Source organism: Phascolarctos cinereus, unplaced genomic scaffold (genome assembly GCF_003287225.1).
Source record: "Phascolarctos cinereus isolate Bilbo 61053 unplaced genomic scaffold, phaCin_HiC Scaffold_5;HRSCAF=322, whole genome shotgun sequence".
Classification (NCBI taxonomy): domain Eukaryota; kingdom Metazoa; phylum Chordata; class Mammalia; order Diprotodontia; family Phascolarctidae; genus Phascolarctos; species Phascolarctos cinereus.
In genome coordinates this window covers 379,448,455-379,520,543 of record NW_027555958.1, presented here as the reverse complement: position 1 = coordinate 379,520,543, position 72,089 = coordinate 379,448,455, and the positions used below count along the sequence as shown (strand labels likewise).

Here is a 72,089-nt window from a genome sequence, read left to right as displayed (position 1 = left end):
TGCAAGATTATGAGGAGTATTATTTCATAAAACAGCAAAAAGAGGTTTTGCCAAGTACAAACCAGTTTACTCTCTTAATCCCATTGGATGATGGGCTACACTCTCTGTCCAACTGCTTTCTCCAGCTAAAGTATTTGTGCTGATGGACCCACATTGGACAAGACACTTCACGTCCCCAGGCCTCAGTTTCCTTATCTACAAAGTGAGGAAGTTGGACTACGGGGCCTCTGAGGTCCTCTCCAGGTGTAGGGATTTCACGATCCTGATGCCTCAGGCTCTATGGGTTAGCTATTCAGTTGAATATTATTGTGTGTATAACAGGCATTTTTCTTTCACTTGTTTTTTTAGAGAGCACAAGTTGCAAAGGGGTAACTCGTGGCTCCTGGTTGCTGGAAATCTTTTCTCCCCTTTTTGGGGTGTTGAGAAGTTCCTCTTAGTTAGGGTGCAGCCTCTTTGCCAGTTTCCTTGTGAAACCATAAATCTATGTCCAGTCTGTCCTTGGCTCCTAATGTAGACACTGACATCAGCTGATTCGGTGATGTTGCCAGGACGCCAGTAGGAATATGGGAAGATCAAAATCTTCCAGACCCTTCAAAGCTTGAAAGGCTGTCCTCTGGTCAAGAGTGGGAGAAAAGGAGACCTAGGTCATTGTCAAAGTTGAGGTCTTTCCTTCCCTGTTCTCCCTCCCCTCCCTGCCCCAACCAAGAATTCCTTCTCAGGCATTTTACTGAAATTCCACACTCGCTCCAATCTCTGGAATAAGTACAATTCTCAACAAGCTTGATGTTTTATAGACCACCTCTAGAGTGGACAAGTTTCCTCGGCTTATCCAAATACAATTCCTGTGCAACATCACTACAATTCATTGGAGGACCTTTTAGTTACTTTAAAGCCTATGATTGATTGACGTACTTGTTCTTACTTCCTTAACATATCCGCTTCACCTTATCACTTACTTTGAGTGAGGTGGGATGACTTGATCGTTTATTCAATCAATGCCCCACCCTTATTTGGGAAAGAACAAACACAGAGTCAAAGAGACTCCAAGTATTCACAGGTCACATGTGGCCCAAGTAAGAAGGGCTTATGGACTCTCTCCCCACCCAGAGGCTTAAATACTGCTTTCTGTCAGTTACAGCCAAGAAAAAAAAAAGATTCCAATTGCCTACTTGCTCTTTTATATTCATGCTCAGTCACCACATAGCAGCTATCAAAAAGGCCCTTTCATCCCCATACAGTTAGTAAAGGACACAATCATTGAATACTTGTGCGTGTTCCAAAGTCCAGTGGGGATTTAGCCAGGCTAAGCACACTGAGCATGCTCATCAGAGTTGGGCTTTCATTGGCCAGTCCTCTCATTTCTAGATTGTGGGGGTACAGGCTATGCTGTAGGAATGCAGCAAGAGGAGATCAGTGAGGGCTGTAGGTATGATAATGATAGATTGCAGGAAACTGAGGATTTGGGGGGGCTAACCTTTGGTTTGAAGTATCCTGGAATAAATACCCTATCATACACTCTACATTTCAGGCAACTGGGTAACGATGTATATACAGTGAACTCCATCTCCCATATCCAGACCTTCGTATATGGCTGGAATGTACATCCTCCTCCTTTCTGCCTTTTAGAAACCCCTAATGCCCAGGTCAAGCACCACTTTTTACATCAAGTCTTTCCTGATCCCTTAGTCATTAGTTGTTCCTCCTCAGTAAATAGTTTGTAAACATTTGTGTATATTTTGTATTTATTGAGTGCATGCTGTTTTCCCCTAGTGGAATATAAGCTCCTTGAGGGCAAGAATTATTTCACTTTTAATTTTTATATCCCCCAATAACTAGCACTGTGCCTGGTAGACAAATAAATGAATGAATGCCGGTGGAATAAGGGAATGAATTAATAGCTGACACAGGAAAGAATTTTCTGAGTATTTTTAAAGGATCATAGAATTTAGAGTGAGAAGGAGCCTGAGAGAAGACCTAGCAGGAACGCTTGTGTTGTATTATGTTTTGTCCTTCATTCTCGAAGATGATTATGACATCAGGAAGATGTTGCCAAGACTCGCAAGTGAATTGGATATTGTTTTTGTTTTTGTTCTTTGTTTTGCCAGGCAATGGGGTTAAGTGACTTGCCCTGGGTCACACAACCAGTAAGTGCCACCTAGCTGCTCCCTAGTGAATTGGATTTAAGTGAAGGAGGGCTGAGCAAGGTCACCAGCCTCACTTTCTCCTCCAGAGCCATCTGGGTCCAGTGGCTAGATATAGATCAGGACAATTAGAGAGAGCCCAGTGTGCAGGCTGTAATACTTAGCACAGTGTCAGAGGCATAGTAGATGCTTAGTAAATGTTTATCAATTGACTGATTGATTTGACAGGTGGAAAAAAATGAAGCCACTTCTTCAGTGGCTTCAGATAAGAAGTGACTGATCCAAGATCATATGAGCAATAAGTAGCAGAGCTGAGAGTTAAATCCAAGTCTTCTGACTTCAAATCAGTGTTCTTTGCTATATATCACACTTCTTGATTTTTAATGTCCCTGAAGAGTTGGTGTTTGTGAATGGAGAAAATGACGTGTCTAGAGTTCTGCCTAGGATTCTCACAGGATTTGAAGAGACCAGTAAAAGAGAAGGAAGGGGCTTAAAGCTAGGAATGGAAGGAAAGGAAAGAAAGAAACAGAATGGAAAGAGTTCAGGCCAACTGAGGACCAGAAGTACTGTCAGAGTACCAGTAAGGTGAAAGAAGGAACTTTCAGGGTGGGTTGGCCAAGGGAGATGGAGCCAGAGGAGAATGAAAAGTAGGAACTGACTTGTGAACACAGAATTCATTCTGTTGTGCAGGGGAGGGAAGAGATGGAGTTCTTCCTTTTCAGTCAGAGGAGCACAGGTCCTGGATTCATGACCCCCATGGCTCTTTTCAGCAAAGAAAAGGAGAAAGGGCAAAGGGACAGTGGAGAAAGGAAAAGAACTATGGGCACAGAAGGACCAGGGGAATCTAAGTTGCTGCTCCCTTGCTCCCAGCAAGGAAAAGGAGACAAGTAAGCTGAATTAGTGTCTCTCAGGGATGGCATCTCCTCATCCCTTCCAGCCTATGAAAAAGGAGAGATAATTAGATATTCTAAGATGATGAGAGGAGAGAAAGGGAGAGAAGAGGAGACCTAGAAAAGGGAAGGGACAACTATAGCTATAAGGCATCTGGGAGTAAGTGAGGGAAATAGGTGGGATGATATAATCCCACAGCAATGTGAATTTTAATGAATTTCATATCTCCTCCCTGTTCTCCAAAAAACATGTAAGAATAACTGGGGGGAGGTTGGGTGGGGTGCTGAATAGGAAGGAAGGGAGAAAAGGGAGGGAGTAAGGAAGAGGTAAAAAGGAGGAACAAGGGGGAGGAGGAGTGGGAGGAAAGTAATTGAGGAAGGGAAGAAAATTGAGTAGAGGAGGAGGAAGAGAAAACAAGAAGGGAGGAGGGAAGATGAGAGAGAGCTTAAGAAAGAAGAAAGTGGAGAGAGGGAGGACAGTAAAGGAGAAGAGAAAAAAAGATGGAGGAGGAGAAGAAATGAAGGAGAGAGGGAGAACAGAAAGTGAGGGGCAAAGAGAGGATAGTAAGGAGAAAGGGAGGAGGGAGAGAAAGGAAGGGGAAAGGAGAAGGAGAAGAAAATTAAAAGAGGGAGATGTGGTGAAAATAGCATGGAAGAGAAGAAGAGAGGGAAGAGGGGGGAGAAATTTTTAAAAATGAAAAGAGGAGGGAGGGAAATGGGTTTGTGTCAGAAAAGAATCAGAGGGTATCAGCCTCCAAGAACCAAATTATCCTTCCATCTATCGAAAAGCTCAGAAAGTGGGAGGGCCATTATATATCAGAGCTGCAAAATATATTTGGCTCTACCTCTCTCCTCTGTCCCTAGGGGTTTCTCTTTCCCACCCTCCTCCTTCCCATCTCCCCCCTCCCTCCCCACCCACCCATCCTTCTTTCCTCTCTTTCTAGAACAAACAGAAGGGAGGGTGGCTGCCTGCCCAGAGAGCTACTGCAATTCAGAAGGTGCCCTGGCAGGATGAATAATGCTAATAATATAATAGCACTAATAACAACGGGCTGTGTGTACATAGCACCTGTCTCTAAGGAGCTCAAAGCACTCTGTCGAGATGACTTCCGGCAGCCAGAGGTTTCTGCATCTCCACTGAAGACGGCAGCAGAGAAAAAAAAGGGATTGAACTGGAGCATAAGAGACAGTAGTTAGATAGAAGAAAGAACTATCTAATAGTCATTCCAGGTTGGAACGGATTAGGTATAAGAGTTGTGTCTGGGATTTTTAAAGGAGATAAATCATCTGGATTGGCTAAGACGTCAGCCCCGTTTCCCTTACTCTTCTTCTGGTGCCTGGGCAGGTTGCTGTGTGCTGGCTTGCTCGACATTCTGATGGCCAGGAAGCCAATAGCCAAAGCTGTCTCATGACCTACCCCCAAAACATGTTTTGCTTTTTGTCTTTATTCCGCGGCTTGGCTCAGATAGGGACCCCAAATTTCCTACACCTGAATGCTTCGGCTCTAGCATCACACTTTCCACACTGTTGCTTCTCTGTCCTTGGAGTGAATGGGGCACCCTGATTTGGGGCCCTGAGATCAACATAAAACAATTTTCTGGACTCTGGAACTGGGCAGAATGGTCACTCTCAGGTCACCCCAATTCCAAGATCAGGCATACATTGAGTCCAAGATGATGAGCTGAGTGGGAGAAGGTGGGGTTCAGGTCACTATTGTTTCTTCCATCCCCACCCTTCTCCAGGAGAGTATATATCCTGTAGATTCAATACATTTCAACCTGAGATGTTGAACTTACATATCCTGTAGGTCCAATGTAATTCAACTTGAGATTTCTTAAAGATAACATTCAGGAGCTGTCTAGTATGTGCAAAGCACAGTGTTAGGCACAAATGTAATGGGGGAGACTGACTCTTGAGAGGGGCCATCCAGTCTTGGCTGTGGGCCAAGCTGGTGGGAAGGAGGCATTGGCTCAGCCAGGGAAGGGGGAAATGATGGCAGCATCGACCTTCTTCTCCAGTCCTCATAGTCTCTGTTATTCCCTCTCTTGTCTTGGGTTTCCAGCTGACAGTTTCATAGCCAGTATAAACACAAAGGAAACACACTGTCTCTTGGCAAAACAGATTCAAAACAATACCTCTCCATCTTTCCAGTGCCTCTTTTGCTCCAAGTTCCAGTGAAAAATGTGTTTATCCCATTTTTATGTGGGCTTGAGGTCAGGCTGTGTGCGCAGATCCCCTGCGTGCATGTCCCTTAACCGATCTGTTGGCGTCGGTGTTATCTGTGTTTGACTATCGGCTAATGGGGTTTGGGGCTGCCAGGTAGGGGTGGGGAAGGAGGGAGAGAGGGTGGTGATCAAGTCTTTTAGGTTGTTTGGTACAGAACCACTCAGGCATTCATCACCACCTACATATATACACAAAAGTCCTCCTGCATCAAACCCTCTCCCTATTGTGAAGATCCTTCCAGAAACTGGAAGTGAAATGGAAAGAGGAGATACAGGTTTTACCCTTGGGAAGTTCCCAGTCTAATGGGAAGCTGAAATCTCTTCTTGGAACCATAACTAAAGTAGGACAAAAAGGGGTCTTTCCCAACGGGGTTGACAGGAGATGAAGAGAAAGGGACTTTTCCTCCATCTTGACATGGGGGAAGGAGAGCAATTTCTCCCCACTGGGACACAATTCATCTCCCAATCCTCTGGGGATTTGCACTATAAATGGCCCGTGCCATCCCACCTCTTCAGGAATGAAGGATGAACAATTGGTGATGCAAAGGCAAGGTGTGGCGCCCCCCTTCTGTGATAACAACAGCATCTTCGTTCAGTGGGATGGTCCTCCAGGCTTCCCCTTCCCCTAAACTCTGAGTTCTGTCTCAGGCTCAAATATTCCTGGTTACAGCTCTGCCCCTGCCCTCAGAGAGCTCCCAGTACAATGTGAGAAGACACAGTCGCTGATCTCAGGGAGCTCACGATCTGATGGGGCAGATGGTCCCATGGGGGGTGATGCAGCGTCTTCCCTCAAAATACTCCCAACTGAATATGAAATATAGGTCACAGGCACAGAAAACCCATTTTAAAGCTTAGAAATACATAGCTGTGAATGAATTGTTTACAAACTCTGAACACAAGTGTTGAGGTTACCCCAGAATGACAGGGATGTCAAAGCTAGATGAATTGTTCCCTAGAAGAGAGACCTGGAAATTATTTTTGTTTTGAGAATGCTCGCGGTTGCAGTTCTTTTATTGGAGATAGAGGTCTGACAGCACAGGGTTGGGATGGAGGAGGGATACTTATTGATGGGCAGGTCCAAAGTGACCCCAGCTACAGATGGCTGCCACATGTAACCAGCAAAGGGGGAGGGGAAGGTTGTTATGCTGGAGAAAGCAGGGGGCCCAGGAAGGGGGAAGAGGTTAATTCCTCCCACTTTGAGGGGGATTGGCTGGTGCCAGAGCCCAACAGCTCTGAGTCTGGAGAGAGGAGGGGGGACCCGAAGAGGAGCTAGCAGGTTTGTGGTTTTGGTCTCTGGCTACTTCCTTTCCCTCAGCTAAGGAGGGAGCCAGGGTGCATACCGACCCAGTAGGCTGTCCAGGCTTGAGCGGTGTGTGTGTCGGGGGTGGGTAGAAGGGGAATATCTCTTAGCTGTGAGCCCTATGAATCTCACACCTCTGGACTGAAAGTTTGGGAGCTGGAACACTGCTCTTCACGTCGGGTAGAACCCAGCTGGCCTGTCTCCCCAAATAATAATGCTTCACATTTCTATACCACTTGGAGGTTACAAAGCACTTTCCTTTGGAAAACTCTACAAGTTAGGTAGTGTCAGCATTATTATTCCCATTTTACAGATGAAACTGATGAGGGGAATTTATATGACTTGCCCATGGTCACATAAATTGTGGATGGGCTGGGGTTTGAAGGCAAGTCTCTGGACTCCAAGGCCAGTTCTCTTTTTAGTACACCTCACTGTCCCTCATTAGACAAACCACAACCTGACAGAGATTATGGAGACTGGATTGTACAATAGGTAATGAGTGGGGTAGGGCAGCTAGGTGGCACAGTGGGTAGAGTGCTAACTCTGTATTCAGGAAGATCTGACATTTCCTAGCTGTGTGACCCTGGGCATGTCACTTAGCCCTGTTTGCCTTGGTTTCCTCATTTGTAAAATGAGTTGGAGAAGGAAATGGCAAACCACTCTAGTATCTTTACCAAGAAAACCCCAAATGGGGTCAGGAAGAGTCAGAAACAAGTGAACCACAATAAAATGGGTGGGGTGGGAATGTAGTTAGAGAAGCAGAAGAAAGTAGAAGTAGGTCAAAGGTCTTATTTCCTGATTGTCATCTCTGCTGCCTAGATAGTTATGAAGTCCCTTTTCTCTTTTCTTGCATATAGCTCTGTGCTCCTTTCCCACCAGGTTTATTTATTTAGCAACTACTAGGAGAGGACAACACCAGGAACATAAAGAAAAGGAAGCCATTGTGCCTGCCCTCAAGGAGCATCTATTCAGTCAGCAAGCATTTATAAATAATTATAAATGATAAGTGATTTTATAAATATTTATTATAAATTATAAACATTACATTTACATAAAATGTATTATTATGTTATATAATAAATATATACAACACATGTTAATACAGAAATATACATATAAATTATAAGTGACTATAATTACTTATAATTTATAAATGATTTGTTGTATTAATTATTCAATATTATAATAATAAATATTTAGCACTTTATTGCTTACAAAGCTATTTATTTTTATTATCTCATTTGACACAATTAAGTACCTCCTACAGGCCAGCTCCCGTGCCAGCCATTGAGGTTATGAAGACAACTATGAGATGGCTTTGGTCCTCGGGGACCTTACGTTCTAATGTGTACATATGTAAGAGCAGCAAGCCCTGATGACTGGGCTCTGGCAGGCTACAAGGGCTCTGAATGTTACAGCTCTTCCCAGGCCAGCCAGAGGTTGGAGCATAAGGTTATGCAGAATACATGCAAATTAAATACAAGCTAGTTTTCTAAGGGAGGGCACAAATTGGAAGGGATTAGAAAAGGCTTCTTGTAGAAGGAGACCCTTCCAATTTGGGAGACATACAACATATACATGAAAATATTGCTAACTACCTTAGACTCTGCAAGATGAATTGCAAAGTCAGTAAGCATTACAGTGTAGATAAGAGAAAGAGATCTCTGGGGATGGGGTGATTAGAAAAGAAGGCAATTTTTACACACCTTCCAGGCATGTCAGATGGAAGGATGAGAAGTAAGGGGAGTGGAGGAGGAGAGAGGGAAAAGGAGGAAAAGAGGGGACGGAGCCTCAGGTGGCACCTGATACCTCCCCATGTTAACTAGATGCTAAGCTCTGTTGTTTCGAAGCTGCTGAAGAACTATAAGTGTTATTAGCAGCCTAAATTTAGCAGCTTGCTGCTAGGACAAAACCCATGTTGTCCCCACCCTCACTACAGCTATGGACTTAGCTGGATTTTGAAGGTTGTTTCAACTGCCCAACCTGTGAGTCATTAGAACAGCCCAGAAAATTAGGCCCTGGGCCCAGATGGGCAGATTTTGTTTAACTCCTTCACCCTCAGGAATCCTATTCAGTTGCAAAAGGGGCACTGGCTTCTTGTACACTTCTTGCTCTCTGCCCTTTCTTCTGTTTCACCCCCACTTCATCCAGTTATTCCACCTGCTGTCCTACTCCTTCAGCTCCCTCTTAGAAAACACAGCTGCCAATCTGTCTGACTGCAGCAAATGCACTCAAAAAAGCACCCCAACACCTACTTCCAGACTCATGGAACCTGGAAAAGAGATTCTTATCTTCTCTGTTTCTATTCTGATCTTCACTGAGTTCTTCTTCTGAACTTCCTGGGGTTGTATCATGCAATCTGGCATTGGACGCTACATCACCCTGTAGCATTATTTCCTATTTCAGGGGTGGGTACAGCATGGTATAATGAATGGAATTTCTGATGGAGACAGCCCAGAAGCCTGAACCCAAGAGCCTTGGGAATAGTAACACTTCCAGCCCAGTGCTCAACCATTATCCTGGGAAGCAACACCAGTGGAGATGCTGCCTGGCACCTGCTCCTGCAGGTGCTACACAGTCACCGATACTAAAGATCCAGAAAAGAAGGTCCTTGGCACCATCAAATGGTTCATCAGAAACTGATATGATTTTATCCATGGAAATTACATTAAGAAGAGGTATTGCTATCTGTTTTGCTCCTGTACCCTAAGGACCATGGGACTCTTCTGTTGGAGAAACCTTCCTTATGTGTTGTCTTCTACTTTAAAATGTGAGCTCCTTGGGAGTAGGGACTATTTTACATTTCTACATATATCCCCAATGCTTAGAACAGTCCTTTGCACATGGCAAACACCTAACAAATGCTTTATTCAGAGAGACAGATGTAGATAATATATATAACTAATATAACATAATATGTTATATTATTATATTATAATGTAATAAATGTAAGGTAATGTAATTGAAAACTACCCATTTTGGTTATCCTGTGTTACTCACTCTTTCTCACCAAAAGATGAAGAGAGGGGGGGAAGTTACTCACCATCTATTGCTTTGGAATATATAGCTCATGAATGTCCTGATCAGGGAACAGGATGTGGGTAGAGTAGAGGTGGAACAGAATCAGCAATAGGAAGGAAGGTGAGCTACAACCCATTTTTCCACCCCCTATTGGTTGATCACACATCACTTGGGGTCAAACCATGGCCCTCCATTTTGAAGATCACCTCCCAAGCCAACTGTCTAAGAGGCTATAGGTTACAGAGAAGGTGCTGATCTACATTGGGAGAGAAAATTTCCTGTTCCAATGAAAGTGTAGGTCCAGTTCCTATCCCCATGTTATCAATGCTAGACTGCAAGCTTCTTGAAGGCAGAAACTTTATCATGTACTTCTTTGTATTACTCAGAGCACTTGCCTGAGCTAGGTGCATAGCAGGCAGCCAAAAAATACTTGGCAAATTACTAAGTGGAAGGGAGAAGTCATGAAAATGCGTATACTGCCCAATTAGAGCCCGGCTGCAATAGGCATTCATAATCATTGTCATCATCCCTATTAAATAATAGTAACAGCAATAATTTGTAATTACAATAATACATATGTTGAAAGAAACGTTTAGCACTTTATATAAAGCAGTTTGATATCTCGTTCTATTACCACTGCCCTCTTTGAAATCCTATGAAGTTGATACTGATGACAAGAATCAGATGTGCTAGCTTCTCGTCAAGACGTTAATAAAAAACTCTAAAGATCGACATTATAGATTTTAGAGCCTTCTAACTGCAAAGGACTGTAGAACTCATCTCCTGAAGCTTTTTCATTTTTGCAAATGTTGACATTGAGGCATAAAGAAGAGGAAATAACTAATAAAAAGGAATTAGTTGAAAAAGTGAAAATGATGGAAAATTGTGACCGTGGTATCTCAGAGTTCGTAACAAATAAGGAAGAAAATGCTAGGCATAGTTCAACACTTCCTTAAACTTTTGGTCTGAAGCCAGACCCTCCCGATTTCAGGGCTGGTGCTCTATCCACTGCACCACCTAGCTACCCCAGCCTTAGACTTTTCAACAAGGAATTTCATGTAATTCAGAGGGAAGACAGGTGGGATCCTGTGGCTTGAAAAGGACCTTACAGATTATAGTCCAACGTTCTTGTTTTACACATGAGGAAACTGAGGCCCAGAGAGGTAAAATGTCTTATTGAGGGTTGTATAGCTATCTAGAATTGTATATGCGTGTATGTCTATGTATATAGAATTATATAGAATTAGAGAATATTAAAGCAGGAAAGGGTATTAAATACTGTCTGGCCCAATCTACTTTTTAGTTGATGGAATTGAGAATCTGAGAAGTGAAATGAAGTTGGCAGACATACAGAAATCTACTTCTTTTTTTACCCAATGTCTTCCAAAATACTAATATTAAATACTGTTTTTCCTTCTCATCAATACTTAGATCTTCATTTTCTTTCACATCATTAGGCTCCTCGACTTTCCTTTCTCTCCCATATTCATTTTGTTGCTCAATTCCTTGTATTGCTTCATGGTATTCTCTTTCCCCACTGTATTTTATACTATTGTCATCATCTTGGTGAGGGTATTAATAGGAAACAGTTTTTTCAAGTGATATGTCATATCATTTTTTTTGCCACCCCAGAGCTGACTAAAATATGTAGACAATGCAAGATTCCACAGTGCTTATTGTCTGTTGACTATTAAATGACCAATTTGATTTTGTAGAGAAAAATATGATATTAAAAGTCATCTACCAACAAGGTGACTCCATCAAACTTATTCAAGATTCCTCAAAAGTTCAACCAATAAACAAATATTTATTTATTAAGTTCAATGACAAGGATAATCTTTTTTTTTTGACAACCTTGTGACCCTTAATGAGATGAGGCATGAAATAAAGATACATACGCTTACTAAAAATTTTCACTGTTGCCATGGAGGTGATTCAGTTCAGAGTCCAAGTTGAAGAAGGATTTCTTACAGATGGTAAGAATCTTCAGATACTTCTCTTTAGATGACATTGTGCTAGTTACATGAAGCCCTGGAATTATGTGGAGTCTCCTTGATAATATCAGTTACCACTAACAAAGAAAAAAAGTTTGGCCAAACCATCCACATAGGAAAAAATAAGTGGATGAAGATGCCTCCTGTTGTCAATATTATGACATGTAGTTAGATGAATACCCTATAGAGCTTATCTATCAGTATGTATGTATAAATATATATATATATATATATATGTATATGTACATATGTGTGTATATATACTTGTACATGTTTATAATGTGTGTTTCTAGGCATAATACATATATTTGTCAAACACTGGCAAGACAATGACAAGAATTAAAGACAAGGTAAGGGAGAAGAATTGAACAGGGATTGAAGAGCGGGATGGATTGCCTTTGGGAAATTACAAAGTTCCTTTATTGACCCCAAACTTCTACTAGAAACAAAGGCTCCTCTTTTTGCTACCAATATTTTGCTGTCATTATCAGAAGACTGCAAGTCAAAGAACATGATTTCTGAAAAATTAAAATCAAATATTACCAGAGGTCAGTTGACAGGTGTATGGTGGATGTAAGCAGTCTGCAACTCATAGCCAATAAGAAACTGCAGAGATCTGGAGTAAACAGATGACATCAAAGAAATAGATGATTAAAAAAATAAAGAATAGGGACTTGTCATAAGATAAGACTAAGATAATTAAGGAATGACGAATGCACTTTACTTATTTCCTCACAATGTAAAAAAGAACAAAGGAAGATCCCTAAAAGCTTTGCTGGAACCACTGTGGATATGACCATAGCCATGGACATGAGTGGCAAAGGATGGGCAGGTATGGAAAGGTTTCAATCTGCATCACTGGAAGAAAGAACCACATCAGCATATTAACAAATCTATGTGAGTATTGAGTGATCACCTAAACCCTTTAAGGTATTTCTCAAATCACATTTAGAATGGATTTTCCCTTTTATTTTTGGTTCTCATTTTTATCCCTCTGGACACTTTGTTTCCATAAGAATACATTCAATAAAGCTCTTCTCTACCTAAAGGAAAGCAAGAGGGAGATGCTATTAAGAAATCTTAGACCTGTACCATTTAACTCTTCTGTCTTATTTTATTGGTTTCTGTTAGCTGATGACCCCTCAGGGCAGGAACTTCGGCTTTTATGGCTGGCCCAACTTGCAAACACCTTCCCAATACTCAGAGGATTTGTGATGACCTGAAATTTGGAGACATCAGTCTAAAGCAGGTACTCTAAAGTCGTAAAATACAGGAAATGTCCCTTTGCTGTAGATGCTAAGCTCTTCCCTATTAAACTGCAAGCCTTTCCAACACAACGTATTCTAGTGATTTGTCTTGTTCTTGTTTGTATACTTCAGTGCCTGGTATAGTACCTTTAAAGAGAAGCAGTGATCACTATGAGCCAGTATGGGTTCATTAAGAACAAGCCAAATTATCCTAAACTTCCTTCCTTCCTTCCTTCCTTCCTTCCTTCCTTCCTTCCTTCCTTCCTTCCTTCCTTCCTTCCTCCTCCTCCCTCCTCCCTTCCTTCCTTCCTTCCTTCCTTCCCTCCTTCCCTCCTTCCTCTCTTCCTTCTTTCCCTTCCCTTTCCTTCCTTCCCTTCCTTCCTTCCTCCTTCCTTCCTTCCTTCCTTCCTTCCTTCCTCCTTCCTTCCTTCCTCCTTCCTCCTTCCTTCCTTCTGCCTTCCTCCTTCCTTCCTTCCTTCCTTCTTTCCTTCCTTCCTTCCTTCCTTCCTTCCTTTCTTCCTTCCTGCCTTCCTTCCTTCCTTCCTTCCTGCCTTCCTGCCTTCCTGCCTTCCTTCCTTCCTTCCTTCCTTCCTTCCTTCTTTCCTTCCTTCCTTCCTTCCTTCCTTCCTTCCTTTCTTCTTCCTTCCTTCCTTCCTTCCTTCCTTCCTTCCTTCCTTCCTTCCTTCCTTCCTTCCTTCCTTCCTCCCTTCCTTCTTTCCTTCCTCCTTAGCCCCCTCCCTCCCTTCCTTCTTTCCTTCCTTCCTTTCTTTGACAGGGTTATTAGTCTAGTTGATCAGGGATATGTTACAGATAGAGTATAACAAATCATGTGACAGTCTTTCACAGTATTCTTATAGAAAACCTAGAGAGATTTGAGTTGGGTTGCAGTGTAGATAGCTGGATTCATAATTGCTTGAAAGATTGGACCCAGAGAATGGTGACTAATGAACTCCCATCAGCTTAGAGAGAAGTTGCTAATGGGAATGAGTCATGACTCTGTATTGGGTCCTGTTCTGTTCAACATTTTTATGAATAACTTGGATTAAGACATTGATGGCAGGATTATCACATTTCTAGATGTCAAGAAACTGAGAGAGAAAGCTAACGTATTGGATGACAGAATCAGAATCCAAAAGAGTTCATGACTTGCTTATAAAGCTTGTAGCTTTGAGGCAAACAACAAAGCAAAGCCTACTATGCCAACTGCTTTCTTTGCTTCTCCAAGGAGTACCCGTGAGCCATCCTCCCAATATGTTCAATCATTCATCATTGACCAAGGATATAGCATTTAGAGTACTAATGGTCAAAACTTTTTTGGCCGTGACAACTCATGAAATAAATAAAAAATTAAGTAGCCTATAGTTCTGTACAATGCCCTTTCATTTCTACAATAATATTGACAAAGTGGATTGAAAGGGATGAGGCAGTGCTAATAAGTCACACGTATTTTAGACATATTTGACAATAATTTAAACAATAAACTTGATGTTGATGATTAGTACTCTAAACATAATATCCTTGGCCAACAACCAATGTGTGAATATATTTGAAGAATGGCTCGCAGGTGATTCTTGGAGAAGCAAAGAAAAGAGTTGGCAGAATGGGTTTCATTGTTTGCTCCAAAGCTACAAGAAATATTATTTCATGAGATATTTGGTCATCCCATTCTGCTGTACCAATGATAAATATTTGCAAAAAGACCATTATGGACATAATTGAAGCTTATAGGCCAACATCAGTTGCTAAAGATTAAGTTCCAGAGAAATCCTATGACAAACTTGATAAGACCCTCCAGATAAAATCAACACGAACTCTGTACTGGTGAATTCAGTACAAGAGTGGGGAAAAATAAGAATAGGGAAAAATGCACGGGAAAGTATGATTCAGGAGGAAGAAATGAGAAAGGCCAAAGCCTTGTAGACTATGAAGAACCCTCAAGTATCTATATTGTAAATATTATCTTCAGAAAAAAAAAAAGAATTTTAAGCATTGAACATGGCAAGCACCAACTAACATCTCAGGGAAAGACTTTTTGTGATTATGGGAGTCAGCTGAGTCAGTTGGCTGTGCACAGTTAGACTATTAACTTGTTGGAGCTAAGATGAGAATTCATAATAAATGAGGGGGAATAATACTAATGAGAAAAAATAGATGATAGGATAATTGAGGTTTAACCCTGAATAATTTAAGCAAGCTATTAGAAAAAAGAGGAAGATGGACAACAGAAATGACATCAACACTGACTATAGTAATTTTATTTGAAAGCTAAACCAATGTAAGTTAATTGCCACTAAGAGAAGGGCTCTGACCAAGGGCCCTTAGCCAGCAAACATTTTATTTACTTTTTAAGTAGAGAAAGATAGCTTCCAAAGATAATACTGGGCTGGAATATTAACTCATCTGTAATTCATATATAGAAAGAGAATTGATAATTATGAGTGTCATTGTCTTATAAAACAGAGAGAAACACTGTAGGATAGAAATAGTCTAAGGAAAGCTTGGCAAGATATTCAACTAAGCAATCATCCCAAGGACACTCAAGCATGAGAATAGAAAGAGGACTACAAACAGAAGAAAAATGGAAAAGATTTGCAAAAACAATGAACTGCTTTCTCCATCAAGTATAATGGAAGCACCTTACTCAGAGACTAAAATCACAATTACTGAAGAGCTTACAGAGGAAAAGAAATGGCCTTGAAAAGAACAAAATGAAAAAGATAGCCTAGTTGTATAGAAGAGATCCATGCTGGTAGTGACATGGTTTTGAAGGCACTGAGGGACCAAGTTGTAAGATATCCAATGAGGGGAAGATACTAAAAGTATGGGAAGGGAGGGAAATCTCAAATGTTATTGGTAACCAAAAAAATTGACCAAAAGAACACGAACAACTACCAACTACACCATTTATACAAAGTCTTTATAAGGGTTCATCTATACATGAATTAAGAGCATCTGCAATGAGAGTATTAGCAGGGAACACCCTCTCATAATTAATAGAAAGATGTAGAGAACATAAGATCTCATTGTGTAGACTGTTTTGATGACATAAAAAACATTCAAGGGGCAGTTAGGTGGCACAGTGGATAGAGCACTGGCCCTGAAGTCAAGGGGACCTGAGTTCAAATCCAGCCTCAGACCAAACATTTGACACTTACTAGCTGTGTGACCCTGGGCAAGTCACTTAACCCCAATAGCTTTAAAAAAAAAAGCGTTCGACTTGGTAGAATAAAATGTATTTTTACAGGCTCTCTTGCTGCAAGAGAGCTCTGATCCATATATCAAGATCACTCATGACTCTTTGGAAAATGTAACAACAGAAGTAAACCTCTTCAATGACCTTTCAATAATAAACGCCAGGGGAAGCACAAAACAGGGAGGTGTACGCTTGCCAAAAATCTTCATCTGTGATAGAAAGAATACAGTGCAGTGACTAGGTTGAGGAGGGTGAATGGTGAGTACTCCAGATATTCATGTTCATGGATAATACTGTGTTGATTGTATTGAGTCTCAAGACATTGCAGAGCTTCTGAAAAGAGATCTGTTACCACTCAAAGAGCTTGGCCGATATGTCCACATGGGAAACACCAAATGGATGAACAAGGTCTATTGTCTAGATTTCAACATGAATCTGAATGGACAACCTATAGCTCTTGTCCAATAATATGTATTTATGGGACACACAATATAGATGGACAATGAATTAGGTATAACTGAAAAGGAAGAAAGTGAGCTACATTTCTTTTGGAAAATTGCAAAGCACTTTTACTTCTTATAATATCCAAGCTTCCCATAATTCATCTTCTCGATATAAACATTTTACCAGTGTGAGACATGGAAAGCCACTGCCCCTGAAGAAATAAAGATGAGCATCCCACAGAGGGTAATGGAAAAGTACATAATAAATGCGACCAGGCAACAACCTATAGCATATAACATGAAGAATAGGATAAATTATGTAATCAGAGCATTGTATGACAAAAAGGGAAGATGATTTAGTCACATGGTAAGGGCAAGGGGGTGACAGTTGAACAACCCAAATGCTCCACTGGTATACTCATGGTTTGGGGAGAAATTGAGGAAGCCTTCCAACATGGTGAGTAAACCCCCAGTAGTGAATTTTGTAAGGGTATGTATGCAAATTGCACGGAATGGGCAGGCATGGATTGGTTGTGATCTGTTGATTTTAGAGAGAACTCCTGAATTTATGAGAACATAGGTCCATTTGAGAGTTGAGTATTTGAGTAGATTATATGAAGGGGAGTAATATGTTAAAAAATAAAAAGTACTTGTAAAGGCAGGCTGTGTCCAAATTGTGAAGGGTTTTAAATGCCAACAAGAAGAGTTTATTTATATTTTATCCTAGAGGCAACAGAGAGCCACTGCAACTTCAGGCAAAACTTCTACTCCCACCTGCTCCCTGGTGCTTGAGGGAAACCAGATGGGTCCCAATCTGCAATGTCTGTACAAAAAGCTCCTTTCTACTGACCCTCTTTCTTCTTGGCTGTACTTCAAGTAAGGCGATATCCTTGTGGGAATGTCTAAAATCATATTAGAAGAATACCCTGTTAGAGTCAGAGGTCACAAAAGTTTGCTAAGGGTAAGGACAAGGATCTGGCTGGGTTCAGAGAACCTATAGGAAGGGGCTGAACACTAGTAAGAGTGCGGGGCAGACTTCATCAGTTCCATCCAGACAATTTAGGTCTTGTTCCTGTCTTGTTTTGCAAGATAACCTAGGCCATTTTGTGTGTGTGTGTGTGTGTGTGTGTGTGTGTGTGTGTATGTGAAAAGAATTTTCTAGTTTCACTGTACTTTGCGATTTTGTTATGTATAGTTCTTGGAATGATTTGAAGGATACTTGGGCTATATAACCAGGTAAATGATGGGAGTTTAAAGGAATTTTGTACCATCATTCAAATAAGAGATTGGACTGAGTAAGTCGGAGCAACAGCAAGGGATAGGACAGTAAAAAGGCGTAACAGTTTCTCTACTTAGGCAGCTGGCTGGATATAGCTGTCTGGGGACTACATCACAAAAGAACTGAAGATAGCCCCTAGGATTATAAGCATAAGAATCTGTCAATATCCTTTCCTCTGCGCCTCCCTTCCCTTGCCCCCAGCCATGGTGAGGAAGAAACACCATGGCAGCTGAAGACTTGCAGATGGCAACATAGTAGCTGCTCAGTAAAGAAGCCACATAGCAGGTGGCCAGCAGGTGGAAGTAGAGAGCACCTTAGTAAAAACACTGCAGGTCAAGAGAACAGTTCAACAGAGACACCCAGTAAAGGTTAACAGAGTCAACCATGTAGCATCAGAGACTTTAGTTGCCTGGGCCACTAGTATTTGCTAACCATACGTGTTCTCCACATGTGTATACCCATCCTCGTGTGTTGTCCGGCCAATATTGTCTATGCATGTGCCCCAAATATTGTCTAACATGTACTCTTCCCTGGTAGTGTAGTAAACTGTGGGAAAGTATACTTCTGTTTGTATGTGGGGAAACACTCCACATTTATTTTGCTATGCTGTTTTATTAATGTTTTTTGTATTTGGACTGATGTGTCATCTCATTGGCCTATCAAAAGTAACCACATGGGGCTGGAGGGGGAGTGGAGTGTGGAGGGGCTGCACATGAGATGGCTTTGAGTGGATGCTGACCCACAAAGTGCCCCGGGGATAGCTTTATGGCGACCCATTGTGAGGAGGGCCCTCAGTACTTTATATAAAGAGGAATTGGCCTACATGATCTCTAAAGTACTTCTATCACTAAGATTCTATGTTTCTATGAATGGTTCTTTGGTGAAGATGACTTGGGTCCTGGAGTATTAACAAGGATCTGGCTGGGTCCAGAGAACCTATAGGAAGTGTGGTCAGGGTCTCATTTAGGGAATTTTTCTGTGGTGGTATTCATGCAACAATGAAATTTTGTGTGGGTTTGAAACGGGATGAGCTTGTGCAGAAATCTTGGTTGACAGAGAAAGCGTCCACTTGGACTTCAAGATGAGGAGTTAAGAACCCTGTTCTTGCTGTATGACCTCTCTCTGGGTCACAAAGTCTCCCCCTGTCAAATGGCGTGATGTCAGTACACTATTTCTTAACTGCTATTTATTTAGTCTATCCTGTCACCTCTTCAGGAACATGACAGCAACTGTGAGCCCTGTTCAGAGGACACTTGAAAAGCTCTGTTGCCTTGGGCTGACCAAAAAGAAAGCAATTCTTTGAATCAGAATGAGTCTGGCTGAGGACCCGGCTGTTCTGCTCATGTTCTTGCCCAGCCTATGGGTGAGGTTTCTTTGCATGCTTCTTTCTTTTTTGCAACTTAGTTTGTTTTCAAAACATGGACCATGTAGGGTTTCTCCAGAACCGGCTGCAGCAGAAGGAAATGTTATTAAATTTGAGTCCGTTAGAAGGCACGATGTGTGAGGATTAATTCTTTGGGAGTTTTGGCTGCCAAATAAAGACTTTATTGTTGTTATTCCCCCCATTTCCTAGATCCCTCCCTCCCTCCCTTCTTCCATCCTTCCCTCCCTCTCTCCTTTCCTCCCTCCCTTCTTCCCACCCCCTCCCCTCCCCAATAGGATCTAGAGGAATAGAAACAGGGCAAACACACGCAGAGACCAGAAGTTGGAGCAGTCAGGCTCACCGCTCCGAGCTCCGCTGAAGGGTGGGGGAGGAAGAGGAGGAGAGAGACACTTTCCTGGGATTTATACACAGAGCTAAAAGGAAGGGCGGGTGTGCACAGGTAAGGCCCAACAGGTGGGGAAAGAGGGAACAAGATATGCATCAATCTCCCCTCTAGCAAATTTCTTCTTGATCTTTCCAACTTGGTAACCTAAGCTGATACAGTCTCTATCTTCTTTTCTCTTCCCTGCTTCCTCCTTTCCATCCTGCCTTCATCCCTTCCCCTTCTCTCCTTTTCTCTTTCTTTCTCTATATTATCTCAAAGTTTAGTTTCCCTCATTACCCCCCTTCCCAATTCTCTTCCTCCTCCTCTTTTCTCCCTCCTCCCCCTACAATAAGCTATTTGTTTCAAAAGTAAAACTTTCTTGGCACAGATGTTTTCTGTGAAGCTCAGAGCTCCATGTAATATTTCTACAAATTAGGTGTTTCCATAGAAACATGGCTAGAGAACCTGCTTCCCCACACCTTTCGCACGTTGTCACACACACACACACACACACACACACAGAGGCTATACTGTCATCTGCACCCACACAAGTACACAAAAAGTCATATGTGTCCTGTATAACCACTTTGGCCCTTTGATTCCTCCTGATGCACCAAACTGGGCTCTATACCACACACACACACACACACACACACACACACACACACACACACAGAGGCTATACTTTCATCTGCACCCACACAAGTACACAAAAAGTCATATGTGTCCTGTATAAGCACTTTGGCCCTTTGATTCCTCCTGATGCACCGAACCGGGCTCTATACCACACACACACACACACACACACACACACACACACACACACACACACACACACACATACACACACAGAGTCTCTCTCACTCACGCACACACACACCCCCACATTCTCTGCGTTTGTCTCAGGCTCTCACAAACGCCTCCTAAGCTGTAAAAGCAAAAGAAAGAGAGGGAAGGGAACCTTTCCACTGAAACCTCAGGACAGAGAAGAAAGTTGGGGAGTCTTACAGGGTAGGCTGAGCTGGGAGGAGATGAGCAGGGTGTTTGACTAGAGAGGAGGAAGGAAAGAAAGCACTCTGAACCTTTACAGTTTCTTGCAATCAGCCTTGACTTTACCTGCCTCTCTTCTCCAAACCACTTTTATTCTGTGAGAAAAGAAAGTGGTATGAATTCCAAGGCATGGCTCACTCCTGAATTTCCTTATTTCCAGCTCAGAGGAGGGATTAACCTTTTCTTGCCTGGTAACCAGAAAAGGTAGTATTGGTTACTACCACCCACCCCCACCCCCACCCCCCGAACTCTTTTTTGACTTCTCTATTGGGCTAGGTTAGTGAGAAAATCTCAAGGTAGGAAAATAAGATACCAGGCAGAGAGGAGAGTAACTGATGAAGGTGCTTCCCCGAAAGAGTGGTTTCCCTCTCCCCTGGCCTTAATTAGTATCATGGTTTCATGGATTTAGAAGCTATTTCAGATTTCTGGAATCACAGAGCTGGAAGAGACCCTATAGGCTATTTCATCCAACCTCCTCATTTACTGATGAGGAAACGCTGAAGCACATTACAGAGGCACATTGAGGTGAGAAAACCCAGGCCAAGAAAAGTAGTCACCTGCTCACAGCAACTCATATTAGAGATGAGATTTGAATGCAAGTTCCCTGGTTCCAAATACAGTGCTTTGAAAATGACAGATTATAGCTACACATTTTCTGGAACTTTTAGAGGTTGGGCCACTTGAGGTATCTTAAATGGGGATCTTTTGAGAAGGGAACAGTGCAGGCAACCCTTCAGAATGGGGCTCATTTCCATTCTTTGAGAGGAGGAGAGGAGAATTGATTCCATGGTTGGTGGGCTGCAGCTAGAGGAGAAAGCTAGCATTTGCCACATGCTTCCTTGCCCAGCTGCGCTCAGGCATTGACACCCAGTTGCTTAGGCACAGTAAGCAAGGAAGCCCTCCTAATTTAGCTCCAAAGAACTTGTTTTCCCTCACACTTGCCAATCTTGCCTCCCTCAGCCCCCAGGGGATTGAGAACACAAAGTGGTCCCATCCCTTCTCCTCCAGTTTCACCCCTGCTGTTACACAGCTGCACAGAAGGGTCCTTGTAATCTGCAGATGGTGGCATATTGAGCACCATATCTTTAGCATTCATGACATGTTCATGCCCATGGGAGTGACCAAGGGAATCCAACAATGCTATGCTAAATGGGGGTGGGGATGGGAGAAAAGAAGATCCTTAAAAAGAGGCATAAAATGGTATCGAATATACCAATGATGGCAGAGATCAGAGAAGGGGGACTCTGGTGAAAAAATGGATTGGGAGGGACCTTGAAAGAGGTATTTATTCCATTGCTGTAGGATAAGACTGTCCTTTAAATATTAGTAGTATTCAAGAAATGGTATTAGACTAGGAGACAGAAGATCTAGTTTCTCATCCTACTTTAGTCGTGTGACCTTGGGGAAATTCTTAACATCTCTGAGCCTCTGTGTCCTAATCTGTAACATGAGAATAATGAAGTCCTACCTCCCTGGGTGGTCATAAGAATCAAATGAAATTATGTGTGAAAGTGCTTTGAAAATAAGAAGTGCTGCACCAATGTAACAGGTTGCTATTACTAACAATAGTATTAACGACTAGATCATAATAATAACCACCCATGAGAAAAAGAATCCAAAGAATTAGTGCTTTGGAATCTTTTGCCAAATTCTTTTGGGTTTTCACAATCTTCTCTGTAGCCTTGAACTCTGGGGGGATGGGAAGACGGAAGGGGGGAAGTCCTGGAGGGACTGACAGATAGGAAGGAGTGTCTCGCTCTTAGGAGCAGCTTGACCAGGGAGGGAAAAAATAACCCTTAGAGAAAATGTTAGGTGGCTAAGTGCTCAAATGACCATCTCCAAAGCTTCTCCCCATCTCCTCCATCTCTTCACATGAAAAACTTGCTTTTGGTCCTATGCCACAGCTCCAAAGCCAACTCGATCCTGTTTACAATTCTCTCTGGCTGGCGCAGGAGACAGAAAGTCCAGGGTCACGTGCATTGATGGCGTATTTTTTACTCTGCAACACATATTCAGGGCTCTAGTCTCATTTGAGTCACAGTAACAAGGGGTGGGTAGGGAAAGCATTAGCCCCATTTTTAAAAAAACTGATGAAGCCACAGGAACTGCAGGAGGTGATTGCGTTGCCAAGGGGTTATAGACTGATAAGATTTTGAGTTTGAAAAAGGTATCAGAGACACTGTAGACTAACTCTTCATTTTACAGAATGATAAACTGAGACCCAGAAAGGGGTCCAGAGTCACATAGCTGCATAGTATTGAAACTAATACTGGAACCCAGGCCTCATGCTTTCCAAGCTAATGGTCTTTCCATTGAACCATGCTGTCTCATTTAGTTGGGAGTAAATATGTCCAATCCAATTCAATAAGCCACTATTCAGCACCCTCTATGTGCAAGGCATTGTGCTAGGGATACAAAGAAGTGAAGCAGAAAATAAGCATTTATTATGTGCCTACTATGTGTAAGGCACTGTACTAAGCCCTTTACAACTGTTATCTCCTTCAATCCTGACAGAGGAGAGATGTTAGTATTATGTAGTCAAGGAAACCAAGGCAGACAGAGATGCAGTGGCTTGCACACAGTGAGTGAGTACCTGAGGTCACACTTGAACTCAGATCTTCCTGACTCCAAGAAGACAAAATGAAAAATTAATTCCTCAAGTATTTTACATTCTATAGGATTAAGTTTAGATTCACTTGAATTTGTTTTACTAGTGGAATGATAGCAAAGTCACATCAAAGAACAGGTCATATTCACTGTGGCCTCCAGACCAGATCCTTCTTCACTGTCCCAGTTCTGGGCAATTAGGTGGATAGAGTGCCAGTCCTGCAGTCAGGAGGACCTGAGTTCAAATCCAGCCTCCAACACTCACTAGCTGTGTGGCCCTGGGCAAACTCTGTTTGCCTCAATTCCTCATCTGTCAAATGAGCTGGAGAAGGAAAAGCCAAACCATTCCAGTATCTTTGCCAAGAAAAACCCCTAATGGGGTCCTGGAGAGTCAGACATGACTGAAACAAATCAACAACATCATACTAGGCTGATGGATAAAGACAAAGACGGCACACTCATCAAATATGCAAATGACACAAAACTGGGAGGGATAGCTAACACATTAGATGACATAATCCAGAGAATCATGGTAGGCTGGAGTCCTGATGATGAAATTCAATAGAGGTGAATGTAAAGTCTCTTACATTTGGGTGCAAAAAATCAGTTTCACAAGTATAAGGTAGGGAAGGCGTAGGTGGACAGCAGACTTCACCTAAAGGGCTGTATTCAGTTCTGGGCCACATTTATTAAATCAGAGAGTGATATATCAGATAATTGCATGTCTAGTACATTATAGTTGGGATTCTTTTGGGGGATCTTTGGGATTGGACTATATGGTCACTGAGGTCCCTTCAATTCTAAAATTCTGTAGTCTTATGATTGGGGTGGGATGGAAAAATGAAGGGGGGGGGCCATTGATGCTAGAGGCTGATTGCCATAGGCTGACTAGAAGAATGGACCTCAGAGATAGTCAAAAAAACCGTCCATCTTGCCAAACATTCTTTCTCACGGTTACTTTAGAAAAGAGGGTGAAAGGACCAGGGTGGATCTATACATATTTGGGCAATTAGGCTTGGAATAGAGGCTCAGACTGAAAAGAGAGGCAAAAGGTCATTCAGATTTCCTCTGGGGCAGGCTTCCTGGATGGAGAGAAGCTGGCCATTCTCCACCAGAGAGGAGCTGGGTGTGTTAAGCAACGTGTTGTAGACAGATTTTAACTTGACAGTGATATAAGTTATGTTCAGACGTATGAATAAACAACATGGTATAAAGATAGCCTTAACCCCTGTACTAACCTCAATTTCAGCAGCCCAGACTGGATTCCAATACTAATGCCAGCCTCAACATTAACTCAAACCATAACCTCAATACTAATGCCAAAAGCAAGGTCAAATTCCAGTCCCAACCTAAAGCCCACTCAACTGGAATCCAAGAGTTCACATTGATGCTTAGTACAAGGGTCACCTTGGGCAAGTCACTTCCTCTAAGGTCCCTCCCAGCTCCAGATATACTTCTATGACTCTTTGATCCTATGATGCTTCAGCATCAAGAAAATTAGAGCCCAGAGTTAAGCAACTTGCCTTAAGTCTTAAGTATATCCATAAGTGTTAGGACTTAGCCTCAGACACTGGTCTTCGGACTTCAAGACTATTGCTCTTCCTACCATGCTGCCTTCAAAACAGATAAGAAACTACATCCCTCAACCTGAACCTTAATCCAAACCCTGTCACCCTAGCCCTGACCCAAGCAGCCAGACAAGGTAAAGGAGGAAAGAGGTTCCCCCCATCCCAAAGCGTTGGATGCAGGAACTCTCTAAAGGGAAAGGGTTAAATATTTGTCAAACACCTATTATGTGTTAGAAACTTTGCTAAGTGTTTCACAAATATGATTTCATTTGATCCTTGAAAAAACCCTGAGACGTAGGTGCTATTATTGTTAATTCTGTTTTACAGATGAGGAAACTAAGGCAGAGATTAAATGACTTGCCCAGGGTGACAGAGCTAGTAAGTGTCTGGAGCCATATTTGAATTCAGCTCTTCCTGACTAGGGGCCCAATGCCCTAACCACTGTGTCATCTAGCTGTCTAGCTGGCATTGAGTTTGAAAGATCTCTCTGCAAACTTCTTTTATGAGGTTAGTGTGAACCCGGAAGGTGCCCTTTCTTTCCACAAACATCCACTTAGTGCATATTTTCAAGGAGCTTACAATCAAATTGAATGTATGCAAATAGAAATACATAATAGTGAGTAGGTTATGATGGGGCAAAGATGACAGACAAGGTGGGGTAGGAAAATTTGAGGAGGTAGAGGTCACTTTCAGCTCAAGGGTTCTTTACCTGGGGTCCGAAGATGGGGATCTGTTTCCTTAGATTTGAAAAAAGAACTACAGCTTTATTTTCCTCTAATCTCTAATGGAAATTTAGCATTTCTTTCAATTACGAACATAGGCAACAAATATTATTCTGAGGAGTCCATGAGTTTCATCGGACACGGAACAAAATAAGCTAAGTACTTGTCGACTGACGCAAAGAGGGTTAAGATTTCCTGAGCTAGGGAAACGGAAGATTTTGTGGTAGAAGTGACATTGAACTGAGCATGAAAGGTTTCAATAAATGGAGAATAGGGAATGTGTTTCAGGTAGGGAGAATCATCTGCACAGATGCAGAGAGATGGGAGAATGAAGGGGGAGAAAAAGGAACGGCTAGCAGTCCAGTCTGGCTGCATGATGGATTAGGGAAAGGGGAAGAATGTAAAATAAGGCTGAGAGTTGAGCCAAGCCAAAAAGCATTTGTTAAGTGATTACAGTGTAACAGATACTGTCAAGTGCTGGGAATACAAATATGAGAAGAAAGAAATACAGCACCTGCCCTCAAGAAGCTTACCTTCTAATGGGGGAGACCACATGTAAAAAGGGGAGGGGTGGGGGATGGTAGGGAAAGTCCAGAGACAAGCCAGGATGGGACGTGGTTTGCCTGGGATGTTGTTACCTAGTCAATCCTGATGCTTCATGACCCCATATGGGGCTTTTATGGCAAATGACACTTGAGTGGTTGGCCATTTCCTTCTCCAGCTTATTTTACAGGCAAGGAAACTGAGGCAAACAGGATTACTTGACTTGCCCAGGATCACATAGCAAGTAAGTGTCTAGGGCTGAGTTTGAACTCAGATCCTTCTTACTCTAGGTGGGCCTCTCTATCTACTGTATCACCTAGCTGCCCCATGTCCTATTCTTCATGACTGCATTTGGGGTTTTCATGGAAAATGATACTAAAGTGGTTTGCCATTTCCTTTTTTATCTCATTTTATAGATGAGGAACTGAGGCAAACAGGATTAAGTGACTTGCCCAGGATCACACAGCTAATAAGTGTCTAGGGCCGAATTTGAACTCAGGTCCTCCTGACTGCAGGGCTGATACTCAACTACCTAGCTGCACCTGAATATTCTGGTTTGCCTGGATACTCTCCTGAAATGGAGTTTCTGGGAGTACCCATCTAATCAGAGAGGGAGGAAGGTACTTCAAAGCATAGAAAAAAAGGCTGGAAGCATACTGAGGGAGTCATCGAATGTCAGATTAAGAGGCTAAAGTTCATTATATAGGCAAGACAAAGCCACTGAGGATGTTTTAGTAGCTATTGAAGTGACAGGTTCAGGTTTGTCTGTTCAATAAATACTTTACTGTCTGTAAGATACTCCACTGAAATCTTTCTTATCCTTTAAAACCTAGCTCATACATTGTCTATGCCGTGAAGTCTACCCTGACCAGTCCCGCTGAAAGTGGATTCTTTTCTCTTTAAATTTTCCTAAAGCTCTTGGTCCGTTTCTTTTCCACTCTCCTCACTGCATGCTTGTCCTATCCCTACCTATCTCCCAAGTCCCCATTAGATCCTAAGTCCCTTGAGGGCAGGAATTGTGCTGTTTTGTAATTTTTGTAATCTCTGACACCTGGCCGTTGCTCAGATAGGAGCTTGTTAAATGTTGATTGATTTGAATTGGGAGGGTGAAAGCAGCTATAAAAGCTGCTAAATGAAAACACACAACAAAACCAACGCTCAATGAATTGGGTCTGATGAAAAAAAAAATGACAGTAAGTAATCTACAGGCATCTATTGATCATTTAATGTATGCAGAGCCCTGTAGGGTGCACAGGGTAGGACCCCAAGGGAAAAAAAAAAAGACTTGCTCATGGTCTCCAAAAGCTTATCCTCTGGACCAGAGGTTCTTAACCATTTTTTGCATGGACCAAACCCTTGGGCAGTCTGGTGAAGCCTATAGACCCCGATTCATAATAAAGCTTTTAAATGAATAAATAAAATATATAGGATTACAAAGAAAAATCAATTCTATTGCTATAGACGTGCTTTTTTTCCCCATCCAAGTTCATAGACCTCCTGAAATCTACCAATGGATCCTAAGCCAAGAACCCCTGACCAGGAAACACAAACAGGGGCTTTCGGTCCTAGGGCGAGGGCTTCTGGTCGGCAGGGACCTCTCGTTAGCATCCGAGGCTTATGATGTTAAGCTGCCATTGCCTCAGCAATGTCTGTACTGTCAGATATTCCCCTTCCAGAGCCAAGCTGGGGGAGGTAGGGGCGGTGACTTGTCACAAAAGCCTCAGGAGGGAGCAGTTTGTCCTGAGCAAAATCAACAGAAATAATGGGCCTAATGGGGCCTGAGGGAATGGGAGAAGGGGAGAGGATAAGCTCTTAGGTTCCTGTGGTTAAGAACAGCTTTTCCCTCTGTGAGGCATCGCATTAGCTCAGAGGGACCTAGGAACCCCCTGGAGTGTGGAGACAGAAAGAAAAGGATTATAAAGAAAGGGCCCTGGCCAGGGAAAATCTGGGGCACCATCTAAATACCCTAGAGGCTGGCAAAGACCGGTGGCATTGCTAGGAAGAGATAGCTGAGATACCATGGTGTTGACATAAAGCTTTGAAGGACCCACCTGCTGCGTGGTTAAAGATTCGTAGTGAGAAGACTCAGGGAGGACGTGTATTTCAAGGGTTATCCTATGGAAGAAGGGAATAGACTTTTCTACTTGGCCCCAGAAAGTAGAACTAGAAGGAATGAGTAGAAGGTTGCAGAGGCCGATAACAAGGAGGGCTCTCCAAATGTGGAACGGGCTGTCTTGGCAGGCTGTGGGTTTCCATTCAGAGGAGGTCTTTAAGTAGAGGGTGGTTGAAGGCTTTTCGGCTTTTGTCAGAAGAATTCTTCTTTAGGGGTGGGTTAGATCAGATGAGTTCTGAGGTCTCATCCAACTTGGAGATTCTGTAATTCTGTAAGGGGGTCCAATAGTTCAGTAGCGCTGGGCTGTGGTCCATTAGATGCAAGGGTAATGAAAACCTCCATCCAGACTGGTGCTGGGCTTTAGGTGAAGTGCTGGTCTCTCTTCTGCCTCAAAACTGAGATGAAGATGTGACAGATACCAGCAAGGCTGAAAGATTCTGGACGTTAGACAGAGGGATAAGAAAGGATTTCAAGGTTTGCTTTGAATGAGGCAGCGATTTACATAGAATTGTGGATTCAGGATCATCAATTTGCAGTTGGAAGGGGCTTTCAAAGCCATCAGGTGCAGCCCCGTCATTTTACAGAGGAGAGAATTGAACCACGGAGAGTTTGTGTGATTTGCCCAAGGTCGCGCAGCTGGTGCACAATTCGGATCCAAGTTTTCCTGACTCTGAGTCCAGTATCCTACCATCCAAAAAGGTTAAATTCTTAACCTTTTCATGCAATGGGCCCCTTGGGCAATCTGGTAAAGCCTATGGATTTCTTCTCACAATATTTTCAAATGCATAAAATAAACTACAAAGGATTACAAAGGAAATTTGTATTGAAATGCAATTATCCAAAAAAAAATTTTTGAGAGCAAGTTCATGGACTCCAGATTAAAAATGCGTGCACTAATGCAACCTTTAGCCGCATTAATCCTACCAATCTCTTTTCCTTAGAAGTAAGGAAATTGATACCCAAAGAGAGGAAATCACTTGCCCAAGGTCCCAAGGCCACACATGGACCTAGGATTCCCCTCCTAGTTTCCACCCTTGCCATCCAATCAATATTAGGACTGGTCAGATGAGGAGCTACTGAGAGGTTGTCAGAGCTGGAAGGGAACTTTTAGGCCTTCAGAGATGAAATAACAGACCCAAGGTCACATAGTCGGTTAATGCTAGAGGGGAGACAAGAACCCACAGGTTTCCTGATCCCCAATCCATTGCTTTTCTTATTACTTCACTTAAGAGCTCCAAATCCTGAAGCTACCATAGCTAATCCTCCCAAGTATCATCTGTTGCAGTCAGTTCAATTTTGTGTATGTCTCCATGTTTTGCCATAGTCTTAGAATTGTACCAATAATAACTGACATTTAAATGGTGCTTTAAAGTTTACAGAGAACCTTATGTACATTTATCTTATTTAAGCCTAACATGGCAGGTATTCATAGGGGGATAGATTTAGAGCTAGCAGGAAACATTCGAAGTTATCTAGCTCAAGCTGTTCCTGACAAGTAGACACAGAGAGGTTAAGTGATCTCCTCCTAGTCACACAGCTGGTAAGTCAGAACCCAGAACTAGAAGAGACTGAGGAATCCTCTAGTGCAAACCCATCATTTTATAGAGAAGGAAATGGAGGGATCTCTCCAAAGTCATACAGAGAGTTAATGCTTTGATTGATATCTAGAGATTAGTGAAAAACTTTGGGGGCAAGAGAATGGAGGAGAAGAAAGGAAGTAGCCATGGATGTTGGGGATGCCCTGGGGGGAAAGCACTTTAAAAGAAGCTGAAGAATCATCTTGGAATCCAGAACAAGCCTCCTCCCTCTTGCCTAGGCATGTTGCATATGTTCATGGACATGTATGTGTATGTGGGAGAATGCATACATGCCTATGTGGGCACATGTGGGTGTTTATGTATGTGAGAAGGGTGAGTGAACGCACGTGGTTATGGGGTGTGAGAGGATGTGACTCTAGCCTTGGAAGCTGGGCATATCTGTAGTCACTCTGCAAGTGGCCAGTCTTTCCTATGATTGGAACCAGCTGGAAGGCGTGCTACAGAGAAGGGGTGGAGAAAGCATGACCGGATGAAGCCGAGGAGAGAAAATAAGAGTAAAGAGGAGAGAGGGAGAGGGAAGAGATGGAAGGGGGAGTGAAGAAAAGACAGTGAGACATAGAGGCAGAAACAGACAGATGAGAGACAGACAGACAGAGACAGAGACAGAGAGAGAGAGAGGACAAGGAAGAAAGACAGAGAGAAGACAGAAGAGAGATTGAGAGAGGAGACAGAGAGAAGGTGGAGGAAGGAGAGGGGAGGAAGAGAAGGGAAGGGGTGAAAGAGAAAAAAGAGGCAAGAGGTGCTTTCTGGGAAAAGGACATTGTCCTGTCAGCAGTTACCACTATGCCCAAAGAATGAGCTGGGGACTCACACATCTCTGCCCCCACTTTGGTCTTTAAATTTTTTTTTTCAATTACCAGGCACTTATTTCTTCTCCCTCCCCCATCTATCCCTCTAGAAAAAAAGAAAGAAAAACGAAATCCTTGTAACAAACGTGCATAGTCAAGTAAAGCAAATTCCCAAACACCTGAGTTGGCTGTGGCTCACCAAGGCATAGCAGAGGCTCTCCACTGTGCCCTGGGACTTCTCAGGGACCACAGCCTGGTGAGGAAGCATTTGAGAAATCTGGCAAAATGAATTAGTCTTTTTGGGGAGTAGCTAGGTGGTGCAGTGGAGAAAGAGCTGGGCCTGGAATCAGGAAGATTCATCTTCTTGAGTTAAAATCTGACCTCAGATACTTACCAGCTGTGTGACCCGGGCAAGTCACTTAACCCTAGCTTCCTCAATTTCCTCATCTGCAAAATGAGCTGGAGAAGGAAACGGCAAGACGCTCCAGTATCTTTGCCAAGAAAACCCCAAACGGGGTCACAAAGAGTAGGACACAACTGAAAAATGACTGAATAATAACAACAATTGGGGAGCAAGGAAGGAGAGTCAGATCTGGATTTGAAAAAGGACTCCTTACTGAGGAGAGAGGCTCCAGTGTCTGCGCAAAGAAGCAAAAGGGAGTGGAGCATGGAATGGGGCTGAGGGTAGGTAACTGGGGAGATGTTCTTCATATCTTTTCCAGCCACCTCATTGATGCTGGGAAAACTTCTCAACCCAGAAAGGGGAGAGGAGGGAGTGAGTGTTAGAAGTTCTTGTTGTTTTACCAGTGCCCTCATCCTTCTTGATATTTCCCCACCATCAGTTGGACAGAAGCCACCGGGTGCTCTCTGGGGGGTCGTCTGGGCATTTGGATGCAGCTGCCAGCTGGCAGGAACCCGCTGAGGGCTGGCAGCACTTCTCTTCCCTCATCTGTGGGGCCCCTTTCTTTCTCTACCACTGCAGCACCACCAGAACTGAGTAGCCCAGAGGTCGATCTTGTGGAGGGAGCCAGTTCGCTGTATGTGAGCAGCCTTGGAAGACCAGCCATAGGGGCAGGGGTGGAGTGGGGAGTGATGGAGAGGGATGGAGAGGGTTGGTCCGCTTGCATAAGTAAGCTCTTCTTGGGGCTAGGTTTGGACCCCAAGAGCAGACACCTATTCCTGGCTCTACCACCCATTTTGCTGAGGTGTCCCAGTTGGTCCCTTCCTGGAGGGATCCTGTGCTGGTCTATTAATAAGTTCTCCAGGGCCCAGGAAAGTGGAAGGAGGAGTTTGTAGACAAGTCTTCCCTGTGGTATGGGGGGGAGCATGGAGGTGGCAGGCCTGTTGGGATAGTTAGAAGAATGTCATCAGTGCTAAGGGAGACAAACCTAGGTCACTTAGCCTTTGAAACACAGCCCCTCCTCCTTGTAGCACCTATGTAGTGAGGCAGCCAGCACTCCTGAGACCTTCCCAGTGCTCCTAGAACCTTCACCTCTGTTACTCCTCTTCTAATGAATGCTATTTGGCCACCTTCCTTTAGCTCTTCTCTCTGCTTCTCAAAGTTCTGCTCCAGATCAACTTCAGGGCTTAAAGTGGAGGGAAAATGCCCTGGAGGAGAGGTAGTGCAGCAATCCCTTGCCAGGGAAAGTCAGGGGAAGCCCCCCACCACCTGAGGGCTTGTAAATCTCATCCCATCCCACAGTAGGCTAGTCTGAAAGGACTGATGCTATGGCAAACAAACCCAATTCAATCCAAGGAGCCCAGATCAAGGCGCTGGGCTTGGCTCTGAAATTATGGAGACAAAACAAAAAACAGTCCCTCCACTTACATTCCAGTGGATGGATATAATGTACAAGTTGATAAGGATAAATACCATGATGAAGAAGAAGACACTGTCCTTCAGACACACAATCGTCCTCATTTCTCTGATTGGCATCATACATCAACTCTCTGACTTCCTTTTCACTTAGAGTATTTGACAACCTATCAGCAATGTGACCCTCAGGAGGCGCCTGGGAAAGTCCCAGTAGTTGGGGAGGGGTAGAAAGCAGGGGTAGGAATCCCAGAATCTCCAGTCTAGCAAAAAACTCAAGGGGTCAGCTTGCCCCTCTCTCTGACTTCGGACAGCGCTGCTCCACCCCAGATAGGGGCCTCCCATTGGTGGAGTAAGACTCTCCACCTCCCCTCAGTCTCCCATGCCAATGTTCTCCCACTGCTGATGGCCAGAAAGTTCTTGACATCTGCCTTCAGTCTCTCTGGCTGTGGTAGCCCACGTTTTGTTTTTTTCTTAGTAGAGATGGATTGCAGCAATCCCAGGTCAGACAGATTGAAAGGGCCTTTTCTATCTCACATCTTTCTGTTTGTTTTTCCAAAGAACACGATGTCTGAGGGAAATTCTGAGTCTGTGTGCTGCAGGCAAAGACTGGGGCTGTGTGAGCCAAGTGGGAGGGTGAGCAGGAGGAGCAGCACAGAGCTGCCCTGGATGGTCCGACTCCGGTGGTACCTTTTTACCAGGCAGCTCCCGAAAGCTTGGTAATGTGGAGACTCAGGACCAATCCTGTTTCTGCTACTACCTCACTGCGGTGACTTGAGAAAGTCATTTCTGTTCTCTAGGTCTCAGCTGCCTCATCTGGAAAAGAAAGTTGTTCACCTTGTCCACCTTTTTTTGCATCACTAACCCCTTAGTAATCTATTGTCATGGACTTCCCAGAAGGTTTTTAGATGTGTAACATAAAATACACAGGAGTACGAAGGAAACTAAAGGCTAGTGAAGATAAAGATGTCATTTTTTTCTCATTGAAGTTCACAGAGTCCCGAATCTATCCACTTGCCCATTGGGGGTCCGTGAACCCCAAGTTAAGAACCTTTGAGCTGGATGATCTCTAAGGTGTCTACCAGTTGTAATACCTGGTGATTCACACTGCGCCACCACCCTTTTCTTACTGGGGTTGGGAGGGAGAGACAATTTCCCTCTAGCACAGATGGGCAAATGAAAGGTTAGATGGCATTTTTGCAATCTTGGAGCAGAGTGGAGACTCCTGATTCCTAATGAGCTAGTCACTGACCTCCTCAGAGTGACTCAGTCATGTTCCCAGGAGGCCAAGGCCACTGTGCAGAGTATCCCTACTTTTCTGGAGAAAACAGAGAAAATACAGGCTCCCCACCCACCCCTCTCTCTGCCCTTCACCAGGGTTCCTATATGAGATGAATCCTCTTCTGTTGTCTTTTGGGGAACTCTTGCAGAGTTGACCATTTTTTTTTGTCAAGCTGCCTTAGTCTTCGGGCAGCTAGGTGGCACAGTGGATAGAGCACTGGCCCTGAAGTCAGGAGGACCTGAGTTCAAATCTGGCCTCAGACCAAACACTTGACACTAGCTGTGTGACTCTGGGCAAGTCACTTAACCCCAATTGCCAAAAAAAAAAAAAGCTGCCTTAGTCTATTTTATACTCTAATGATCCTCCTGTATCTCCCTACTGCAGGTGAACACCCTGGACCATGAAGCCCTCTCTCTACTGGGCCCTCCTTCTCTTCTTCATCTTGTTCTTGGGAGCCCATAGCCAAAACAGGCCCCCCAAAAGGCGACCTAGACCTGGGCCTAAACCCAAGCCTACACCCAGAGTCCCTCCTCCATACAGACCTGTCCTTGAAGAGCCCTCTGAACCCACAGACCTGCCTCCTCCCCTCCCCCCAGGACCCCCATCAATCTTTCCTGACTGCCCTAGAGAATGCTACTGCCCCCCAGACTTCCCGTCAGCCCTGTACTGTGACAGCCGCAATTTGCGAAAGGTACCAGTCATCCCGTCCCGAATTCACTATCTCTACCTTCAGAACAATTTCATCACAGACCTTCCCATAGAGTCCTTCAGGAATGCCACTGGCCTAAGATGGGTCAACCTTGACAACAACCGTATCCGCAAGATAGACCAGAAGGTGTTGGAGAAGCTGGAGAGTTTGGTCTTTCTCTACATGGAAAAGAACCAGCTCCAGGAGGTCCCCATGGCCCTTCCCCGCAACCTGGAGCAGCTGAGGCTGAGCCAGAACCAGATCAACAAAATCCCTCCTGGTGCCTTTAGCAAGCTGGAGAACCTGGTGCTCTTGGATCTGCACCACAACAAGCTCAGCGACGGGGTCTTCAAGCCCGACACTTCCAGGGCCTCAAGAACCTCATGCAGCTCAACCTGGCTCACAACATCCTGAGGAAGATGCCCCCCAAGGTCCCCACAGCCATCCACCAGCTCTTCCTGGACAGCAACAACATCGAGAACATCCCCAACGGCTACTTCAAGGGCTTCCCCAACCTCGCTTTCATCCGGCTCAACTACAACCAGCTGTCTGACAAGGGGCTCCCCAAGAACTCCTTCAACATCTCCAACCTGTTGGTCCTCCACCTGTCTCACAACAAGCTCAGCAACGTGCCGGCCATCAACAACCGGCTGGAACACCTGTACCTCAACAACAATGAGATTCAGAGTGAGTGATGGATGGTGTGAGGGGAATGGGCGTGAGCAATGGTGGAGGGGGGACAGGATGAGGAGTCAAACAACAAGCAATTAGTAAGGGCCTGCAATGTTCCAGGCACTGTGCTGAGGCAGGCAACAATAACTTAGTAAGACCCTATATGTGCCCGGCACTGTACTAAGGCAGGTAGGCGACAAGAATTTATTTACAATATGCCAAGCATTGAACTAGGCTCTGGGCAAAATATAAAGAAAGGGAGAGACAGAGAAAGACAGAGAGAGAAAGAGAGAGAGACACACACACAGAGATGATCAGAGAGACAGAGAGAGCCAAAAATAAATAGGCAGAGAGACACACAGAGACAGAGAAGAGAAAAGAAAGAGAGAGAGAAGAGGAGAAAAGAGGAAAGGAGAGAAGTAGAGAGACAAAGAGAAAGAGAAGAGAAAGGGAGGAGGAGGAGGAGAGGAGAGAGAGAGAGAGAGAGAGAGAGAGAGAGAGAGAGAGAGAGAGAGAGAGGGAGGGAGGGAGGGAGGGAGGGAGGAGAGAGAGAGAGAGAGAGAGAGAGAGAGAGAGAGAGAGAGAGAGAGGGAGGGAGGGAGGGAGGGAGGGAGGGGAGAGAGAGAAGAGAGAGAGAGAGAGAGAGAGAGAGAGAGAGAGAGAGAGAGAGAGAGAGGGAGAGAGAGAGAGAGAAAGAGAGAGAGAGAGAGAGAGAGATTTACTTTATAAGTACAAAATGGAGGATGAGAGCCAGCAGTTTGACTGAGAAAGAGCTAGGGGTTTTATTGGACTGCAAACTCCATATGAATCAGCAATGTGATATGGAAGCCGAAAATATTAGTGTGATCTTAGATGGCATTAAGAGAGACACAGTGTTCAAGACTAGGGAGGTGATAGTCCTGTCTTAGTCAAACTATTATGTTCAGGCTGGTCACCACATTTTAGAAAGTACATTGATAAGATGGAGAATGTCCAATAGAGGCAATCAGGATGGTAAAGGGCTTTGAGATCATGTCATATGAAATTTGATTGGAGCGACAGCGAGGTGGCACAGTGGATAGAGCACCGGCCCTGAAGTCAGAAGGACCTGAGTTCAAAACTGACCTCAGACCAAACACTTGACAATTACTAGCTATGTGACCCTGGGCAAGTCACTTAACCCCAATTGCCCCCCCAAAAAAAAGATGTCAGCTTGGGCTTAACCAGTGAACCTTTGGGACAGCTAGGTGGCTCAGCGGCTAGAGCACCAGCCCTGAAGTCAGGAGGATCTGAGTTCAAAACTGACCTCAGACCAAACACTTGACACTTACTAGCTGTGTGACCCTGGGCAAGTCACTTAACCCCAATTGCCTAAAAAAAGAAAAAAAATTGGTTGGAGAAACTAAGAACGTTTAACCTTGGAGATAAAAAGATTTGATCTGGGGAGAATAGCTGTCTTCAAGTGTGGGCAGGGCTGTCATGAGGAAGATGGATTCTACTTGCTTTGCTTGGTGCAGAGGGCAGAACTAGGAGCAATGTGGGTAGAAGCTACAAAGAAGTAAATTTAGGCTGGATGTCAAGAAAAATCTTGTTAACAATTAGAGCTGCTCCCTTTGGGAGACAGTGAGCTCTCTCCTATTGTGGCTGAACCATCACTTAGTGCTGTTAGCTGTAGGGACTCTTGTTCAGGTGCAGGTTGGCCCAGATGGTCTTCCAGAGTCTACACCAGTCCGTACCAGTAGTCCAAAGGTGGCTCTCATTTATGTGGTTGTTTTAAGATTCACAGTGTTACCTTATAACATCCTGGTGATCTCGATAGCTCAAAAGCTACAATCCCTGCTTTACTGTGGAGGTAACTGAGGTTCAGAGGAGTTAACATGACTTGACCAAGGTGACAGGTAGTAATTGGCCAGACTGGAGTTTGAGACCAAAGTCTTCCAACTGTAGATGCCTCACTAAACAACAACTGCCTCTCCAAGGATGACCCAGGGTAAAGAGAGCAATCCTTCCCATTCAGGAGCTCTGCATGGGTGGCTACTTCTTTCCCATGCCCTATAGGGGGGCACCTGAGTATTGTTTCTGATTGTGGGGTTACATCAAAAGAAAAAAAAACAACAAAGTGACTACTTTGTGCTAGTCACCGTGGATATAAAGACAAAAATTAAAAAGTCCCTGTCCTCAAGGAACTTACATTCCATTGAGAGACAATAGCACACACACATATAATAAATATGAAGTACGTATTCAGTATCCTCTCTGGGGTCACATCCCCAACAGAATACTAATAGTCACAGTCTCCAGATCACTTCTCTCAGCATCCTAGGGGTAGCTCTGAGGCGTTGTGTCTTCAAACACTGAAGCTTTTGAGCCCCCACCAGTGTGGTCTCCATTGTCAATCTGTTAATTGAACTCTATTAACTTTTGGAAAAGGGATTTATAGGGAAGGTATAGCAAGAAAGGGACAGTTAGGCGGCACAATGGATATAGTGAAGTCAGGAAAACTCAGCTTTCTGAGTTCAAATCTGGCCTCAGACACTTACTAGCTCTGTGATCCTGCACAAGTCATTTAGCCCTGTTTGCCTCAGTTCCTCATCTATAAAATGAGCTGGAGAAGGAAATGGCAAACCAATCCAGTGTTTTTGCCAAGAAAACCCCAAATGAGGTCATGGAGAGTCAGATATGACTCAAAACAACCAAACAACAACAATAGAAAGAAGAATTGGTGCAAACACATTCTCCTATAAGTTACTTGTGTCTCCTCGAACTCACAAGGTACCTGGAAGAGTGGGCTCAAACTTACGTACACGGGTAGTGAAGTCCATGTGAAGGGAACACAGGTGGCAAAGTAGCACTTCATAAGTGCTGGCACTGGAAGGCCTTTTTTTTCCTCAATTTGTGGTGTTCTTATGAAGTTCCCCTTTGATGTAATTAGGCTTTGAGGATCAATACCTTTCTCAAGTCCATAGCCAGCATTTCTGTCATTTCAAGGAAGCATAGTTCCTGAAGCTGCCACTTCTTACTACCTGCCTGCAGGTGTTTTCTTTGTTGTCAACAACTACAACTCTGGTAGCCACTGCTACTGCCTCTAGTCACCAGTGGGACCTTTCACAGCACCTCTGGGTCTTTCAAACTCACCAGGTCACCCAGTCACTGCCATCTCAGAATACTCATTCTCCTAAGATCAGGAAATAACAATCACAAAAGAAATTGAGGCAGTATGTGTTCACAGATGCATCAGAGCTATGTGGAAGATAGGTCATTCCCTCTTCCCCTCACCCACCAGCTCAAAACAGTTCTCCTTGTGCCAAGCCACCAAGAAAAAAAGAGACTGGTGGATCAGTGGTTTATACCTTTTATGTGCACCCTCAGTTCTGTCTGAGCCCCTTCTGTGTTATCTGCTCTGCTGGCTCCACAGCCAATTAGCAGACTTTTCATCTTCACACAGTACCAGCAACTTAGTCATTTATGACCACAAGTAGGCTTACCAAAGTTTCTACATGGTTGCTTAAACTGAAACCAGAGAATGGTTCCAGGACTGGAATGAGGCAAGGCACATCTGCCTCTGCTTTGAAAACTAGCCCTCATAAAACCTCGTGGGTCAATCCACCCATGCTGCCTATATGAAGTTAATACAAAGTAATGGGAGTATACTAGCAACTTGGAGAATCAAGAGAGGCTTCACATAGGAAGCCGCAAAATGACTTGGATGGAAGGTAGAGGTTCCCGGAAGCACGTGGGTAGAGAGCATTCCATGCCCCAGGGCATAGTCTGTATAAAGGTGCTGAGATGGGGCCTGGAATATTGTGCATGGGGAAAAACATTTAGGTCAGTTTGACTGGAACTAGAATGGAGAAGGGAAAGGGGACGGCAATAAGCATTTATGTAGTGCCTAGTATTTGCCAGGCAGCATGCTTAGCATTTTTGTGGTGGTTGTTTTCTACAAATATTATCTTATTTGATCATGGTCCCCACCCTAGTTCAGACCTCATCATCTCTTGTCCAGACTATTGCAATAGCCTCTTAACTGATCCCCTGTCTTCAATCTTCCCCTTTCCCATCCCGTCCTCCACATAGCTACAAAATTAATACTCCTAAAGTACAGATCTGATCATGTCACTCCCATGACTAGAAAGCTTAGTGCCCACTTACTGCCTCTAAGGTAAGATATACTTCTCTATATGAGGAGTTTATATTTAAAGTCAATATGGCTCCAACCTATCTTTCTAAACTGATCTCACTTACTTCTCCTCATGCACTCTATCTTTTGGCCAAACTGGCTTAACTTGCTGTCCCTCACAAACACATTCCATCTCCCACTTCTGTGTCTTTGCATAGGTTGTGCCCCATGCCTGCAATGCCCTCCCTCCTTACTTCAGTTTCATAGAATCCCTACAGGAAGCCTTTCCTCTTCTCCCTACTTATTACTGCTCTCCCCGTCATCCTCCTCCAAATGCATTGAATTTACTATATACATTTTGTACAATACTTTTGTGTTACATGTTGCTTTCTTATTGCATCACATGTTGCTTTCCTCTTCATAAAATGCAAGCAGCTTGACAGCAGGGGCAATTTTGTTTCTGTCTTTGTACCCCCAACACGACTAGTATGGTGTCTCCCATGTGGTAGGTGTTCCATTAATGTTTGTTGAACTGAATTGAAAGCAACAGCTCAGCCCTGCTGAGGGCATGAAGACCCTCTCCTAATCCGAGGTTGTCTTGAGGCAGCATGTGAACACCAGGACAGAAAGAGTCTCAGTGCAGCTATTCAAGCTGGCCCATTATAATACAATCACAGAGCGAAGAGAATCAGAGCCAGGAGAGCAGATGAAACAACTTCTTGGCCAAATCGGGAGGCCCTTCTCTTTCCCAGGTGGCTTTCCTTATGTGTTTATACTTGTGTCCCCCTGTGCTGCGTCCCTCAAGAAAGTCCAGCCACTGGATTATATTCTAAGCTGCCTAAAGTCTACGGCCCAGAGAATACCAAAGGATTGATGAAGATGATTGTGTCATAAAGTCAGCTATAGCTATAGCCATGATAGCGTTTACTTAGTCTTGTGGCAGCTGGGTGGTGCAGTGAATAGAGTGCTGAGCCCGGAGTTAACTATGTGATCCTGTGCAAGTCACTTAACCTCTGTCTGCCTCAGTTTCCTCATCTATAAAATGGAGATAATAATAGCACCTATCTCAGGGCTATTGTGGGGATCAAATGAGATAATGTTTGTAAAGCACTTAGCACAGTACCTAGCACATAGGAGGTGCTTAATAAATGCTTATTCCATTCCCCCTTCTCTAGTGTGCCTGTATCAGAAGGCATAATACCTTGGTGGTAACATAAGCACTCCACAAAGTCTGCCCCCCCCCAATATTTTAGTGGAGACTCAACAATGAAAAACTTGGGGGAACAATTGTAACAGATAGGTGATAGCTGATGGGATTATAGTCTGTGTTCACAATCTGTACAGGTTACACTCACAGACCCTCCCACACTTGCGTTCAGCAATGATTCCATTGCAGCCAAGCCTCTGACTGTTATCTCCACTTACATTCCTGGGACAGTGGGGCAGAGGTATTGACTTTGTCTGGGCATTGTCATCTGATCTGATAGACTTGGATCCATGTTCTTCCATTAGAACTGGCACTGGTGATATTCATCATTGGGAAATTGGAAGAGGTTGTATTGATAGAGCAGCAATTTGAGAAGACTGCCTTGGACAGAAAATCCCTTTTTACTGTTGTTCAGTCCTTCTCTTCACCACCCCATTTGGGGTTTTCTTGGCAAAGACACTAGAGAGGTTTGCCATTTCCTTCCTTTGCCATTTTACTGATGAGGAAACTGAGGCAAATAGGGTCAAATGATTTGCCCAGGGTCACACAGCTAGTAAGAATCTGAGGACAGATTGGAACTCAGATCTTCCTGACTCCAAGCCTGACCCTCTATCCATTGCTAGCAATCCCTAGCTTCCTTCAAAGCACAGCTTAGGTGCTACCCCCTTTCCTCAGCTCTATAATTATTATTGCTCTCCCCTCCTCCTCCAAATGCAGTATATTTACTCAGCACACATTCTGTATGTGAAATGCTTTAATGCTTGTTTATATTTGGAAAACCTCACAAGAAGCAGGGTGCTGCAGATACATTGTGAGCACATATTGAGACAGAAGACTGTTTCTCATGTCATTAATGATTCCTAAGAATCAGTACTGTATCACCTCTTGTCTGGACTATTGCAATAGCCTCTTAACTGATCTCCTTACATTCCATCTCTCCCCTTCTAATCAATCCTCCACACAGCTACAAAATTAATGCTCCTAAAGCACAGATCTGACCACGTCACTGCTATGATTAGGAAGCTGAAATGGCCACTTACTGCCTCTAGGATAAGATATAAACTTCTCTGTATGAAGAGTGTCCATAAAAGGTCTCACTGGTGACTAGAGGCAGTAGCAGTGACTCCCAGAGTTGCAGTTGTTAACAGCAAAGGAAATACCTGCTTATTCTATCAGTATAGCAGTGCTGAAAGAGATCTGTAGAAGGAGTTAAACGGGATCTTAATTATCACGCACCCCCCTCCAGATAACTTGATGGGTCTGATGCACAGGCATAATATTCATGCAGGTGAATGAATGGAAGAGGAAATAAGTTCTGAATAGACAGGAGTAGGCAGAAGTAACTTGGCAAGGTCACCCTGCTAACAAATGGTTGTCAGAACTAGAACCTTTTCTTCCTGTTATATTTAGCTATCTCTAGTCTAGATTAAATCAGTGAAATAAAGCAAATCATTAGCAGCAAGGTGTTTACATTCAGAATGTCTAGACCTAATATTCTCTAGCCAGAAGTTAGGATGGTGAAAAGAGATGGTATCTCCGGATTCACAACCATTTCCAATCAGACTTAGACCAGGTGCAGATTTATTGAGCAGAGGGGAGCTGGGAGGAGGTGAACATTCAATGGTGTATAAGGAAGAGAAACCAGACATCGCAGGCTGTTAAAAATATGTGCCAGGGGAACTAGGGTACAGAACCCTGCAGCGTATGGAGGAGAAGCTATTCTTAGCCTATTTCCCCTTGCCACCCAGGGTCAGAGAGAACAATGTAATAGTCACCATTTCCTAACTTTAGCTGTCGGGCAGCATATAGCACATTCATGATACTTCACCAGGGACATGAAGAATAGGGACCACAAACACAACTGTACAAGGAAAGCTACCCAGGAAACATAAGACCCCCACCCCCACCTTCAAGTCACCCAGAAATCCTGATTCCAATTGTTTCTCTCCTGGAATGTCTTCCCCATTTCAGTCCCAACCCATGTCTACTACTTTCTTCCCTTGCCTTATCCTCTTCTCCTCTCTTTTTCTCTCTTCATAGAAATCAATGGGACCCAAATCTGCCCCAACAACCTGGTTGCATTCCATGAATTCTCCTCAGACTTGGAAAACGTGCCGCACCTCCGCTACCTGCGGCTCGATGGGAACCAGCTGAAGCCACCTATCCCACTGGACCTGATGATGTGTTTCCGGCTCCTGCAGTCTGTGATCATCTAACTCCCACCTTGATGCCAACCGGACTTCTCTGAAGAGACTTGAACACCTCTCAGTCAGGGGGTGGCCCATGTGCCCACTTCCTGACATGCTCCATTGCCTTTTCTACCCTCTTTGGGCTTTTCCTTTCTCCACCCATATAGGGCTCCCTAAGGAAAGGAGGAGGACAGTTCCCCATCCCTTATTGCACTTCCCTTCCCTCATGTGGGAGTATGAAGTCTAAGAACTTACTGTCAACCCACCAGGTTAAAAGAACTGTCTCTCCTACATATAAACACCAACCCCAAACTTCTTGCCATATATAGTCTCCTTATTTAGGAGCCCCTTCACCCACCTGGAAGTGTCAAATTATTTGTGCTTTACCCAACATCCTTTCTTTCCTCCACCTTCACTCTCATCCACACCTCATCATCCCAATAATGGTCTGGCCCATGAAATGTCATCTAGATTATTGACCTTGACCTAGGAGAGATAGTGTCTCTTCCCAAACAGGCCTAGAAGACTTTGACCTAGGAGAGGAGATATGTCTTCCCAACCAGGTCTAGAAAACACCTTTTGTAACTGCCCATTGTGCAGCTCTAGCCCAGGAGAGAGAAGAAATCTTCATCATATCATCTCTTCTACTGCTTCCTTCTCCCAGAATTATGCAGGGTTTCTATAGCCACAGCTGTTTCCTCTCCCATTCCCCATCGACATCAAGCCCCGAATGGAAAGACATTTATCCCATTGTCATAGCTTCTTGTTTAACAGAAAGCGTATAAGGGAATGGCCAAGAACTCTTAGAGAGAAGTAGATCTGGTATTCTAGCAAGAGCCAGGATCAGGCAACCTCATACCTTCCTGGTTAGCTTTTGAAATGGATAGGTAGTCTCGTGATGATGCCAGCTGAAGATCTGTTTGCACTTTTTGAGAACTGCAGGCTAGAAGCTCCCCCCTCCTCCCCTATGCATATCCTCTCACATCTTCAAGGGTGTTGAGAAAGTGTAGGAACAGAGAAAGAGCAGTGAGTAGAGGGGAAGGTGGGAGGAGGGAATTATGAGGGATCTACATGGAATGGGTTGGTAGGGTTGGGTGAGGCAGAACACAGGAATAGAAATGGGATTTGTAGAAAAGCAGAGCCTTCAAATCTCCTTTGACCACCCACAGTGAGATGTCTAATGCCTTCAAGGCACTCGATTCTCACATTATTGGGCTTGGTCGTTCACCAATGCCAGCTTCATCATCTGGTATCTGTCTATGTGGCTCTGAATTAGCCAAATTAGCAGCTGGAGACTGCCACCACCTACCCAATATTTCTACTACTCAGAGTGTAGCAGAGAAAGTAGGGAGAAGGGGAGGGACAACTGGCTATCTCCCAGGAGCCTCTTCCATCATGTGGAAATGCACCTCCATGTCTAAGAGGAGACACATTAGTGACACCTAGTGGTCAGTGGAGGTCAGTGTTGTGAGTTCCATTCTTGACTTGGTACTTCTTGGTCTCTTGTTCTTTGTCATGGTCAGTTAGTACAAAAGCTGATGATGTCTTTTTTTTTTTAAATGGTCCTGGCCTGGGACTTGCTTCTGACTTCAAAGTGACAAAGGAGGATACATATCACAGCCTCCTACCATACCCACATTTTGGAAGGCCATAGGTGTCTGTGAGCATTGGCTGGTCCTGCTTATGATTGTGACAAGTGGTCAGAGTTGATCACAGAGAAATGACGTCTAGCATTAGAGTCAGGTTCTGGCAGAGGCTTCCAGGTCAGAGATACCTGGTTAGCATAGATTCTGTTTTACTAGCATTGATCTTGTAACACAAGCTGGGGATCTGAGAGCTCCAGTTTGGGATCTACTTTTTTTTCTGATCTATTTAAGGATCTATTTTGAGAACCCATTATAAAAATCCAGTTGGGACTTGGAGGAAACTAAAAATCTCATCTTTCCCCTTTTATGACTGATTTTTCAATGGGATAGGTCCTAAGCTTCCATTCCCCTTCTCAATAATTTATTCCCTCTTCCCTTGCCTAATAACCATGTTCCACTTTATGGGCCTCTCCCTCCCACTTTCTTTCCTTTCTTCTTGCCTGGCCCCCAGGCTAAAGCCCTTGGCTGGTCTCCAAGGTATACCTGGGGTACTGACAAGAGTGCCTCAGTCTTCCTTCCTTTGGAGAAGATTCTTCTGTCTTGGTTGTTACTATCTCTCCTAGGTTTTTGTTTAATTATTTGACCTTGCTCAACCTCTTTTAGTACAAAACTATTTTCCCCTTGTCACCTTACTTCAAGTGGGTTTAGGTTATTCTGTGTGTGGCTCCCTCCTTTTCTCCAACTTCCCCCCCCCACCATCTCCTTTCAACGGTGTATCATGCACACTTGGAGAAATCATTTCTACTCTAGAATATTTTTAATCTCCCAAGACCAAATACCATCAGCTCTCTCTTCTTCCCATATATATGGCATAGCTCACTCAGAGTTATTTTTCCCCCCATTCTTTCTCCTCCATTTGATAAGGGGAAGATTGCATTTTTAATCTCCTCAAAGACTTCCTTTCCACTAAAAGATCTCATAGGTAGTGGCTGTGGCAGAATTACCATTCCAAATTCCTTGAGTAAGTCATTTCAACTCTCTAGGCTTTGTTTTTAATAAAATCCATGACTTGAAGAGGATCTGAAAGGTCCTCCAATCCAACCACTGAGTCAAGATTCCATATGCTCTGATGTAGGAGCACCTAAAGAAGGTGTTGTTAAGAATACATCTGTCATTGATCTTATAAAAAACATTATCTCTCAACTTTATCCTTCAAGCATCTTGAATAACATCCTGGTGCACAAGACTCCTTGAGGAAATAAATCACAAACACATATAGCAAACTATCCAGAAACATCAGACCAGCCCTTCATCTTCAAGTCATACTATTCTCCAACACAGATCCCACCTGATGCTCTTCCTCTCCCTCCTGCCAACTAAACCTACTGTGTAGCTATTCATTTTATAGACATAGTACTAAAGCTATTCATTTTAGGAATACTAATCCTGCAGGCAGCCTCAAAGTGGAAAAGAAGCTAGTTAGGGCTACTGTCAGGAGCTACTCATTTCCTTGTCCTACACTTCAACTGCCTTTTCTTTTTTATTGCAGTGGTACACCTTACTGAAAGATGAATTCCCTCTTTAGGATCCCATGTTCACCTGCCTTTTGCTTGAATACATCTGTCAACAGAGAACTGAGTACTCATTCTCTTTTCAGATCACTCTAATTGCCTAAACATTTCTCTTTATATTGAGCTGTTTTGCCTCCTTGTGATATCCATGGGACCCTAGTTTTCCCCTCTAGGACCAAGAAGAACTCCAATCCCTTTTTTACCCAAGAGTTCTTCAAATATTTGAAAATAGTTGCCATTCTCCACACACCATCTTCTCTTCTTCAGTCTAAACATCTATAATTCCTTCAACCTTTCCTCATATGATTTCATTTAGAGTCTTTCAACCATCCTGGGTACTCTGCTCTGGACACATTATAATTTGTCAGTGTACCTCCTCAAATTTGTCACCCAGAACAGAACCCAGTATTTCAAGTGAGACTTAATGAAGAAAAGAGTAGAGTAAGAGCCATCACCTCCCTTGTTCTGGATATGATACTTCTCTTGATGCAGTCCAATGTCCCATTTCATTTTTTTGGCTACCATGTTACATCATCGACTCTCACTGAGTTTGCCATTCTCTAAATCTCCAAATCTTTACATGAGCTGCTACATGGTCATGTCTAACTCATTTTTTACCAAAATGTAAGACTTACTATTTTACTCAAATTTCATGTTAGATTTGATCTATTATCACAGTGCCTTGAGGTCTCTTTGTCTCTGCCTTTTAAAATGCAATGCATGTGCTTTCCTTCTCTGCTCACATCCTCAGCAAATTTGCCATCTATGCCTTTCTCCTTACAAATCTGTTGAACTGAGCAGCACCAAGGACAGATCCTTCTAGCAAGCCACTTAAAAGATTTCATCCCATGTTGATATCAATCCATTAATCAATACTCTTTATGTCTGGTCTTTCAATCAGTTACAAATTCACCTAAATGTTCTTCAGTGAGCCCATGTATTTCTCAGTCTTGTCTACAAGGATATCATTAGAACGTTTGTCAAGTGCCTCGCTGAAATCCAGATTTGCTGTCATGACAATCTTCTCCTGATCTTCCAGTCTGGTTAGTAACCCTGTCAGAGAGAGAGAGAGAGAGAGAGAGAGAGAGAGAGAGAGAGAGAGAGAGAGAGAGAGAGAGAGAGAGAGAGAGAGAGAGAATGACGTGATTTGTCCTTAGTAAATCCAAACTTGGCTCAGCTGACAGACCAATCCATTCAATAAGATGAGCTATAATTTTGCCAGGCCTTGGACACCACACTTATTGGTCTATGGTTTTCAACATCCACCTTTTTCCTCCACCTTTTTGAAAATTGGGGCATTTGATCATCTCCAGTCATAGCACCTCTCCTAGTCTCCATGATTCTTCAAAGACCATTAATGATAATGATATACACAAGAAATGTGGATACTCTGGGATATAATTGTGCAAACTAAGTGTATTTTTCTTATCTGAAAATTGTAAGGTGGGACTAAATAATTTCTAGTGCAATATCTACCCATTCTAGAATCTACTTTGCCTCTGGGTTTTAAATATTCCTTTGGCTTGATCTGTGATATAGAATATAGGATTATGGGGATTGAAAATTCTAGAACCATATGTAATGTTAGAACTACAAGGCACTTTAAAGGTCATTTCCTTGTCCACTTCCCTCATTTTGTCATTGAGGAAACTAAGAGATGAAATGCCCTGCCCGAGGTAGTTGGTGATAAGACAAGGAACCAGTTCTCCAGATGCCAGTCCAGTGTTCATTATTATCATATACTTCCTATCCTCCCCACTCCCTCTTGCCACTTTCAGGCATTTTCTTGGTAGCCCTTGGTTTAGGTAACCCACATATTTTTCAGGATAGGAGGGTAAACTTCTATAGCAGTAGGTCTCCTGAGTTGTACCTCTGCCCTCCTTCCTGGTGTCAGCATAGGACAGCCCCAATTCCTTTAACTGGTATTGTTCTTTTGGGCTTGATACTATAGGGATTTAGCCAAAGTGGGATCAAGGAATGATACTTATTAATTCATCCTGCCTTTGTGCTTTCCTGTCATATTCTCAACCCTGCAGATAGTAGGTACTTAATAAATGCTTGTGGCTTGAACTTTCAGTGAATTGAGTGTATCCCAGCACCTGGTTTTTACTGCTTCTCATCATAGTCAGGAGACAGTACAGACCTAATGTCCAGCAATATGGTAATGGGAGCTACAGGCTTTCAGCATCAGGCTGCTGTTTGTACAACTTGTTGAAAGTATTTCCCAGTGATGTTCCTGCCCTGTTCTCTTTAACCTCATTCCATAGTCTGTCCTAGGTGACACTCACTCATGTCTTCCTAGCCTGAACACGAGGGTGGGGATAAGCAGAGGTGGAGAAGGGATGGGTTGTGAAAGAGAGGCTGTGAGTCTGTACTGTGAAGTCCCAAATGTGATGGTGGAGATAGACCACAGGGAAGGAGAACATGCCAATATTGAGTTGTGCATATAAAACACACCTATGACACACACACACAGAGAAAACAAGTGGAAGTTAATATTGTGAATGGTTTATACTTTAATCAATATCTATTTATCATAAAGAGCAGCCACTGTATTTGTGACACTGAACGGAACCCTGAGGGAATAGGATAGTTAAAGAGAATTCTCAAAACTTAATCCCTGCCTTCAAGAGGTTTCCAATGTATCTCTCTTCTTTTCTTCTCTTCATTTTGTCTCCATCTCCTGTCTTCTTTGTCGAATCCAGATGCCATTTTACAGAAGATCTCTTCCCCTGGCTATTAATTAATTAGTAGATTAAGTAATTTGCTCTTCTGCTTCCAATTAGTTCCTGTAAGACTCCTGCTTAAAGTCAGTATTTTACTGGGGATATAAGCAGCCATGCTTATATGGCTAGGTCAAGGCCCTTCCCTTACACATGACTTTCAATCTCTGTTCCTCTCACTTGGTGGTCAGGTAAGCACTACTCCCATGGTACCTAGGGGGAGGGAAGGAGGGATCTCTACAAGTCCCATGCAAATCAGAGCTGATTGATTTGAGCATAAACATAATCCTCATGGGACTGTACTCTTTCTCCTCCTCTTTTCCTCCTCCTCCTCCTCTTCCTCCTCAATGGGTGCCCTTGTTCCCGATGGCAGTAGCAAGTTGGACAGTCTCAGAGGTACACTGGCTTTAGAGTCAATCACACCTATTGCTTTCTCTCGGATGCCTTTCACCTCCACATCTTCATAGGCAGAAGCCTCTATGCTGTATGTATACAAATATAACATGTGCATGTACTCAACCATTGTACGTGTATCCACTCCTGGTCATGTTAACTTTGTGGAGCTTTTCCCTTCTCATATTTTCCATATGAGTGGAAATAAAACTGTATGAAAGGAATCCTGCCTGAGTTTGTTGGTGTTGGTAAATCATTAGATTTACTCCTTGATTTTATCCTGTTGCTAATTCTGCCTCTCATCTCTCCCAGAGAGACAATAGGTGCAAAGATCCTGGACTTAAAGAAGTCATAGGAATAAAGACAGTGACAGCTGACAGGAGTCCTGAGTCTGCTTTTTTTCACTTGCCATAGTATAGAAGAAAGTATGCTCAATTTGAACCAGAAGACTTGGGTTCAAATTCTGTCTCTTTCATTACAATCTGTGTGACTTTGGACAAGTCACTTTACCTCTTAAAGCATCAGTTACCTCATCTGTAAAATAAGGGAATGAAACTAGATTTTCCCCAAAGCCCTCTCTAGCCCTACATCTATGATCCTGTGACATTTTATATCTTAAAGCTTTCAAAATATCTTATATACACTCTCCTTTGAGACTCCCAACAATCTGTGATGTCCTACAGGTATCATCATCCTTATTTTGCAGATGAGGAAACTGTGGCTGAGAAGCAAAATGAGTTGCCCATAGTCACACAGCTAATAAATATTGGAAGTAGGATTTGAAACCAGATCTTCCCAATTCCAAGCCCAACATTCTTATCTGCTAAGTTATTCTATCATTCCATGTTCTTGTCTTGGTCACTGGTCCCCATATATGCAATGTTCAGAGACTGTTCTCCTTTATGTCTCACCTGAATCCCTCTTGCTGCCTTTTCAGTCCGCTATTTCAGATTCTCTCAATCGATAACTGATTTCTACAGTGTTTTCAAATATACAAAGCACCATCCCCACAATCCTATGAAATAGGTAGCACAAAATTTTAAGACAAGTTATTAAGTGGATGGTCTGTCAATGGACCATTAGGGGCCAATTTATATCTCTGTTTTATAGAAGAAGAAACTGGGTCTTGCTCAGGATTTCTCAAGCAGTAAGTATCACAGGTGAGATTTGAACTCAGATTTTCTGACTCCAAGTCTAGCACTCTTTCTATCATATTACATTGGTCAATGTTTGTTAAGTGCCTTCTCCAAACCTTTTTCTCTTCTTAACTTTCCTTTTACTGTTGAAGGAATCACCATTATCCCACTCCCTCAGGCTCACAATCTAGATGTCAGCTTCAACTCTGCTCTTTCATAATCCTATATACAATCTGTTGCCAATCCTGATTCTATCCTTATAACATCTCTTGTATACACCTCCTTCTTCCTTAGGCATTGCCATCACCCTGGGTGCAGGCCCTCATTACATCACACTTGGACTATTGCAATGGCCTGCTGCTGACTCTCTCTAACTTGTCTACCCACTTCAGTTCATCCTCCATCCAGTTATCAACCTGTTCTTCCCAAAGTGCAGATCTGCCCATGTTATCTCCCCCAAACCCCACCATTCAATAAACTCCAGTGGCCCCCTATTACCTCCAAGATCAAATATAAAATCCTCTCTTTGGCTTTTAAAGCCTTCACAACCTGCTGCCTTCCTACTCTTCCAGTGTTTTTAAACCTTCCTCCTTTTACACAACCTCTTCAGTCCAATGACACTGGATTCTCTTTGATTCCTCCAGCAAGCCCCAGTTCTGTGAACTTTCTCTGGCTATTCCCTTTGTCTGGAAGGCTCTCCTTCCTTCCCTCTCCCTCCTGGCTTCCTTTGAGATTCACCTCAAGTCCCACCTTTCCTAATTCCCTTCAATACTAGCACTTTCCTCTCTGATTACCTCCAATTTACCTTGTACATGCCTTGATTATATATAGCTGTTTTCGCATTGCCTCCTCCATTAGCTGTGAACTCCTTGACAGCAGGGACTATCTTTTGCCTTTTTTTTTAATCTCCAAGGCTTAGCACAGTGTCTGGCACATAATAAGGTCTTAATAAATGCTTGTTGACTTGACTTGACCTATGTGCCAAGCAAAGTGGTAGACACTGTGGGAAATACAAACAGACCATCTAATCTAGTGAAAGAGACAAGATTATGGGGACAAATGATCCTTTATTTAGTGTTGCAAGGTGGGGCCTTGACCCTATACTTGGTAGACCTGATCCTGGAAGTTGGTAGAAGGGCTCCAAAGTCTTTGGAGGAGCCTGACTTTAAGTAAGAACTACTGAGAGAGGACCTGTTTGGGTTCTTCTTCAAAAGCAACTATGTTGGGGAGCCAGGCTTGGGTATTAGGTGGATTGGAGCAGGATGAGCAAGACTTAGACATAGTCTTGACTTCAGATGCCTAGATTGGGGACATCTCAGGATAAGATTACCATAATTCCAGAATTACTAGACTTTCTAAGTCTGTTACGATTTATTCTTTTTCTCTTTAGTAAGGCTTACAGAGTATGAAGGTGGGGGGGTTGGCTAGTCCTGACCTACAACTTAATTTGTGTGGGGAACTCCCAATGAGAGAACTTCCTCCATCAATGCTGATCAAGACCTGTTTATTGTCTTGGAAAGTTGCTTGGAGGACTGACAAATTAGGTGATTAGCCCTGAATTGCCCAGCCAGGATCTGTCAGAGAAAGGACTTGAACCCAGGTCTTCCTGACTGTAAGACCAGCTGAGCCACACTGCCTTTCAAAGGATTTTGCAGATATGATTCATTTTATTCTCACAAAAAACCTTGGAAGCAGATAGTGGAAGGCTTGTTATTAATATTTCACAGATAAGAAAACTGAGGCTAGTGGTTAAGGGACTTGTACCAAATTGCCTAGCTATTAAATGGGGAAAAAAAAAACACAAAATGCCTCAAACTCAGGAACAATGAGGAGTGGTGGATGAATTTGGACAAATTACTCAACATTTCAGGGCTTGTGTTTGCTCATCTATTTAATAGGCCGTTGGATGAGATGATCTCTGGGGTCCCTTCCCGCTCTAAATCCATTGACTTCAGGATACTGGTAGGCACTGGTATCACAGTCACTGATCTATTATTAGGATTTTGCCACATCACAGGATTTGGAGCCGGGAGGGCTGTAAATCATCTAATCTAACACCTTCATTTGGAAGAGAAAGCTGAGAGCTAGAGAGCTGAAATGCTTTCTCTAAAGGTACCTACACCAAAGGCCACAGGACAAATATCCAAATGACCTCTTGATACAGATCTGGGGTTTGAACCCATATCTACTGGTTCAATTTCTTCTTTTCTCAATCCTCCTTAATTTTGGTGCCTTCCCTCTGAGACTTCCTCCAATTTATCCTGCATGGATCTCATTTGTCCATGGTTGTTTACAAGCTGTCTCTCCCATTGTGAGCTCTTTGAGGGCAGGGATTAGTTTTTTGTTAGTTCATTTTGCCTTTCTCTGTATCCCCAGTGCTTAACACGGTGCCTAGCACATAGTAAGTGCTTAATAAGTGCTGGTTGACTGACTGACTGCTTGCTACTCTGACTCCAAATTCAAGTTACTTGCTAGAAAAGCCATTTTGAAAGGCCTAACCTTGATCTCATGTGTACTTAGGAAGGAAGGAAAGAAGGAAGGAAGGAAGGAAGGAAGGAAGGAAGGAAGGAAGGAAGGAAGGAAGGAAGGAAGGAAGAAGGGAGGGAGGGAGGGAGGAGGGAGGGAGGCAAAGATGGAAGGAAGGAGTGAGGAAGAACTAGAAACAACTGAAAGCAGGAAGTCAGGAAAGGCTAGTGGCACCAGCAGGTTGCTGAAGAAGAAGTCTCAAAGCCTCAAAAAAGTCTCAAAATCCAATTTTACTGTAATTGAAAAAGAAGTGGAAAAGAAAAGGAAAATCTTAGGTAAGGCTGAGCTGGATCACAGTTTTAAGAGCCAGGGTCATTTCTTCACAAAGAAGACACGACTGAATGAAAAAAACCAGCAATGCATTACCCATATTGCTTGGTGTGCATTATAAGGGCACTCAAAGTCCAGAAAAGGTTAGAAAGGCTTGGATGCTCTGGTCGGTAGAAAGGGCACTTCCAAAGGTAGGAGACTGGTTCTCCTGGAGACACAAAGCAGGCTAGCTATGCAGCTTCTGTAAGATGAAGACCTAGAGAATTCTGAGCTTAGACTAACACTCCTATGTGGCCATCTTCTCTCGCTACTGCCCTCTGCCCAAATGCATGCCACAGTCTCTCTGTTAATAGCATAGACTGTCTACCTTCAGCGCAAAGGTCAGGAAGGATCCTTAACATTCCTCCTGATACGCATTTCAGATCAAGTCAAATCAACAAACATTTATTAAGCTCCTACTATTTGTCAAGCACTGTACTAAGCACTGGATATACAAAGAAGGGTAAAAATCATCCCTGTCCTCCAGAAGCTCCCATATCAGACTCTAATGAGGGAGACAAATGAAAATAACAATGCATAAACAAGGTATATACAGGAGAAAATGGAGGTAATCTCAGAAAGAAGGCACTGCTGTGAATGGGGACAAGGAAAGGCTCTTTGTAGAAGGTGGGATTTTAGTTGGGACCTGAAGGAATTAGATTCAGGGCAGCAGGAGATGGAAAGAGAGGGGAGAGCAGGCCAAGCACAGATGACAGCCATTTCAGAGGGGCACCTGACAGGAGTAGCCAGCCAGACTTCTTTCCAGCCTGCCACCTCTGGTCCATCATCTTGGATCCTATCCCTCCTAATGAGAGCTCTAGGTTTGATCCTGTCCTTTCCACCCCTTGCCCCACGGTCCTCTTACTCAGTGGGGCCAGTACTTCCTAGGGTAAGGTCAGATTTTTCTCACACATGCACATGTCATTACATATATATGTTTCTCCTCCACCACACACACACATGGCCCTTCCTACCTCCCAGAAATGCATGAAAGTCAGAGAGAGTGATTGGTTTTGAGGGTGGATATTGGTGGGTGTGTGTGTGTGTGTGTGTGTGTGTGTGTGTGTGTGCGCGCGTGCACGCGCACGTGTAGGTCAAAGAGAATATAAGCATGAGATTTGTCAGACTATGGATACTTGCAAGAAGGGCGTGGGAGCTTCCTTGTGTGAGTGGCTATGTGTTTTGTGTGGCAGAAAATTTGTGTCTTCGTTTGAGTGCGTGGGAGAGAGCTCTTAAGAGGGCAGGGGCACAGCAACATATATGAGAGACAGAGACAGAGACAGAGAGAGAGACAGAGAGAGAGAGAGAGAGGGAGGGAGGAGAGGAGCGTGGGCGGTTGTGTTTATTACTGAGAAAAGGGTGTGTGTGTGTGTGTGTGTGTGTGTGTGTGTGTGTGTGTGTGTGTGTGTGACAGAGAGAAAGAGAGAGAGAGAGAGTGAGAGGGTGAGGAGAGGGGAGGGTGGGCAGTCTGCTAGTAAAGAGAGCACTGGGGGAGATGCCTGCCAACCTGGCCATCTGAGGGAGCAGGTCCCTCCTTCTGCCTCTAGGTCCTCTCCTCAGCTTAAGGAAAGCCCATGATGGCCAGTCCCCAGCTGAAAGCCCCAAAGGCAGAAGGGAATCATGCTGCCCTGATTGCCAGATTCAAATTCCAGGCTAAGTCCCCTCCCATACCCTCTGGTACCCATAAATGAATTGACACACCGTGTATTTAGAGGGTTGCCAGCCAACAGGTTCAGCGTTCTGAGAGGCAATGGAGTGTTGTGGGAAATTCCTTGGCCTGGAAAGCAGGGGCTCCAGGTGCTAGCCCCAGTTCTATCACTACTTAGCTAGTTAGATGACCTTGGACAAGTCCCTCCACCTCCCTGAAAATGAAGAATTTGGGCTAGATGATCCCTAAGATGCTTTCCAGCTCAGAAATGTTATGATAAGCTCCCAGGAAGAGCCAGAAAAGGGTTGTAAACTGGTAGAGAAGGCCATTTCAAATCATCAGAGCACTTTCTACAGGCTTGTGAGCTCTTGGAGATCATTTCAGCTCTCCTACATGGGTGGATGGGAAGCATGGTACAGGGCATCTGGGGAGGGAAGGAAAGGGAAAGAGTACATAAAGCAAGTGAAATTTCTCCCTATGCAAAAGATTTGCAGGAAGGGAAGCTGCATCACCTGCTTCAGAAACTCCCTGCAGTCTCTCCAAGCATATCCAAACAGGAAGTGCTTCTTAGTATCTAACATGAATTCTCCCTGCTGCCATTACAGCCTATTTTGTCTCATTCTGCCCTTAGTAAAAATGAAAAATGGTCATTCACTATCTGCTTCATGATTGCCTTTGAACAGTTCTCTTCTATGTTTAATCCCAGATCTTTTATCCTGTCCTTGGGAGCCATGTTGATTCCCAGAGTTAGAGGCTCCTCCTGTATAGTTTCTAGGTTAGGGGAAGACCAGGGTCCCTGCACTTCTCAGTAATAGTTGCTTACTACATTCATCTAGTACTTTACAGTTTAATTAGCCTCAGGAAACATGATGGAGCAGCCTTGAAACTTCCAGGCTGGGGGGAAACCCAAGAATTGAATGTTTTCATGAGGAAAGCAGCCGAGAAAGTGGGAAGCTTGAGACTTGGACTCCTAGGACCATCTGTCTCTAGTTCTATCATGATGTGGGATCCTCCCAATCTCAGACAAAACTTAACCTGATGGCTGTTCTCTCTTCTGAGTGGTAGCTCCAAACTGGATGCCCTATTGGAAAGCTAAAAGATAGAGACAGACAGACAGGGGCAAAGTCAGAGGCACAGAGACACACAAAACGGAGACAGAGGATAATTCTCTCCAGTTAAGCAAAGGAATGGATGGGAGATTCCATGGGGGATGGAGAGGGGGATGGCTAGAAAGGAGGAGTTGATTGACTAGTTGTAGTGATAAAAATTCTGATTGGTCACACTTCTGACTTGGCTGGCACCTTCGACCCCTCCTCCCCGGTCTCCCTGCACAGCCCCAAATCACACACCCAGTCAACATTTATATCCTAATCCATCAGCTCTGTAGAAGCCGTGGGGCTCCAGTCCAGGGCAGAAAACCTGGGACAGGTAGGCTGAGTTCTTTCTGGGTTTGGGGGTCTCTGGTTTCAGTTTGAAAGGAGAAAGAAGTTGTCTTAAGAAGGGGAACTGAGTAAGACTTCAAAGGTTTTTCCAAGATTATTGATACTTGGGTAGACAGTACTTTATAGACCACATACTCTGTCTCTAGAGTTTTTCTTAAGGTCATTTGAACTTAGGCTTGGAAAGGAGGGGATGGGAAGAGGCAAGGAAAGAAAGCCTTTTTACTCCTGCATGGAGCTGACCCAGAAAGAGCAGTAGTAAAAGAACCAAGTTTGTGTTTTCTCTTTGCTGACTTTATCGAAGAACTGGCTTGTATGGACTGCAGCAAGTATGACTGTCCCCAGGTGTACATAGATATTCAACCCATAGAAGGATGCATACAAGTCATAAATGTACTATGTATATGAGTCACCCTAGTATATAGTCACACTCTAATCACATACACACATTCCATATACACATGGCCATATATGAAGAATGAAGACATCTAACATATACCAACATACACATGTAGATACAGATACACAGAATCCTAACTCTGAGTTTATTTACTGTATCTATATACATATCAGCACAGCACCTGACACATAGTAAGCACTTCAAAAATGTTTGTTGATTGACTGTATGTGGCAATGTATACATGGTATTGTTCATTTATTGTCTGTGTGTATCTATGTATATGTATAATATGCATATGTATATTTATGATGTGCATATCTACATTACGTAGGGTAGATATTTACAGTATAGATTTATCTACATTTGAGTAGTATGTATTTATGGTCTCCTACAACTCTAAAATACCATGAGATATGTGCATAGATATATACAGATATGCAGAGACGGAGATTATCTTAGTGAAACATCATATCTTTTTCTTTAAAAGCCTCCCTCTTGTGGTGAGGGTTTTTTTTCTTCTGTAACTAGCATTTCTAAGAGGTTTGAAAAATTCTAAAACCTCTATATTTTGCCTCATTTTATATCCCTAGTGCTTAGCACAGTGCCTGGCACATAGTAAGTGCTTAAAAAATGTTTATTGATTGATTGTATCCATAATAATGTAAGCTTCCTGAGGGCAGGCACTCTTTCATTTTGCTTGTATTTGTATCCTTAGCACATAGTAAATGTTTAATAAATGTTTTTTCCTTTCTTCCTTCCTTCCTTCCTTCCTTCCTTCCTTCCTTCCTTCCTTCCTTCCTTCCTTCCTTCCTTCCTTCCTTCCTTCCTTCCTTCCTTCCTCTGGTGTGACTAATTATGAATTTCCTCTAAACATAATTCACAATTAATGAGAATATCCTTTGCATGTGGGTTTGTGTATCTGTGTTTTTGGGTGGAGGGAGAACAAGTGGATCCTGGGTATGCTTGGAGGTATACAGGTGTGACTGCAGGATTTGAGTGAATACAGGATACTGTGCCTGGAGAGAATTTCTCCCTAGAATAGGAGATTGAGCTAGCTGACCTCTACCACCCATCCTGAGTTTCAGATTCTCAGCGTCTATGACTGTTACAGGTAAGAGTGTACATTATTTGTGTGACAGTGACATTTACTCTTCCACTAGGTGTAGAAATACACCTCTGGGACTTGGGGGGGGGGCGGTGATTCAACAAATTCAAATTTAGCAAATGCATATTAAGGCCTACTTATGTGCCACAAACCAAATTAGGCACTGGAGATACAATACAAAAAATGAAAGCATTCCTGCCCTCAAGGAACTTATATTCTATTGGGACATGCAACATGCAAACAGATGATTAAATAAAAGACAGTCTGAGGTAAAAGAGGATACTAACTGGCAATCTGAAAAAGCTTCATGTGGGAGATAGAGTTTAATGTCTCGCATGGGTGGTTCAATGGTAGACTTCTCACCCACAATGCAGAAGGCCTGGGTTTAATTCCCAGCCCATGAATAAGTGAATTTTGAAGGCAGTTAGCTGTGGTTAGAAGGATTGTGTCAGTGGATAGAATATTGGGCCTGGAATCAGGAAGACTCATCTTCCTGAGTTCAAATCCAGCCTCAGACACTTAATAGCTGTGTGATCCTGGGCAAGTCACTTAACCATGTTTGCCTCAGTTTCCTCATCTGTAAAATAAGCAGGGGAAGGAAATGGCAAACCACTCCAGTATCTTTGCCAAGAAAACCCTGAATGAGGTCATGAAGAGTTAGACATGACTGAAAAATGACTGAACAACAGGAGATAGAGGTTGAACTGTTAAAGCAAGAAAAGGACTAGATGAGGCAGAGGTAAAAAGGGTATGCATTCCATGGGACAAAGTCTATGCAAAGCCACTGACCTGAGATGGAATGTGAAGTTCAAGGGAACAGCTAAGAGGTCAGTTTGGCTGGAACACAGAGTTCCTGAAGGGAAGTACTGGTGGGAAGGTAGGTGGAAGCCAACTGCTGGAGGTCTTAATTTTCTCAGTAAAGTAAGAGGTGAGGTCCTTTACAGGGAGAGGAGTAGGGAAGAGAGGAAAGGGGGCTGTGAGGCTTAGGGACAGAAGAAGTGGGTTTCATGATCATCTCTATTTAGACAACTCATCAATCTATCCCTCCAACTTCAATCTGTCTTCCCAGCCTCTACCTTGCATCACCAATTATCTAGTAATCATTTTAAACCAAATGTCTCCAAGACATCTCAAATTCAAAATGTCCAAAACAGAATTTATCCTTTTTTCCCTCCTCACCCAAAGTCATCTCCTCTACCAAACTTGCTGATTTCTGCTCAGGACATTATTCCTCTGGTATCCTGGGTTTGTTTTCCTTGATGCCTCTCTCTAACTCAACCCACATACCCAATCCATTGCCAAATCTTGCAATTTCTACCATGACAGCATCTCTGACGCCTGACCCTTTCTCTCTAGTCACATGGCTGCCACCTTAGTTTAGGTCTCATCACCTCTTTACCAGACTACTGCACTGCTCTTATGTTTGGTCACCCTCTCTCCATTGTCTGCCTATCCCAACCCCTCCTCCACCCAGTTGCCAAAGTGATCTTCCTCAAGTTCACATATGACCATGATGCTCCTCTCCTGGATAAGTTCCAGCCACTTCTTATCATTCTTAAGAGAAAATTTAAGCTCTTCTGTTTGACTTTTATTGCTTTTAAAACTTGACCCCAACCTGTTTCCATTCTCATTAAACATTACTCCTCTCTGTATACTCTGCAGCCAAACTGACCTTCTCCCTGTTCCTCATACACAATACTCTATCTTCCCTCTCTATGCTTTTTCACTGGTTCTCATCTCCCAGGCCAATACTCCCTCCTCGTCTCATTCTCAGAGAATCCCTCCTTTCCTTTAAGATACCATTCAGACAACACTTTCTATGTGATGCCTTTTTCTGACCAACCTCTTGCCAACTGCTAGTGCCCTCTGCTCCTGACTACCTTACATTTACTTTGTATTGATCTGTTCTGCATATGCTTACATATGTTCATGTTCTCTCCCTTGATAAAATCTAAGTTCTTAGAGAGCAGGAATTGTTAAAATTTTTTTCTCGTATTGCCTTTGTCTTTTATCCCCATTGTCCAATACAGTGTTGGGCACAGAGTAGGTGATTAATAAGTGCTTGTTGATGAATTGATTGAATAAGTGAATGAATTCTCACTGCAGGGAGCATGCTAGACAGGACTCATTTGAAATTAGAAAGTGTAACTTTGTAGTTGACCCAGCAGAAGCCTTTGGCAGATTTCGGAATGACATTAAAAATAGGCAAGGCAGATGATGGGGTTTGGCAAAGCATGAGCAGTGACAGGAACAACGGGGCAGGAGACTCAAGACTAGAGGACAACACATAGGTAGGCTCTTTGGCTATATAGTCAAGCTTGGGAAGGGAGGAAAGTGAAGCCAGAGCAGAAATGATGGACCAGGAAAACAGGGAGTGGGGGAGACACTGAAGATCTCAGTGGAAGAAAAGTCATTAACAAGCATTTATTAAGAGCCTACTGTGTGCCAAGCACTGTGCTAAGTGCTGGAGAAACCAGAAGGGCAAGGCAGGACAGGAGATGGAAAAGCAAGAGATTGTGACCAGAAAGGGGCATCTCAGAGGTTAAGATCATGGAGGTTGCCTAGTTACGGTTGAGATAGATAGATATAGATATAGATATAGATATAGATATAGATATAGATATAGATATAGATATAGATATAGATAGATATAGATATAGATATAGATATAGATATAGATATAGATATAGATATAGATATAGATATAGATATAGATATAGATATAGATATAGATATAGATATAGATATAGATATAGATATAGATATAGATATAGATGTATATATACACACATGCGCGTGTGTGTGTGCATGTGAGTGTGTGTGTGTGTGTGCGTGTGTGTGTGTATGTATGTATTGAACTTCCCAAATATGATGAAGAGGAAGACTGAACTCATTGAGGAAGGAAGGAGAATGATCTGGAGGCCAGTAGAACGGAGACAATCAATCAATGAATCAATCAACAAGCATTTGTTGCCAAGTACTATGTCAGGCCCTGGGAAGGAAATAGATGAATGGAGTGAACCTCAAAGTAGGACAGGTCATTGAGTAACTGTGGCAAAGGTATGGCCCTAGAGTGGCAGTCAAGAGTATGGAGAATGCCCATTCCTTCTCCTGGTCCAGTGTGTCAGGAAGCATGAGAGAAGCACCCAGTACTGGAGAGAATGGTCAGGGATGCAATGTCTTCCAGAGAGAACCAGGATTCTTTGAGTACAATAAGATGGAAGGAGTGTAAAAGGATGAAGAGAAGTTTTTTGAGGATAAAGAAGAAGTTCAGAGGGCACAGTGGAAGGGAAGGAAAGAATAAGATGGGAAAAGAGGTAGGGCTGAGATAATGGAGAGTAATAATAAGAAGAGAGGTGGCTTGCCTCATTAGCCAATCAAACTCTAAGCATTTATTAAGCACTTATTATGTACTAAGCCTTGTGTTTAATAAATGCTTGTTGTTTGAGGATACAAAGGCAGAGATAAGACAGTCCATGTTCTTAAGGAAATTACACTCTATGAACAGCAGTGCGTCATCACCAGATGACATGTCTTAATTACTATATAGGACTTAAGGGAGCAGGAGGGATTTTGCTAGCCATAGGACAGGGGAAGTATCAAATGAATAGGATTCCTGTTGCTGACATAGGGCAACACAAAGATGTACCATCTCAAACACCACTGAAGGAAATGAGCCAGCAATTTCAGGTCTCACGTACAGGTTGGTAAACACATGGTGATCAGATCCTCTGGACAACTTACTGAACTCACACTCAGGGCTAATTTCTTTGGGTTATAATGAGGAAATGGGAAAGAGTTCATGATGAGAAGATACCCTGCATTTGTAGGGTTCAGATAGAGCTAGGACCTGAGTCCTGCTTCCCAACAAGGACCTAAAGGGCAAGAGGCATGGATTCCCAATAGTAACAGAGGGCTTATGTCAGATGGCTTGGTGAAGCAAGGCAGAGCAGGTAATGTCTTTACTGCACCTCCACCACCACCGTCACCACCATGGAAGATGATTTGGCACAGTGGAAAAAGCACTAGCTCTGAGGTTAGAGGACTTAAGTTCAAATACCAGCTCCTTCACTGAGTACCTGTCTGACCTCAGCCAAACCACAACCCCTCTGTCCTCAGTTTCTTTATCTGTTAAATGATGGCCTCTGAGGTTCCTTCCAGCTTTCAATCTGTGTTCTTATGGTCCACCTGGGACAGGAGGTTGAGGAAGGGCTCCAAATCCTGCACAAAGTGATGGTGGACCACTGCACCTACAGGCTTACCTACAATGATAACATTCATAAAGGCACAGTTGAGCATGCATACATGGGTGCATGTGTGTGTGTGTGCATGCGCACCTGTGCACGTGCATATGTTATTGTGTTAGAGAAGCTTAAGAGCGTTTGTGTCTGTGATTAGAGTACAGAGAGAGATAATCACAAAGGGAAAAGATATGTTGTCTGAGGACCAGAGGGTGGTCAGAAGACTTTGAAGTCTGTAATTTGGTAATTTGGTGTTCCCTAACCTATATCTCAGGAAATCCTAATCTCCTGAAAGGGAAGAGACTAAGGGGCAAGGTACCTACTACTGCCCGAGTGGTGAAGTAGACTATTAGCTCCTAGAAGAGAGGGATTATTTCACTTTTGTCTTTATAACTGGAATCAACCAACAAGTATTTGTTAAGCACCTAATAGGCAGCTAGGTGAAGCAGATGGAGGGCCAGGCCTGGACTTCAAATCTTGCCTCCTATGCTAATAGCTGTGTGACCCTGGGCAAGTCATCCAGCCTCTGTCACTCTCAATTTCCTTAACTGTAAAATGGGGATAGTAATAGCACCTGCCTCCCAGGATTGTTGTGAAGATTAAATGTTTCCAGTATTTGGAAAGTGCTTAGCCTGGTGCCTGGCCCATTGCGGGTGCTTAATAAATGTGTGTTTTCTTCCTACTATAAGCTTGTCACTGCACTAGGCACTGGGATTCCCAATGCCTAGCCTGGCATCTTGTGCTTTTTTGGGGTGGGGTGGGGTGGGGTGGAGGAAGAGGGGGCCTGGCCCAGACATGGGATTTCGATTGGCTACGGAGCCTCAAAAGTGGAAACATCCTCTATAGAGGCAGAAAACCCAGCCCCAAGGTTATGTAATTTGGCTGTGACCACATAATCAATATCGAATCAGAAACAGGTCTCTCTGGATAAAGGCTTATACCCTTAGGGGCCCAAACGCCCATGCCATGATGTTGCTGAAGGAATATTACAATTCTTATTCTATATATTAAATTGCTAAGTTATATATATGTATATGTTTAATTGAGTTGATCCAACATCACACTCCTTTCCCCTTTCCCCACTGACAGCACCATGAGGATCTCTGCCCTCCTGGGGCTGATAGCCCTGGTCATAAAGAAGATGGAGGCGATGACACCCTGGATGGATGGAGGGGGAAAGCAGGAGCAACCCCAAGATGAAGGGACAGCCTACAACAATCTAGAGCTGGGGAGCTATGACCCGAATCTGGATAATTATGACCTGAGCAACTATGAAGAGAAAGTTATAAAGAGTGACTATGGAGTCCTGACCCCAACGGTGAGACTCACTTAGACGGGATTCTTTGTCAAGTCTGTCTAGCCTGAGGTGAAAGATGCCTGCCTCCCTTTCTCAGCTCACAATGTAATTAATACATGCCTCAGGCTCCCTCTCTGTGCAATAAAGGAGATCCTTCGGGGTGCCCTGGGAGTTAGGTGCCAGAGGTGAGGCTCAGCAGCTAGAGAGCAGGGAACCCTCATTGGCTTTTTCAACGGTCACCAAATTTAGTGGGGCCTCTGAGAGACCACCTCTTTCTCCTTCTGCCTTCTGGTAGAATTGCAAACCCTGTCATATTAGGGATCAGTGAGTGGTGGAAAATGCCTCATATTCTCTCCAATAAGGGAGATGTCACAGCTTCTTTTCACCCAGTCTTAGTTTCCTTTCCGTCTGATTGTTTTTTTCTTCTAAATGAGAAGCTCTGGGGTAGAGTGGAAAGAGCGCTGGATTTGTAATTAAAGAACCTTGGATCAAATCCCATTATTATCTTTTTCTGGGTCTCAGTTTCCTCATCTGTATCAGGTAGATGTTGTAGTGGATAGAGTGCTGGGCCTGGAGTCAGAAAGACCCGAGTTCAAACCCTTCAGACACAGGAAAGTGGTTACTGAGCCTTTCCTCTTGTATTACAAGTGACTTAACCTCTGTTTGCCTCACTTCCCTCATCCATAAAATGGGGATAATAATAGCACCTACCTCCAGGGTTATCATGAGGATTAAATGAGATAAGAACTGTAAGGTGCTTAGCATAGTGCCTGGCACATAGTAAACACTATACGAATGTTAGCTATTTTTATTTATTAGTTTATTTTAGTTATTTTTTTTATCACCTGTGTGTCAGCCTGGTCCAAGAAATCCTCTTCTCTTCCTTGAGCACAAAGCCCTTCTCTGACAAGATCTACCCCCCTAGAAAATAAAAAGGAAGCAAGTGGGTATCCATTGATTACGCAATGGTTGAACACATTCTGGCATATGAATGTGAGGGAATATTAGTACATCATAAGAAACAATGAATGTGAAGAATTTGGAGAAACAGGAAGATACACAATGAAGTTGGCAGAACCGGGACAACAATCTGCACAATAACTAAATAATGTAAATTAAAAGAAATGATATTGTGCTATTGTAATGACCAGTCCTAGCCCTGGAGGAGAGATGAGGAAATTCACTCGCTTCCTTTTCCTGGAGAAGTGGGGGACTGGGGGCTCAGTAAGTGATACACACTGCCAAAGGAGGTCACTGCATCAGCTGGTTTTGTTTCACTCTTTTTTTCCCTTTGTTGTAAGTGAAGAAATGGGGAGAAAAACATCTAGAAATGACTGTGGTATAAAAACAAAGAGTGTCAATACAACTTTACTTTTTTTTTCCTCACTCCGCCCTGCTTGCCTTTCCCCACTTCTGTATGGGGCTTTGCTGCGGCTCAGACTGAAGTGGGCACCCTGGCTCCTCCAACCACCAGGGCATCCACCAAGACTATGATGGCCACCATGGCCCCAAGGACATGGACAGCAATCACCACCCCTTCCATATCTAGCCTACTTAATGCGCTGACTGCCCAGGGTGAGTACCTGGTCATAGCAGGACATAGCTGGGAAGTGTGAAAAAATTGAAGGTATCATTAGTGGTGGCTGAGCCAGTGTTAGTGAGGAGAAACAGAGAGACAGAGAGACAGAGAGAGAGAATCACAAAGGGAAAAGATATGTTGTCTGAGGACCAGGGGGTGGTCAGAAGACTTCGAAGTCTGTAAGAGACACCAGAAGAACCACTCGGGCTTAATTCACAGTGACGTGAGGGAAGCAGGAGTAAGTAGTAATTAGATTAGTGACCACTAAAAACCTGTAAAGGAAGAGAAATAATTTTTATGGTTGTTACTTGGGGGTGATAGCAAATGAAGCAGTTGACTTGGGGATGATGACTTTAATAGCTTTTAATTCGCCTCTTATTGACTCTCCATCCTTCCCCCTTTACACGTGCCAGACCTAAATAGCTGAGCTATTATTGTTTCATTGGTGGCCAGAAGCTTATCGTCTTGCAATAAGTAGGAAATAGCAAAGAATGACTGGGGGGAAGCAATCATTCAATCAACAAGCATTCATTAAGTTCTATGGCTGGTACTGCACTGAGGGCAGATGCTACAAAGAAAAGGCAAAATCAGCCCCTGCCCTCATGGAGTTTATAATCTTCTGGGGAAGACATACATTAATAGGCACATAGATGATATGCCCAAAATAGACACAATGAAACTTTGAGGGTAAGGCACTATCAGCTGACAGGATCTGGAAGGGCCTCCTGCGGAAGGTATTCTCCATCATGGCCTTCTTGGAAACTTCCTTGGGGATGTTTTCTCCTGGAGGGGATTAAGAGAGATCTAGCTGGCATAGACAAGGGGCATGGTGGTGATATCAGAGCATACTGGCAGGTGAAGACTAGCACAGAATGGACGCCCAAGTTATGAAGGGGATAAGCATAGCAGAAGCATTAGCGCTGAGAAAGGGGCATGGTGATAATCCAGGGAATTAGTTCCTGGAGCATCTGGAACAGACAGAAATGGCATCAATTCTGGAGTTTTCCCAGGAAGAATTCCAGTAGAATATAAGCCCTATGAGTCAGAACTGTTTTTGTCTCTGTATAACAAGGGTCTTAACCAGAGACTGGCACATAGTGGCTGCTAAGTAAATAATTGTTAAATGAGTGAATGAGAGAGGAGTGCAGCCCATTGGAGGGGCTGTACAAATGGATCTCCTTTATTATCCACCCTTTGGCCTTCTGTCTGACCTAGGATTGCCCACCTGCCTGGTCTGTGTGTGCCTTGGCACCTCTGTGTACTGTGATGATGCTGACCTGGAGCGCATCCCTCCTCTGCCCCAGGAGACAACTTACCTCTATGCCCGCTTTAATAATATCAGCCAGATCCAGACAGGAGATTTCAAAGGGCTAAGTATGCCATCATGGGTATGGGTAAGGGAAGGAGAGGGGAGGAGAAGGTGATGGGAAGGCAGCTAATTGAATTTTTCTGTCTGTCTAGTCAAACATACTGGGACAAAGAACTTCACTCTATTTTCCCCTAGCTCAAGGCTTAGCTCGTCCTACTGTAAAATGGGGGCAGTGCAAGGTTTTCTTGAATATCTCTCCCTGAAGGCCTCAGGTTGTTTTATTGACTTATTCCTCATTCTGCCAGAAGCCATAGGAAGTCTGAAAGTGGAAATTGCAGTGACTCTTTTGGTGGAGGTGGAGTAGGGTGAAGGGGTAGAGACTGAGAGCCCAGGCACAAGGAAGTTAGATAACTTCCCCACAGTTAGACAGCAACTTCAACAGGTATGTTTGTCCCAAGTCCAGGCAGTGAGTCAGCGGTACCATCTCTTAAGTGCTATGTGTCAGGCACTGTGTTAAGTGCTAGGGATACAAATAGGGGAAAAGAAAGACAGTCCTTGACCTCAAGAAGCTTACAATCCAGACGGAGAAGGTGACACACAAAAGGAAACTGAAAAAGGTGTGGGGGGAGGGGAGTGGAAAGAGAACGTATCCAAAACAGTCATGGTATTGTGTTCAGTCATTTCAGTCATGTCCTATTCTTCATGACCCCATTTGGGGTTTTCTTGGTAAAGATACTAGCGTGGTTCGCCATTTTCTTCTCCAGATCATTTTACAGATGAGGAAACTGAGGCAAACAGGGTTAAGTGACTAGCTCAGGGTCACATAGCTAGTAACTGTCTGAGGACAGATTTGAACTCATGAACATGAGTCTTCCTGATTCCAAGCTCAGTGCTCTATCTACTGCACCACCTAGCTTCTCATGTCATGATGGAGAAGTTCAAAGGAGAGCATCTAGGTGGGAAATGTGGCACAGCCAACAGGTCAATTCAATAAGCATTTATTAATCACCTACTAGATGCCCTGTGCTAAGTGCTGAGGATACAAAAGAAAAGCTACTCCCACTCCCTACCCCCTGCCCTCAAGGAGCTCACAGTTTATTAAGGGAGGCAACATGCAAAAAACTATGTACAAAGAAGATAATATACACACACACACACATCTATGTATGTGTGTATATATATATACATACATACATACATACATACATACATACATATATATGATACTCAGATACTCTCAAAGTGATGGTACTAGCAATAAGGCGAAATGTGCTTCTTGTAAAAGATGGGATTTTAGCCAGAGCTTGGAGGAATCCAGGGAATCCAGGAGGCAAAGATAACAAAGAGCATCCCAGATATAGAGGACAGTCAGTAAAAATGCTCAGTCAGGTTATGGAGTGTCACATTCAAGGAATACCACTGCACTTAGTGCCAAAAGACTTGGGATCCAGTCTCAGTTCTAACATTTATTAGTGACGTGACCTTGGACAAATCCCTGGTGATATGGTGGTAAGAGTTATAGTCAGAAGACCTGGGTTCAAATCTTTGCTTTGCCACTTAGTAAATGACCTTGGACAAGTCTTTTTCCATGTCAGGGCCTCAGTTTCCCCAATTGTAAAATGAAGGGTTTGAACTAGATGATGTCTAAAGGTTCCATCCAGTTCTATATCCTATGATCTTAACTCTCTTGTCCTCCAATACTCTGTTTCTTCATCTTTAAAGTGAGTATAATTGTAATCCATCTCTCACAGGACTGGTATGAGGGCTGTTTCAGAAACCTATGATGGTTTACATAAATGTAAATTAATATATCTTTGCCTCTGGGTAGGACTACATTGAACAGTCCTACTAGAAATAGTTTCAAGGAGAGATTCCAGAATATCACACGTAGTGACAGAGAGAGAAGTACTTTCCCTTCCTTTCTTCCTTCTTTCCTTTCTTCCTTTCTTCCTTCCTTCCTCCCTTCCTCCTTTCCTCCCTTCCTTCCTTCCTTCCTTCCTTCCTTCCTTCCTTCCTTCCTTCCTTCCTTCCTTCCTTCCTTCCTACCACATGAAACCCATTTTCATTGTTTTAGTTCTGGGTAGAGATGAAGAAAAGCTGGTCAACATCCTCCTTGTGTTTCTAGCAACTCTAGGTGAGGAGGGGCACACATAAGGTTTAGAAAGGTGGTTCATTCCCATTTTCCCCCACTGTCCCCAACTACACATACATTCCTTCCTTCCATATCTCAATAGGAAAACTAAAGCGGATTGACCTCTCTGGCAACTCCATCTCCACCATTGAAGATGATGCTTTCCTGTTACCTGCCCTGCAGGAATTGATCATCCCAGAGAACAAGCTGGTATCTCTGCCCAGGCTCCCTGGTAGTCTCGTGAGACTGGATGCCCAGCTCAACAACCTCCAAAGCCCAGGGATCTTACCAGAGAGCTTCAGAGTGAGTCAGCACGGCAAGCTCCCCTTCCCCAATGAGAGAGAGAGAGAGAGAGAGAGAGAGAGAGAGAGAGAGAGAGAGAGAGAGAGAGAGAGAGAGAGGAGCCTGGCAACAGAAACTGTCATCATCCTGGGGCAGCCCTGGACAGTGCTGTTCTCCTGACTCAGACCATCTAATACCATTTTTATCCAATCACCTCCAGGACTCCTATGCTTTACCCCCAAGCATTGGTTATCACTGGAAATATGTTACAACCTAATTCTTCCTTGCCCTTCGGTACCTCAAAGATTGCTGTGTTCCAAGATTCACAGTGAGATGGCATCCCATTTGTTTAAAAGAGCATGTGATATGTCACTTGGGGAAAATATCTTTAGTCAATGGGAACTACTTTCTTTCCTACCAAGACCTCATAGTAGCCAATTGTCCGGGCTCCTTAATGTCCCCCGGCATTTCCCACCAAGACCTGGCATTTAGTCCCTGGAGCATGAGTTCCCTTTATCTCCCCAGGAGCTGAAGAAGTTGCAGTTTCTCTACCTGTCAGACAACAAGCTGGACTACATCCCTGTGCCCCTGCCCTCAAGCCTGCGTTCTCTACACTTGCAGGTAAGACCTCACAATAGGAGGGAATTAGATTGTAAAACAGAAAGAATATCCTGGCAGTGAGAAGTCCCAGGTGCCTGGGGAGTTCGAAAGGTAGTTAATTCTCCATCCCTGGAGATACGCTCTTTTAGGGTATTATTGTTCTATTGTTCCTTTTTCTTTCTTTTTTTCCTGCCCATCTCTCTCCTAGCTCTTCCTATTTCTCCCCTAACTTTCATTCCATTTTTCTTTCTCCCTTCTCTAACTATATATCATCCAGAAATCTTGAGGTATCATCTACATATCATTGATCAGCCAGGTGTTTCAGTGAATAAAGTATTGGACTTGGAGGCAGGAAGACCCAGAGTTCAAATCTTGCCTCAGTTGTGTGACCCTAAGCAAGTCTCTTAGACTCAGTTTCTTTACTTGTAAAATAGGGATAACATGATCACCTACCTCACAGGGATGTTGTGAACATGTAAAGTGCTTGAAAACTTTAAAATCCTATGTAAATGCTAGCTATTACTATGTCCCACTCCCCCCCACCCCAACCTATATTAAAGAATGCCCCTGGAAACTCCTGACTCTTCACTGGTAGAGTGTTTCCTCAGCTGGAGTGCCTGACATCAGTGAAATCATTGTTCTTGATTTAAAAAAAAATCTTTCCTGCATCTCTCTCCTGATTCTTTTTCTCCCTGCCAATTCCCCCTTCTTTCAACTGCTTTCTTTCTCATCCCATCCCTTCTCCTCTTTCTCTTCTTTCCTATGTTTCTCAATTCATTTTCTCTTTCTATCTTCCCTCTCCTCCTTTTCCCTTCACTCTTTCTCCATTCTGCTGTCATCCCCATGTTCCTGAAGGCTCTTTCCTCATATCCATCTTTGTCTGGCCCTCCCCTGCCTCTGTCCATGACATTGCCCTGAACCCTCACGTTGACAGCTCCCATTAATAACATCCTGTAAAGTAATGGACATGTCTGATCTGTTCCTTGAGTCCCTTTCCTCAGAGAATACATCTGAGTACAGTCTGACTATGGGTACAGTTGTGCAAGAAGAGAGCAGCCCATCCCCTAGGGAACCTTGGGCCTTTCCCTGTAGGGGTCAAGGGGAAAGTGAAAGCCCTGGAGATGTGACCCTGCAGAAGGCTACAAGGAGCTGCTGTGCAAGGATGGTAATTACCTCAGGAGGAATATAAAAAAAACACTGGATAATAAGGGCTAGCTTTGAAATTGCACTTTAAGGTTTGCAAAGCATTGCATTTGTATTTTCACTGGATCCTCACAAAAGTCTGGTGAGATAGATGCTATTATTACCCCCATTGCACAGAAAGAAAAACTAAGTCAGGTTGTGTGATATAGTCACACAGCTAATAAATGTCTAAAGTAGGATTTGAACTCAGGTCTGTCCTGCTTCTAATTCCAACTGTCCATCCACTGCATCACTAAGCTGCCTACTACTAGGTAGACTGCAGGACTGGAGTCAGGAACCGTGTGATTCAAACAGGTCCTCAAGTGCAAGTGGGGCCCTGGGCAAGCCCCACCTCTCTTTGGGCTTTAATTTCCTCACCTATGAAATGAGGGGAGTGGGCTTAATAACTTCTAAGGTTCTTTCCAGCTCTAAACCTATAATCCTATGATCCTATGACCAAGTTGTCTCTGGATCTGTTCTTGACCTTGGAATTATTTGTGAGAAACATTGGAGAACAAACATTGTTCCTGGAGAATAAAAGCCACAGCCCCCAGTCTCCTTTCTCCTCCCCCTGTCCCTCACCCCGGACCCTAACCTTTATCTCTCCCCTCATCTTGCTCCTCATTTCCCTCAGCTCAGAGAACTCAAGAAACAGCCAGTGGTAAACAGCCTCAGAATCACATCTCATTCCTCCTCCCTCTAGACAGACTCCCATGGAAACCGGCCCTACTGGGAATAGAAAGGAGAGGGAGTAAGGTATTCAGCATACAATGGCCACTGTTTCTAACCAGAATCAGATCTGGCACAATGAATTCCTTGGAACCTAGGTGTGCAAGCAAGCAGTTGTTTCCTGAGATACAAGGGCTATAACTCTTCAGCAGCTGTACACATGTACATAATGACAGCTCCCTCGGCTTCTGTTACTTTGCAAAGAGAGACACCTATTCTCCCCACCCCTCCCCACCCCATGGGGGCTAAGGAATCCCTAGGGATTCTGCCCTAGACAAGAAGAACTAGGCTTTTCCTTGAAAGGCACCTTTCTATTAAATCATCTGAAGACTGTTTCTTGAACCTTACCTCATCTACTTAGGGAACAGCATCGCCCTCTCAGTGAAGAGCCTAGCAAATAGGAGGATCTTAATAAAATGTTCATCAACTAGGCTTGACTCCTAGACTAACTCAACTCCCAGTCTACACACCCACTGAAGGGCAAATTCTTCCCTCTGTTACTGTCAAATTGGCCTGCTATATAGGACGTTTCATCTGTCCTGCCTTTTCATCCACTGAACTTCTCCCTCCCACCCCAATCCAAGCACTCCCTTCTTACCCTTACTGCCCACTCTGAGAATCCACGAAACCACAGATGGAACAGCACTGTCTTCTGATCTCTTTACTCATCAGCAGTCTCTGCCTCTTGAAATCAGTTTGTATCACTTTGTCTACACATTGTGTTTTCTTGTTTGTATACAAATTGTATCCCTCCAATAGAATGTAAGCTTTTTGAGGGGAGGAACCACTATTCTCTTTCTGTCTTCTTGTCCCCAGTGCTTGGTACATAGAGTTCCTAGCACAAAAAGGATGCTTAATATAAACTTACTGCATTGAATTACAGGTGAAGATATTTAGGATCAGGAAAGATGAGTAATTTGACCACATTCAGGATCCAAATCCAGACCTCCTAACTCCATGTTCAGTCTTTTTTTTTTTCTCCATTATACCACAGATGAGAAGGTAGACACTTGGCTTCAGTTCTCCCTCACCAATGCTGCATTTCCATTTTTAAAGTTCTCCCCATTATGCAATTGGAGAAACTGAGGAAGAAAAGGGCAAAGAAATATAACCCAATGTCACACAACAAGATAGTGACAGAATAGTCAGACCTGAACCCAGTTTCCCTTGGGTTTTTACCAATTCAAGTCAACAAACATCTATCAAATACCTACCGTGTATCAGGTACTCTGCGAAGGGCTAGGAACACAAAGAAAGGCAAAAGACAGTTCCAATTTAATGGGAGAAAGAACATGCAAACAACCATGCACAAACAGTCATATACAGAATAAATAGGAAATAGTCTCAGAGGGAAGATACCAAGAATAAGGAGGCCAGGGAAAAGGCTTCTAACAGAAAGTGGGCTTTTAGCTGAGATTTGAAGGAAGCCAGTTAGAATCATAGGCTCATGGGGGCCAGGAGAGACCTTCAAAGAACAAAGCAGGCT

At 43.5% G+C, this 72,089-nt stretch overlaps 2 protein-coding genes across 2 annotated transcripts in view; both read left to right on the top strand.

The window, feature by feature from the left end:
* Positions 1 to 19,409: 19,409 nt before the first annotated feature.
* PRELP (proline and arginine rich end leucine rich repeat protein) lies at positions 19,410 to 48,914 on the top strand. The gene is given in 4 exon segments (XM_021002971.2): positions 19,410 to 19,556; positions 33,950 to 34,611; positions 34,614 to 34,940; positions 42,269 to 48,914. Coding segments are annotated over 3 exon segments (1,149 nt in total). The 5' UTR covers positions 19,410 to 19,556; positions 33,950 to 33,965; the 3' UTR covers positions 42,445 to 48,914.
* A 16,625-nt stretch (positions 48,915 to 65,539) lies between these two features.
* The window catches only part of OPTC (opticin), a 7,541-nt gene continuing 991 nt past the window's right edge, over positions 65,540 to 72,089 (top strand). Inside the window, exons 1-3 of the mRNA XM_021003161.2 lie at positions 65,540 to 65,744; positions 67,914 to 68,113; positions 68,618 to 68,713. Of these exons, the coding sequence (XP_020858820.2) occupies positions 65,540 to 65,744; positions 67,914 to 68,113; positions 68,618 to 68,713 (501 nt within the window). The remainder of the gene's footprint in view (positions 65,745 to 67,913; positions 68,114 to 68,617; positions 68,714 to 72,089) is intronic.